The sequence below is a fragment of the Amphiura filiformis genome, chromosome 15 (assembly GCF_039555335.1).
Source record: "Amphiura filiformis chromosome 15, Afil_fr2py, whole genome shotgun sequence".
Classification (NCBI taxonomy): Eukaryota; Metazoa; Echinodermata; class Ophiuroidea; order Amphilepidida; family Amphiuridae; genus Amphiura; species Amphiura filiformis.
The window spans coordinates 45,258,279-45,330,367 of NC_092642.1; the positions used below are offsets into that span (position 1 = coordinate 45,258,279).

General features: G+C 37.3%; 4 protein-coding genes across 8 annotated transcripts in view; 1 reads left to right on the forward strand and 3 right to left on the reverse strand.

Moving 5' to 3' along the window:
* Nucleotides 1-356: 356 nt before the first annotated feature.
* Nucleotides 357-13,445, reverse strand: LOC140171715 (uncharacterized). Its single transcript, XM_072195018.1, has 2 exons — nucleotides 11,873-13,445; nucleotides 357-4,885 (listed from the first exon to the last, which is right to left on the reverse strand). Exons 1-2 carry the CDS (start codon nucleotides 13,242-13,244, stop codon nucleotides 3,672-3,674), a joined length of 2,586 nt encoding a protein of 861 aa, XP_072051119.1. The 5' UTR covers nucleotides 13,245-13,445; the 3' UTR covers nucleotides 357-3,671.
* On the reverse strand, nucleotides 13,445-24,538 carry LOC140171717 (uncharacterized). Of its 2 annotated transcripts, XM_072195019.1 has the most exons (4): nucleotides 24,123-24,538; nucleotides 22,536-22,733; nucleotides 14,687-15,709; nucleotides 13,445-13,935 (listed from the first exon to the last, which is right to left on the reverse strand). In XM_072195019.1, exons 1-4 carry the CDS (start codon nucleotides 24,400-24,402, stop codon nucleotides 13,445-13,447), a joined length of 1,992 nt encoding a protein of 663 aa, XP_072051120.1. In that variant the 5' UTR covers nucleotides 24,403-24,538. The 2 variants fall into 2 exon arrangements, with proteins under 2 accessions (XP_072051120.1, XP_072051121.1); XM_072195020.1 differs by lacking the exon at nucleotides 22,536-22,733 and having other exon boundaries at nucleotides 24,123-24,537.
* Nucleotides 24,539-32,712: 8,174 nt separating this feature from the next.
* Nucleotides 32,713-55,982, forward strand: LOC140171718 (uncharacterized). The gene is made up of 6 exons (XM_072195021.1): nucleotides 32,713-32,807; nucleotides 37,047-37,526; nucleotides 38,435-38,630; nucleotides 44,834-45,127; nucleotides 48,872-48,977; nucleotides 51,017-55,982. The coding sequence occupies exons 2-6, from the start codon at nucleotides 37,057-37,059 to the stop codon at nucleotides 51,463-51,465; spliced, it is 1,515 nt and encodes a 504-aa protein (XP_072051122.1). The 5' UTR covers nucleotides 32,713-32,807; nucleotides 37,047-37,056; the 3' UTR covers nucleotides 51,466-55,982.
* A 15,206-nt stretch (nucleotides 55,983-71,188) lies between these two features.
* The window catches only part of LOC140171719 (uncharacterized), a 14,594-nt gene continuing 13,693 nt past the window's right edge, over nucleotides 71,189-72,089 (reverse strand). For all 4 annotated transcript variants that reach the window (XM_072195024.1, XM_072195025.1, XM_072195026.1 and 1 more), the window contains exon 7: nucleotides 71,189-71,593. In XM_072195024.1, the coding sequence (XP_072051125.1) occupies nucleotides 71,241-71,593 (353 nt within the window). In that variant the 3' untranslated portion in view covers nucleotides 71,189-71,240. The remainder of the gene's footprint in view (nucleotides 71,594-72,089) is intronic.

The window sequence follows — 72,089 nt, forward strand, 5'->3', positions numbered from 1 at the left end:
ATACTACTTCATCAACACCAATATCAACAGTAGATAGCTATACTACTTTATCAACACCGCGAGCACGCGATACGAACCGCGAGCACGCGTTAGCGAGCCACTAGCACGCGATAGCGCGCGGACAGAGGGACGGACGGACACGCCATGATTAGTATAATGATTGTCATTGAAAGATGGGTTTTTTAAACTGTCAAAATATTTGCTTTTTGCATAATTAGAAAGAGTGGGCACCAATAATTATTTAATAAGTATCGAAAACCTAAATCTAGATGAGAAGAATTATTAATTATGTGGAAAAGCAGTGTCAAGTTAAATTTGCCATAGATAAACTGCATTGCGCCCAAACAGTATTCTTTTGTGCGCTCGGCCGTATAATTCAGTATGCATGTACAAATGCAATGAATAAGTTTGAAATGTACTACTTCATCAACACCAATATCAGCAGTAGATAGCTATATTACTTCATCAACACCGATATCAGCAGCAGATAGCTATATTACTTCATCAACACCGATATCAGCAGTAGATACCTATACTACTTCATCAATACCGATATCAGCAGTAGATAGCTATACTACTTCATCAACACCGATATCAGCAGTAGATAGCTATTCTACTTCATCAACACCGATATCAGCAGTAGATAGCTATATTACTTCATCTACACCGATATCAGCAGCAGATAGCTATATTACTTCATCAACACCGATATCAGCAGTAGATACCTATACTACTTCATCAACACCGATATCAGCAGTAGATAGCTATACTACTTCATCAACACCAATATCAGCAGTAGATAGCTACAATACATAATCAGCAGTAGATAGCTACAGTACTGCATCAACACCGATATCAGCAGTAGTTAGCTATACTACTTCATCAACACCGATATCAGCAGTAGATAGCTATACTACTTCATCAACACCAATATCAGCAGTAGATAGCTACAATACATCATCAGCAGTATATAGCTACACTACTTCATCAACACCGATATCAGCAGTAGATAGCTATACTACTTCATCAACACCGATATCAGCAGGTAGATAGCTACAACACTTCACCAATACCAATATCAGCAGTAGATAGCTACACTAATTCATCAGATATCAAGAGTCGACATTAGATAGCACTTCTTCATCAACAGGAAAAGCAGCAGTAACATAAAATTTTTGTTGCCGAAATACGCGGGGTCGAAATTTTATTGATGATGACTTTTTGTAAATTTGGGACCCCCTCCCCTTTTCCAAAGAAAATGCCAGCCCCCTTACAGAGCAAAGATCCGTAAATTCAAAGATCAAACAGAATGGATGCTGGAAAAGGGTGTTTTCGGCAAAGTGTGCAGTCTGTTAGGTCAGCCAGACATTGATCTATTTGCATCTAGACTGAACAATCAGGTTACCAAGTACAATCAGGTTACCAAGTCACCAAGAAACCTGACCCAGATGCTGAAGCAACTGATGCATTTACAGTCAGCTGGGAAAAGTTTTTCTTTTATGCTATTTCTCCATTCTGTTTGATCACTGCATGCCTCCAGAAGAAACGAACAAAGCAGAGGGCATTATTATCCTCCCTAAATGGCCTACTCAACCATGGTTTGCCAAAGTATTGCACATGCTGGTTCCCCAGCCCATTCTCTTGCCCAAAGGTGTCAAATGCTGGTTCTCAGCCCATATCAGGGGTAGAACACCCAATCACTCATAAATGATACCAACTTTGGTGTGGCAGATTTTCTGGAAATCACTTCAAGAGAAGGAGTTTTTTAATAAACCGTGCATTGTACCGGTACTTGGGATAGTCAGCAGGGGCCTATCACGGGCAAGCAAGCATGACCCTCCGGCTTGACCATGCTTTACAACTTTGACCACATGCATCATTTTGATTTGCAACTTTTGAAAATGCACCAACTTTCATAGACTGGTATCAAGACTCAAGAGTGTCTGGTAACAAATTTGGAATCAAATTGGAGCTAACAAGAATCCACGCACGACCTTATCAATCAAATTGTCACCAAACTGGGTCATTTTGATGTGATGGGTCACACACGGAGGGCTGAGCGCAACACTGCTGCATTTCCATTTTTGGCGACCGACCCAGATTTATGTTTTAAAATCAGCCATTTGTTGTCCAATTTTGGCTGAACATTTTTTTTTAAAAGTGTTTGCAAAAAATCTGATTTTTTTTTCAGATTTGTCAGATTTTGGTGAAATTTTTGGGGTAATTTTACCCTCCATAAAAAAACCCTTGACTGATCCTACTTGAAAGGTCCTTCCGCCCGTAGGACATGGGTTTTTTTTGTCGCCTTATGGCCAGTTAAACTTTCTAAAATATTAATATTAAAATATGTTTCTTTTGGCAAAACAGTATATTTTTTTTAATAAAAAAAATTAACAAGCCAATATGCAGCAAAGCCAATCTTCAATCGTCTTTTTCTCAAAAATGGTCCAAATTGAGATGACTCAGTGTTGCAATCAGTCCTTGACATAATTACTGTAAACAGGTCAGTGCATGGCCAGGTCCTCTGTACCTCAGATAACTTGCACTAATAAAAACCTCTGTGGCTACAATGTACAATAAGGTACGCCAGCAACAAGCTGTGCTTTATTACGAGAGTATGTTCAAAATTCTCAAAATAATCATAGGGTGTATGACAGAAGCTGAACCCAATAACATATTGTCATAATAATTATGCACTCATCGACCTACTCCCCATTCCAGTTCTAACTGGCAATAAAGTCAAATTTTAATATTTGGCCAAATTTTGGAAATAGGGCCCAAAACATGTATTTTTAGGATGTTTTTCATATGCTGTGACTATCAAGCCCAAAGACTTGTACCAAGGCTAATTTCAAGTTATGCTTCTTATTTTTGGAAAACACATTTTCTAGTATATTTTATAACTAATTATCAAAATTAAAATTATATTGATGAGCAAACTCATGCTTAGACTTGTGCCAAGTCTTTGAATTTTGTGACTGAAATTGTAAGAAATCATGCTGTGTGTTTATGGCCCATTTCCCCCTCAAATTGAAAAACTAAATAAAATTTTGACTTTAATGGCCAGTTAAAACTTTCTTACAGATTAAAATTTAGTTGTTTAAATTATTCTACATCATTGTAACTCCTCTGTGTACACAGTGCTCCAGCCTAGCTGGCCTTCACATGTAAGTTGCTGCAGGGAGGTTCCACGGACTATTAACCTGCACCCCCGGGGGGGGGTTCTCAGTACAAATGACCATATGGGGACGTGCCGCAAATATGGGTAGCATTTTCAGCCTTTTGGTATATCAATGACCCCTTTTTCAAAGCCTATTTTGGTATATAAATGGGTCCTTTTTTTAAAATTTTCTCAATTTTTTCGGAAAATAGCCCAATTTTTCCTTAATCTAGCTAAAATTTTCCCAAAATTTTGGGAAAATTTGTAAAAACTAAGACAATTTGGGTTAAATTTGGCCGAAGACTTTTGGTATATAAATGGGTCCAAATTTCTTGAAAAATTGGTATATTTATGGGTCCACTTTCAAATTCTCAGCTCCCTACCAAAACCAAACTTGAGTACCCCGGGCTGCACCCAAGCCCCATGATAGCCAACAGTACCTTGATTTTGTTGTATGTTTGTATTCACGACCCCCTCCATCAAACCTATAGTGGATATAATTTGTGGCTGTTTATTTGGGCTGTTCAAACTTGAGTTGGTAGTCCTTGTGGCTGTACATTTGGGCTGTTGCCAAATTTAAAGTCGGTAGTCCTTGTGGCTGTACATTTGGGCTGTTAACACTTGCCAAACTGAAAGTCGGTAGTCCTTGTGGCTGTACATTTGTGCTATTCATGCTAACATGACCTGTAGTGACTAATCTGTGTGGTTGGATATTTGTGCTACCAATGCCTGTGTAATCAACATGGGGTAACACTTGAGTTGGTACTTGTATTGGCACATAGTTGAACCCTCCAATAAAACTTGGTGTGCTATTGACATTAATCCAAGATGGTTGAGGTGAATCCCGACTTGTCATTCTGATGACATTGAGCAGTGTATTACTGGCTATGCCATTCATACTTTGTACAAGTTCATTATTACCCGTCTCCAAACTGTGTTGATGGATTGGGTATCTCATATCATCCATGCCTAGTGTTCTGTGTTGCATATCAGAAAGCAAATGATAATCTGGAGCGACAAAATTGGGCAATGGTGTGCTCTGATTGAGCATACATACGCCCTCTTGTGGGCTACTGTTTCGATTCCCAATCCCTCGTATCCAAAACTTCCGATACTTTTTCTGTTCACTTTTCACATGGCTTCTATATCTTTGAAATTCAGAAAAATGCATATTACAGTGCTTACATTGGAATGTTGACAGTTTGTGATGAAAGACCGCCTTGTGATGTCTCAAATCTACTGAACTCTTGTAACCATGGTAACAGATGCAGCATTTGATACTTTTTAACTTGATTGATAAAGCACATGACTTATGTTTCCTTAACTGAGACAGCATCTCAAATGCTTTGCCACACAGTGGGCAAACATGCTTATGTTTCAACTTCTTAAACACTTTCCTCCTCTTGTTTTTAAAGCGCCGACAACCGCAGCTTCTTTTAACTCGGTGCGCATTTTTACGGTGTTCTTTCAGCATTGATTTTGCTGCAAACGTAAGCCCGCAGATACAGCATACATGATTCATGTGCCATTGGTTGTGCAAATCTAACTGGATTTGCTTCTCAAATTTCCAGTTGCAATATCGGCACTTGATCCATTTCCTCTTCTTCTTTTTTCTTTTCCTCTTTCTACGAGTTTCTACTGAATCTGTGTCTGAGCTGTCATCTGATGACGTATCCTCTGAAGAACTGTCATCTGTGCCTTTGCCTTCGACATCTTCATCTTCACCTGTAAAGAAGAAAAGAAAAAAGAGACAAGGAAGAAGAAAGAGAGGGAAAGAGGAGGAGGAAGAAGAAGAGAAGATTAAAAATTTTTATCAACAAGTCAAATGTCAAGTCAATTTATTACAAACAACTCCAGCTAGAGAAAATGCATTTTATGAGTTTTGAGTTTGAGTTCGAGTTACAAGTTAGAGTTCCATTTAGAGTTAAAGTTACAAAATGGAATTATTAGAATTGCATTTCAGAGTTAGAGTCGCTTTGACTTGCATGATGTCAGATTGAGTTTTACAGGTATTTTCATGGTTGGATTTGTCTTAGCTTGTGTAAATCTCTGTTACATGGATAAGACAGTAAATCAGTACTGTCTCTAACACCAAGATACTGTTTCTCTTTGGCAGCCATTATCATTGAGAGTAACCACTTTACTACTACACTGATATCTTATATAATCTATGTAACCTTAAGACAGTAAATCAGTACTGTCTCTCACACCAAGATACTGTTTCTCTTTGGCAGCCATTATCATTGAAAGAAGCCACTTTACTACTACACTCATATCTTATATAATCTATGTAAACTTAAGACAGTAAATCAGTACTGTCTCTCACACTAAGATACTGTTTCTCTTTGGCAGCCATTATCATTGAGAGTAACCACTCTACTACCACTCATATCTTATATAATCTATGTAAACTTAAGACAGTAAATCAGCACCGTCTCTCATACTAAGATACTGTTTCTCTTTAGCAGCCATTATCATTGAAAGTAACCACTTTACTACTACACTCATATCTTATATAATCTATGTAAACTTAAGACAATAAATCAGTGCTGTCTCTCACAATAAGATACTGTTTCTCTTTGGCAGCCATTATCATTGAAAGTAGCCACTTTACTACTACACTCATATCTTATATAATCTATGTAAACTTAAGACAGTAAATCAGTACTGTCTCTCACACTAAGATACTGTTTCTCTTTGGCAGCCATTATCATTGAAAGTAACCACTTTACTACTACACTCATATCTTATATAATCTATGTAAACTTAAGACAATAAATCAGTGCTGTCTCTCACAATAAGATACTGTTTCTCTTTGGCAGCCATTATCATTGAAAGTAGCCACTTTACTACTACACTCATATCTTATATAATCTATGTAAACTTAAGACAGTAAATCAGTACTGTCTCTCACACTAAGATACTGTTTCTCTTTGGCAGCCATTATCATTGAAAGTAGCCACTTTACTACTACACTCATATCTTATATAATATATGTAAACTTAAGACAGTAAATCAGTACTGTCTCTCACACTAAGATAATGTTTCTCTTTGGCAGCCATTATCATTGAGAGTAGCCACTTTACTACTACACTCATATCTTATATAATATATGTAAACTTAAGACAGTAAATCAGTACTGTCTCTCACACTAAGATACTGTTTCTCTTTGGCAGCCATTATCATTGAAAGTAGCCACTTTACTACTACACTCATATCTTATATAATATATGTAAACTTAAGACAGTAAATCAGTACTGTCTCTCACACCAAGATACTGTTTCTCTTTGGCAGCCATTATCATTGAGAGTAGCCACTTTACTACTACACTCATATCTTATATAATCTATGTAAACTTAAGACAGTAAATCAGTACTGTCTCTCACACTAAGATACTGTTTCTCTTTGGCAGCCATTATCATTGAGAGTAGCCACTTACTACTACACTCATATCTTATATAATCTATGTAAACTTAAGACAATAAATCAGTACTGTCTCTCACACTAAGATACTGTTTCTCTTTGGCAGCCATTATCATTGAGAGTAACCACTTTACTACTACACTCATATCTTATATAATATATGTAAACTTAAGACAGTAAATCAGTACTGTCTCTCACACTAAGATACTGTTTCTCTTTGGCAGCCATTATCATTGGAAGTAGCCACTTTACTACTACACTCATATCTTTTATAATCTATGTAAACTTAAGACAGTAAATCAGTGCTGTCTCTCACAATAAGATACTGTTTCCCTTTGGCAGCCATTATCATTGAGAGTAACCACTTTACTACTACACTCATATCTTATATAATCTATGTAAACTTAAGACAGTAAATCAGTACTGTCTCTCACACTAAGATAATGTTTCTCTTTGGCAGCCATTATCATTGGAAGTAGCCACTTTACTACTACACTCATATCTTATATAATCTATGTAAACTTAAGACAGTAAATCAGTACCGTCTCTCACACTAAGATACTGTTTCTCTTTGGCAGTCATTATCACTGACAGTAGCCACTTTGCATACTACAAAATTCACATCTTATATAATCTATGTAAACATACTACATAACTCATATCTTATAAACAGTTTCCAATGCTCTCTGTGATCCCAGCAAACACATGAAGTTGCATTATCCTCATGGGGTGTAGATTTCAAATGGAGTTTGAAATCATTCAGGTAACCCTATTTGAAATTCACACTCCCTGTGTGGAAGATTAATGTCATGTCTTCCATCCAAAGATAGAGGGCGTGTGGATTTCAACTGGAATAGCCCAACTTGGGAAACATCATAATCTGAAGGATCTGGACCAGTCCTATGACTAGATAAAAACAGTCACTGACTACATGACTACACGAATACACTGACACATATCCAATTTAAACTGTTTCGGCTTTAAGTCACATTTCGATGGCACTTAACCACCATACCTGTCTGTCATCTGTGCTTTGCATTTATCAACCTTCCCGGTGAACGCTCCCCGGTTCAGCCGGTGAACGCTCATTTCATTTTGCTGCTCCAGCTGTTTGGAACTCGCTTGGGCCAATAAACCTGTGTTTTGGGGGGATTTTCTCCAAAACTGAGCATTTTTGCCCAAATTTGGCCTCACAGATGGATTCATTAAGGGGGTACTACACCCCAGCCCAATTTTGTGCCTATTTTTGCATTTTTCTCACAAATTATAGCGCATTGGTGACAAGTAAGATATGTATATTATAGGGGCAAGGACTACAACTACTGCACTGGAAATTTTATTTCAGCACAGACAACAGTTGTGGAGTTACAGTCAAAAATGAGGAAAACCAATATTTGATCAATAAATCAATAACTACTTGCCTTGAGTTGCTGAATTTTCAGTGCAGTAGTTGCAGTCATTGCCCCTATAATATACATATCTTACTTGTCACCTTTACCCTATAATATTTGATAACAAGAGCACCAATGGTGCTGTAGCTCATTTTCCCAAATTAAATATGCAAATTAGTTAATTAATATGCTTAACATTTGAGTATTTTTTGTTTATATCAATTACTTTGTACCAAGTTTTAAATTTCTATGATCTTCACACAAAAACCGATTACACCTGTCTCACCTTAATAAAAAGCAGGGCCAAATTTTTACGAGCTGCATAGTCAATAAGATAACAATAATGTTAATTGGACCACTAAGTACTTATCTTGGAAACAAACAACTGGGTCAGAAGAAAAACAAGAAACAATTATATTGAGGGTTTAGGACCATACACTGCAAACCCAAAGTGCCTATATTTCAGCAGATCCTCTAAAATTGGTGATGGCAGTAACAATTAGTGTGTTGCTATTGGGACCATTTACCGGTAAAAAGACGGTAAAGGGATTAATTCTGCTCAATATAAACTGACCTTCCCCGCTATTTACCGGTAAACAGAGCGAGTTTTTTTACGGTAACGCTTTCCTTCTTGAGGAAGGAAAATAGCGGGGGCGCTTACCGATAACGTCAATAGAAACTCACTCCGTTCCGATTGAATGCGCATACAGGGAAGAAAAGCGGAAGTTGAGTCGCGAAATTGACCTCTGCATCATCAATGAGCTAGCTTGTTTATGTATTATACCATGATTATCATGATTATACCATTCCGTTCGCAAAAAATTCTTAGGCCTAATCACATACAAATATTTGACTCACTTGCTATAGGCTTAAATAAAGTAAATGGAAGAAATATTCATAATGCATTATCCCTGCATTATACATATTATGCTAAATATTTAAGTGAGTTATGATTTATGAGTAAATTTATGAGAAATAAAACAACAACAACAACATCAGCGGATGAATCCAGCTGTGCATGCGAAATAAATAGAAATCAACTCGGATCCGCGGCGGTGTGTGCTTCAGAAAATTAGAAAGATTTCATGTATTTAATAATATGTTGTTGATGTTAAATTACTATTCGCTAAAAAGAATATCAACTGAAATTAAACTGTGAAAGATTAAATTCTAAGACATATTTTTTTGCGCGCAACAATACTGAGTACTCATGTCGATATCACTGAGGGGGATTTCCCAATGGCGTAATTTGATGTACGAGAACGAATGAAAACGCTAATAAAAAAACATTATTCTTCAGTCTTCTTTTCTCGTGTTTGCTACCTCATTTTTAGCCAAACAATTAAAGGAGTATTTACGTGATCCTAGCATCCTCTATTTATGTCATTTTTCATTAGATATCCACGAAAAAACCTATTCCCAAAATTTCAGTTGATTCCGATTTTATGCGTTCATGAGTTATGCATGATTATGTGTATTACACTGCTAATAGACAATGCGTTGTAATTTCGTTCTGGTGCACCAGAACGAAATTCAAATTTCACGATATCTTTGCTAAACGAATTAATCTGCAAGAAATATTTTGTACATAAACATTATGCAGCCAGAGGTTTCCAGTGATATAAAAATCTCAACTTTTTTTGAGAAAAGTGGGGGGATGAGGCTGTGGATCACGAAATGCCCCTTTAAGAAAATACTACAATATTAAAATCCACAATGCTTTGCGATTGACCCGGGGATTGACCCCAGTGCACGACCTTTCGCCGGCAAACTTTTCAGGTGTGTCAATTGACGCTGTTCATCGAGTGTTTACCGGTAAACAACGTGCAATGGAAACTGACCGTTATCCGCCTTTCGCCGCTATTTGACGGCGAACAGTTTTACTGGTAAAATGCAGGGGACTCAATAGAAACACGCTAAATGAGGGATTAATTACTAAATATAGGCACAAATTTAGACCACTATTTGGGGAGTATACAATCCAGAAGATCAGACCTCAAATGTAGTCTGATAAATAGACTCAAAATTAGACACTATAAGCTCAAAATAGCATAGGGTGCATTTTACACATGGGTGGTTCTGGAATAAGAAGCAAACATGGCCTGGGTAACATTATGGGCTCTTATAAATCATTGCAAAGGAGCAATTTCCAGTTCAGTGAATTGCTAGCAAACAATAAGCATGGATTTCAATGGTGATGTTATTACCGTACTGACGCGAGTATAGTCCCACCTTCGAGTAAAGTCCCACCCCCAAATTTTCAAAAATTTCAGAAATTAAAAAAAAAATGGTTCATGGTTGACCTAAAAAAAAAATTTCAAAGATGTTTTGTATTTTTAATATGAAAATTGATACTTGGTATTCATGTCATACTCTATTAATGATTTCAAAATGCATTCAAATTCAATGCATTTTGAAATCATTAATAGACTATGACATGAATACAAATTATCAATTTTCATATTAAAATACAAAACATCTTGATTTTTTTTTTTTTTTAGGTCAACCATGAATGATCCTAGCATTTAGGTCTAGGTCCAGGGACACTACAAAACCGACAAAATTTTTTTTAAAAAAAACCTTTTTTTTTTTTTTTAATTGAGTATAGTCCCACCCCCAATTTTGAAAAATGTTCACCCAAAAAGCGGGTGGGACTATACTCAAGGCGTCAGTCTGATAATAGTATTATTTGAGCAGTAATTTTACATATAGTTGTACAACAATCAACATTGAATAATAGTTAGTGATCTTCAGAAAAAGTGTATATCAAACCAATTGGGAGGGAGCTAGCAGACCATGAATGTGTCTAAGTAATTTTGTCCAGTATCAGTTTAACAAAGGCTAATACTCTAGATTCATATCTAATCTCCAATACTAGAAGTTTTGCTGAATTTAGACGTTCTGGGTTTGCAGTAATAGCTGCTCCATAGACATTTGGGTAATTTCTGCATTCTATATTGTACACATTTTACACCTGGCAGCTATTGCAGATAGGGTTTTCTTGCCCTAAACCCCTAATGTGTACTTTATCTCTTATATACGAAATTGTAAAAACACATCTAGGTAGGGTTTATGCAATAGCTGTCAAGTGCTTTATTTTTAAGATTATGTATAGGGTAGCTATTGCAGATACGACCTTCTCGATATAATTACTTTCACAACATGTTTGCCTGATCTAATTAAGTGAATTTAATTAGCTCTCAGTTTATTTGCTCAGTATTTTATGACTGCTAAGCCTTTATAGTTGTTTACTGGTCCCCCCAAAACCTCCCAATTGGAAAAATTACACATTATTAGCACATAGCAGCACCATTTGAGTTATTAGTTAGCCTTGGTGCAATATCTATGGACTTGCAAAATGTATGGAAGCAACACTGAAAAGCAAACATTGAAGCCGCACTGAAGCAATTAAAATTCAACATCTCTTTTACAAAATCGCCAGATCAAGGAGTTAGAACAGTGTTTGTAATATGATCAGCACCACAAACAGTCTGTAAAGGAGACTATTCTGTGAAATCTGGTAAAAATTTTCGTAAGAAAATGCTCCAAAAATCACACTTTCCGTCCGAATTTTCCTAGCTAATTAAGTAACAATCATGAACGATCATGCAAAGATTGCTCCCTCAAATTAGCAGCTCCATTGGTCAAACGATGTAGCAAGAGAAATTAAAAAACATACAGAAATAGGACTACACCTATAGCTACATTTGCAAGCAAATGAGCTAAAAATGCAAAAATAGGGACAAAATTGGCCAGGGGTGTAGTACCCCCTTAAGTCATTTCCATTCTAAATATGTGTACTTTTAAATACTTTAGACCAATAATTAAGAAGTTATGAGACCTTAAAGTTTCCATAATTCCAGGGTTAAGACCAACCTTAAATCCAAATTCAACTTACTCTTCACTAGTGTATCTCCATGAGGGTATGTGTGCAGCGGTAGAATTTCTTCATTAACCTTTGCCTGTTTCCTTTCTTCATCTTCCATAGCTAACCGCCTTTTCTCTTCATTTTCTGCTTTCACTTGAGCCTCATATTCCGTAGCTTCTCTCCGACATCTCTCAAACTCCTCCCTGTACACAAATTCAGTAGCCAATACTTTGCATGTCCAAGATTGTTTCTTGCCAACATTGTCACTGTATCTTGCCAAATTTTTTGAGCCACCATGACTTTTCTCAGTCCTGAACTGACAATTCATTTTAAATATATACATTCTCATCTGGTTTATTAGCCTTGGTGTGTGGTGCAACGTAACTGACTTATGATGACAAATTTGTTGGACAATAAAGTCAACAAAATCTGTAGTTGAAAGCTTTGGATCAGCACTTTTAATTTGATTCAACACAAAGTACGGCTCAACATGTAACTTGGTGTCCTCACGCATTCTCTGACATCTGACAAAGTCATCCCTGCTCTCAAATTCATCTGCCAAGACCATGCATTCCCATGGCTGTTGCGTATCGATGTCTTCCACATTGCTTGATGACTCATCCATTTTACCCTTCCCTTTCTTCATCTTCCCAACCAATCCAGATACATACTTCTTGACCTGATGCAGCAACCTTGGAGTCTGTTTCAAGCTCACTGAGTTGTGCTGGCATAACGCATTCACAACATCTTCGACAAGTTCGCAAAAAGGTGTCCGTAAACCATTGGTATTTCTCACTTCCTCAAAAACAAAGTCAATTCCAACATCTAGAGTGATTTTCTCTTTCTCTGCAAATGGACAAAAACGTAATGGAACGCTTCCCTCCTTCATCTCTTCCTTAATTGCCATTTCAGCATATTTATCTGCTTTAACTTGAACCTCATATTCCGTAGCTTCTCTCCGACATCTCTCAAACTCCTCCCTGTACACAAATTCAGTAGCCAATACTTTGCATGCCCAAGACGGTTTCTTGCCAACATTGTCACTGTATCTTGCCAAATTTTTTGAGCCACCATGACTTTTCTCAGTCCTGAACTGACAATTCATTTTAAATATATACATTCTCATCTGGTTTATTAGCCTTGGTGTGTGGTGCAACGTAACTGACTTATGATGACAAATTTGTTGGACAATAAAGTCAACAAAATCTGTATTTGAAAGCTTTGGATCAGCACTTTTAATTTGCTTCAACACAAAGTACCGCTCAACATGTAACTTGGTGTCCTCACGCATTCTCTGGCATCTGACAAAGTCATCCCTGCTCTCAAATTCATCTGCCAAGACCATGCATTCCCATGGCTGTTGCGTATCGATGTCTTCCACATTGCTTGATGACTCATCCATTTTACCCTTTCCTTTCTTCCTTTTCCCAACCAATCCAGATACATACTTCTTGACCTGATGCAGCAACCTTGGAGTCTTTTTCAACCTCACTGAGTTGTGTTGGCATAACGCATTCACAACATCTTCGACAAGTTCGCAAAAAGGTGTCCGTAAACCATTGGTATTTCTCACTTCCTCAAGAACAAAGTCAATTCCAACATCTAGAGTGATTTTCTTTCTCTGCAAAAGGACAAAAAAACGTAATGGAACGCTTCCTCCTTCATCTCTTCCTTAATTGCCATTTCAGCATATTTATCTGCTTTAACTTGAGCCTCATATTCTGCAGCTTCTCTTCGACATCTCTCAAACTCCTCCCTGTACACAAATTCATCGGCTAACACTTTGCATGTCCAAGACGGTTTCTTGCAAACGATGTCGCTATATTTTGCCAAAATTATTGAGCCACCCCGTCTTCTCTCAGTCCCGAACCCACAAGATATATACTTTCTCATCTGGCTTATTAGCCTAGGTGTGTGGTGCAATGTGACCGACTTATGATGACAAATTTGTTGGAAGATAAAGTCAATAAGATCTGCATTTGATAGCTTTGGATCGGCACTTTTAATTTGCTTCAACAAAAAGTACGGCTCAACGTGTAAACTGGTGTCCTCAGAAAAACCCGAACCTGATGAAGTACTTGGTGGGATCTCACCTGAAATATTGGAAGATAAAACCGTAAAAAGTGTAAGTATCAAGACAAGTGTACCGTAAACGTTCACCTAATGGCACACCTGGGCTCTTGTCTTGTGGTAAATTTCATGTGCAAATAGAGAGCTTCCTCTTCTGAAATCCCAATAAGGATTAAGGTTCCGTGCCCTTATTTCTTGGTGTGAAATTTACGGGAGGGCACTTTTAGGTTGTGCCTAAAATTCCACTTATATCAAGGGAGCCCATATCGACATTAGGTGAACGTTTACGGTATAATGATAACATTCCTGAAAGCGAAACAAAACAAAAGACAATCTAGGTCACCTGAAAAGCTTAACCCCATGAGAACTACCTGCCGATTGGCCAAAATGAATATTGTGTCCAATTTTGAGCCAATCAAGGAAGGTATTAATAAGATCATCTGCAAATTATGCAAGTTTGACCATAAATAGCCTAATGATAATTGGCAATTGAAATAAGCATTTCAAGTTATCAACCAATCTAAAATGCTGTTAGATGACCAGTAGTGTCCAGGGGGCTGAGAATTTGGACCCATGAACATACAAATTTTTCAAGAAATTTGGACTCATCTAAATACCAAAAGTCCACATTTTTGGCCAAATTGAACAATTTATCCCAAAAGTTCGGCTAAATTGAGGCAAATAAAAAAATTAAGAAAAAACCATTCACTAACATCAGGGTAAGGGGATTTATGGAACAGCTCTTTATGGAAACAAAGCATACAAACTACAAACCTGTAACAGCAAACATCGGGTCATGTTCACTATTGTTACTCCTCATTGTTACATCTTCCTTCTCTTTCTTAACGTCTAGATCTCCCATTGTACATATTTCTTGTTCCATCTCCAATTCTCCTTGATCAGCATTACCAGATTGACACATTCTCTGACATCTCTCAAAGTCATCCCTGCTCTCAAATTCATCTGCCAAGACCATGCATTCCCATCGCTGCTTCGTATCGATGTCTTCCATGTTGCTTGATGACTCATCCCTTTTACCCTTCCTTTTCTTCCACTTCCCAACCAATTCAGATACATACTTCTTGACCTGATGCAGCAATCTTGGAGTCTTTTTCAACCTCACTGAGTTGTGCTGGCATAATGCATTCACAACATCTTCGACAAGTTCACAAAAAGGTTTCCGTAAACCATTCGGCTTTCTGATTTCCTCAAAAACAAAGTCAGTTACGACATCTAGAGTGATTTTCTCTTTCTCTGCAAAAGGACAAGTCCGTAATGGAACACTTCTTTCATTAATCTCTTCCTCGTCTGTCATTTCATCAGCATCTTTCCTGGCTGTCGTCAATTTCTCTGCTTCTTTTTGCATTTCTATCTCTGCAACAACGTTGGCTTCATGTATCGCGCATTCTAGCTGACATCGCTCAAATTCTTCCCTTATTTCAAATTCATCTGCTAGCACTGTCAATCTTCTCCAGGAATTTTTCTGGCGGACGTTACTGACAAAACGCTTTGCCTGCCGACCTCCTTGCTTTTGCACCTTTTGTAAGGGATGCCAAAGTTTATACACTAAGTTCTTCACATTGGTGCACAGCTTTGGTGTGTTTTTCAAAGTCACTGATTTTTGTGCAGCTATTGCTTTCATAACATTAGAAAGAAGTGCTTTGTCAGGAATTTGATGATTACTTTTCTTTGCAGTGGTATGATTTAGAATCTGGTCCAAAATCAATGTTGTTTTTATGTAGAGTCTTGTCTGCTCTGGGTGGTCAAAAGTACTTGGGGCACTGTCAAAAGCATCATCTGTGGTGCAAATATATAAAAAAAGTTAAATTAAATTAATCAAGATGTTTGTACAAAGATGGTATGGGTGATTTAGAATACATAAACCACAATAAAATTATGTCAGTACCTTATCAAATCATAAGACTTGGTGAAACCTAGAGTCCGAAGTTGACCATTTTCTAAAATCCATTTTCCGTGTTGTAATCAGTGTTGTAAAATGTGTAAATCCGTGTCATGAATAAAGCTTAAAATGTATAAACAATGATATTAATGTCACAATAAAGTGTTCAATATCGCGATCAATATGCTCTGATTGGCATATTCTCACGATAATAGGCCAACTATTATGATGTTTGGAGGGATATAGGGGATCCATGCCTTGGTATATACCTTTATTTCTGTTTTTAACATTTATTTCTCTTATCTTTTAACAATTTTTGTCACATCATATAAAAATGTCATTTTCCGTGTTGTACCTCCGATTCTGTGATTTTCTTCCGTTTTCCGTAAAATGGAAAACTTCGGACTCTAGTGAAACCTATCTATTTTAATGCTCTCACATAAAGGCTTCAACATAAAAGTCCAAGTTTCGAGACATTTTTTCAAACTATCAACAGCTATCTCAAGAACCACTGAACCAAAACTAGCTTGTTTGCACTCATTTTGATGCATTTTTCATGCTGATTCCACATTATGGTCATGAAAATATACAATAAGTGTTTCCTGTTTGCTTAATATTCAACAATATGTCATGCCGTCTATCACACGGTAGAAGGTAGCAACCACTTCGTCACGGAAGACGCTTGTCGAAGCCTGAGTATGTAGCGTGCTCTATAATAACCCGCAAACGAGATCTCAGAACCCGCAACTCAAAACAGTAAACAAGTTTTATTCATTTTTAAAAGGGGAGTTTTCATGACAGTAACTTATTTTTTGCTAAATAAAATAATGTTTAATTATTTAAATAATATTTAACTGATTAAGAATGCGAATAACGATAGGAATTTTTGTTACTACTATCCTCTACCATGTGATAGACGACAGGCAGATCCAATATTTTTATCATAGTGTGCGCTGCTATCCACTACTCAAAATATTGGACCTGCATGCCTGCGCAAGCATCCACTACTCAAAATATTGGACCTGCATGCCTGCGCAAGCATCCACTACTCAAAATAGTGGACCTGCATGCCTGCGCAAGCATCCACTACTCAAAATAGTGGACCTGCATGCCTGCATGCAAGCATCCACTACTCAAAATAGTGGACCTGCATGCCTGCGCAAGCATCCACTACTCAAAATAGTGGACCTGCATGCCTGCGCAAGCATCCACTACTCAAAATATTGGACCTGCATGCCTCATGCAAGCATCCACTACTCAAAATAGTGGACCTGCATGCCTGCGCAAGCATCCACTACTCAAAATAGTGGACCTGCATGCCTGCGCAAGCATCCACTACTCAAAATATTGGACCTGCATGCCTGCGCAAGCATCCACTACTCAAAATAGTGGACCTGCATGCCTGCGCAAGCATCCACTACTCAAAATAGTGGACCTGCATGCCTGCGCAAGCATCCACTACTCAAAATAGTGGACCTGCATGCCTGCATGCAAGCATCCACTACTCAAAATAGTGGACCTGCATGCCTGCACAAGCATCCACTACTCAAAATATTGGACCTGCATGCCTGCGCAAGCATCCACTACTCAAAATAGTGGACCTGGAGCTGTCGTCTATCACATGGTAGAGGAAAGTAAAAACAAAAATTCCTATCACTTATTCTCTAATAATTTGATCACATCGATATCACTACGGCACCTAATTCGCTGAACAAGCTAATTCCTATCACTTATTCTCTAATAATTTGATCACATCAATATCACTACGGCACCTAATTCGCTGAACAAGTTAATTCCTATCACTTATTCTCTAATAATTTGATCACATTAATATCACTACGGCACCTAATTCAGTGAACAAGCTAATTCCTATCACTTATTCTCTAATAATTTGATCACATCAATATCACTCGGCACCTAATTAAGCTGAACAAGCTAATTCCTATCACTTATTCTCTAATAATTTGATCACATCAATATCACTACGGCACCTAATTCAGTGAACAAGCTAATTCCTATCACTTATTCTCTAATAATTTGATCACATTAATATCACTACGGCACCTAATTCAGTGAACAAGCTAATTCCTATCACTTATTCTCTAATAATTTGATCACATCAATATCACTACGGCACCTAATTCAGTGAACAAGCTAATTCCTATCACTTATTCTCTAATAATTTGATCACATCAATATCACTACGGCACCTAATTCAGTGAACAAGTTAATTCCTATCACTTATTCTCTAATAATTTGATCACATCGATATCACTACGGCACCTAATTCAGTGAACAAGCTAATTCCTATCACTTATTCTCTAATAATTTGATCACATCGATATCACTACGGCACCTAATTCGCTGAACAAGTTAATTCCTATCACTTATTCTCTAATAATTTGATCACATCGATATCACTACGGCACCTAATTCAGTGAACAAGTTAATTCCTATCACTTATTCTCTAATAATTTGATCACATCGATATCACTACGGCACCTAATTCAGTGAACAAGCTAATTCCTATCACTTATTCTCTAATAATTTGATCACATTAATATCACTACGGCACCTAATTCAGTGAACAAGCTAATTCCTATCACTTATTCTCTAATAATTTGATCACATCGATATCACTCACGGCACCTAATTCGCTGAACAAGTTAATTCCTATCACTTATTCTCTAATAATTTGATCACATCGATATCACTACGGCACCTAATTCAGTGAACAAGTTAATTCCTATCACTTATTCTCTAATAATTTGATCACATCGATATCACTACGGCACCTAATTCAGTGAACAAGTTAATTCCTATCACTTATTCTCTAATAATTTGATCACATCAATATCACTACGGCACCTAATTCAGTGAACAAGCTAATTCCTATCACTTATTCTCTAATAATTTGATCACATTAATATCACTACGGCACCTAATTCAGTGAACAAGCTAATTCCTATCACTTATTCTCTAATAATTTGATCACATCGATATCACTACGGCACCTAATTCGCTGAACAAGTTAATTCCTATCACTTATTCTCTAATAATTTGATCACATCGATATCACTACGGCACCTAATTCAGTGAACAAGTTAATTCCTATCACTTATTCTCTAATAATTTGATCACATCGATATCACTACGGCACCTAATTCAGTGAACAAGTTAATTCCTATCACTTATTCTCTAATAATTTGATCACATCAATATCACTACGGCACCTAATTCAGTGAACAAGCTAATTCCTATCACTTATTCTCTAATACACTTCTAGTGCCCGTTTCTATTCATCGTTATGTATTCTTCTCCCGTGCATTATTTTCGCGAACTACCCTTCACAGCCCAAATTATATAAACCTGCACGCTAAACAATGCATTATCTAAAACCTGCACGCTAAACAATAGATTCTAGATAATACGTGCACGCTCAAATACTAGAAATACTACTTTCACATAACCATAAAGTAGAGTTAGGTGGCGCTTTAGACACAGAGATCACATAACTATATAATTGTCTGTTCGATATATATACCAACAAAAAGTACAAATATACATTCTGTGGTGTTAAAATGGTATAGTTACAAACGGTGTTCTATAATAGTGTACAATTACGAATAAGGTGCAACTCGCTAGACTTGAGTCCAGTCCTCGCTTACGGAGTTTAGGATTAGGGTTTAGGGTTGGGATAGGGCAGTCTTGTAATAAGACTAGTAGAGTTGCACCCTTGCAAATATCATTGTCATAAATTATGATTAATGACCTCAAATAAATCAAACATCAAATGAGAATAATCGAGCTTCTATTAATTAAAAAGGGCCAAAAACAGGTGGATCATAATTATACAAGATGACACCATTGCAAAATATTCAGCATTTTACAAATGAAATACATGTAGGCCTATATCTAAAATAACATAGCCGGGCCCGGAAACACACACTAGCGCATAATATCATGATCATGCTTTATAATACCATAGGCCTTCAAACACATGTGTTTGAAGGCCTATGATAATACTGAACAAATTGTTAAATCCCAATGTCGTGTGTTTTAATATAAGTAGTTCAAATTATAGAGCTATAAAGTCCAGTTGATATTCACCGTAGTACTAGTCTGACATCTAAATCGATCGCTTCCAACTGGTTCAGTGCTCTCTGTGTTCGAAACCACAATATTAAATGATCACAACATAAAGTCAAGTCAATTAAACCATGCGTGAATAAGTTACCTAAGTATGACGTATGGCTTAATCGATACCATTGATTACAGGGATTGATTTTCTTTACCAGTTAAATGCTACGTAGCTGGTCAATGTCCTGACGGTGTTTTTAAAATGTAAGATATTTTCCTAATATTAAAACTAATATAATGAATGCAGCAATTAATATTGCCTATTGTTTTAATAGGCCTACACTCAAAGTGTATGACGGATAATGTACTTGTGCAAATGCATTCGTCAAGATAATTGCACTTGCCATGGAGTTATTGCATTTAGCTTTCGAGCCTATCGCTCTCAAGCTAAATGCAATAACTCCATGGCAAGTGCAATTATCTTGACGAATGCATTGCACTCAGTTCATTATCCTTATCATAATTTGATCACATTAATATCACTACGGCACCTAATTCGCTGAACAAGCTAATTCCTATCACTTATTCTCTAATAATTTGATCACATCGATATCACTACGGCACCTAATTCGCTGAACAAGCTAATTCCTATCACTTATTCTCTAATAATTTGATCACATCAATATCACTACGGCACCTAATTCAGTGAACAAGCTAATTCCTATCACTTATTCTCTAATAATTTGATCACATCAATATCACTACGGCACCTAATTCAGTGAACAAGCTAATTCCTATCACTTATTCTCTAATAATTTGATCACATCAATATCACTACGGCACCTAATTCAGTGAACAAGCTAATTCCTATCACTTATTCTCTAATAATTTGATCACATTAATATCACTACGGCACCTAATTCGCTGAACAAGTTAATTCCTATCACTTATTCTCTAATAATTTGATCACATCGATATCACTACGGCACCTAATTCAGTGAACAAGCTAATTCCTATCACTTATTCTCTAATAATTTGATCACATCAATATCACTACGGCACCTAATTCAGTGAACAAGCTAATTCCTATCACTTATTCTCTAATAATTTGATCACATCAATATCACTACGGCACCTAATTCAGTGAACAAGCTAATTCCTATCACTTATTCTCTAATAATTTGATCACATTAATATCATTACGGCACCTAATTCAGTGAACAAGTTAATTCCTATCACTCATTCTCTAATAATTTGATCACATTAATATCACTACGGCACCTAATTCAGTGAACAAGCTAATTCCTATCACTTATTATCTGATAATTTGATCACATCAATATCACTACGGCACCTAATTCAGTGAACAAGCTAATTCCTATCACTTATTCTCTAATAATTTGATCACATCAATATCACTACGGCACCTAATTCAGTGAACAAGCTAATTCCTATCACTTATTCTCTAATAATTTGATCACATTAATATCACTACGGCACCTAATTCAGTGAACAAGCTAATTCCTATCACTTATTCTCTAATAATTTGATCACATCAATATCACTACGGCACCTAATTCGCTGAACAAGCTAATTCCTATCACTTATTCTCTAATAATTTGATCACATCGATATCACTACGGCACCTAATTCAGTGAACAAGCTAATTCCTATCACTTATTCTCTAATAATTTGATCACATCAATATCACTACGGCACCTAATTCGCTGAACAAGCTGCATAGCATCATGTGACTCGGGCATGACCAACATCATGATCAGGACAAGCGATCGGTCAGTGCAAAAGTTCTTTGTAAAATAGTGTACTGATAAAGTACATTTGCGCTATCCCATTTGAATTCTGACATCCCCCTTGTGTAAGGTTTAAGAAAAATCTTCCACATAGGGAGTATGAGTTCATTATTTTGAAACCCATACTCCCCCTGTATTATAGAGCATTACCGATATACAGTAAGCCAAAAAATTAAGGTACCAGTTACGTTCAGCGGTGTATATTCTAACCAAAGACAGATATGTCATAATTGGAACCAGCAGCCAATAGCCGCATCTTTTAGCTCAAATTTAAGATCTCATTGGTTGAAATTGTTCAAGAAATAAAGACATGACGATCCAAAAACCCAAGAAGATGCCAATTTAAAAGTTGCAGTTTGCTCCGTTGCAGGCTATTGATTTGTACAGAAAGCGCTCGCGAACAAGATAACCAGCGTTCGAGCTTCCATTGATTAACACGGACAACTAGTGTCGTGTTTCATTGATTTAGAACACAAAAGTGCAACTTTTGATTTCGTTTCTCCATTAGGTTTTAGATCACCGTTTCTTTAATTCTCAACCAATTTCAACAAAATAATAAGGTCTTAAATCAGAGCTAAAGAGTACAGATATTGGCTGTTTGTCTTAATTTGGACATATTTGTCTTTATTTAGGATATACAGGGGTGAACATAACTGGTACCTTAATTCTTTGGCTTACTGTATTTCACTGGAGTGAGTATTTCAAATGAAAGTTACCCAATTGTCTATTCTATTTGAAACAAATACTCCCTCTGTGGAAAACTTTAGCTGAATCTTCCACAAGGGGAGTGTGCACTTCAGATGGAATATCTCACTGCAATCCAACTAAATACCTGTGACAGGAAGTGTCAGTAATGGATCACATTCCTCATCTTCCTCTTCTTTCACTCTTACATCACTCACAGCAGCCTGTGTTCCTTGCTTCTCCTTCCCTTCCCATCTCTCAAAATTTCCCATGTTCTCAAATTCTTCATACAGTCTCATCTGCTCTGGTTGGACATCAGTACTTAGGGCACTGTCAAACATTTCATCTGGGATGCAAAGTTGCAAACATGATAAAGAAAATGTTTAAAAAAATATTAAAATTAAACTCATCAACATTACTAGTAATAGATAGCGGAAACAAGTTGTACAAAGATGCTGTGGGTGAAGCAGAACACATAAAACAAAATACAATTATGTCAGTACCTTATCAAATCATAATGACTTGGTGAAACCTATCTACATTAATGCTGGCCATCAGCTGACCCACTGAACCAACACTGGGCTTGTTTGTACTCATTTTGATTCATTTTCTAGCCGATTCCAAATATGTGACCCGGCAGCACAAATGAGCCGTAAATTCCCTAAATTGTATTCTGAGTTACGGTGTAAAATGTGTACGAAGGTCGTATTCATCGGTAACTTAAGCTGGCCCGACATCTGACTCATTTTGATAGTCAAAAACTAATCAATAATCCTATTGTTGAAGTGGATAATAAGCTTCTACCTTAGATGGCCATACATGTAGAACTTTTAATAGCTCTGGTCTTTGTTTGCTTTTGCTAAATCCTGTTCAAGTGGTGGGTTATCAGGCATTGTATTTTGAACAGGTATGCATAACCAACAATTAACAATGAGAGAACTTTCTTAAACCTCGTTGACTTGGGGATGATTTGAAATGACCGCCAATTATGACTGTTTGATATTTATTGCCAGCAATGTGGAAAAAGAGACACATGTAAAAACGTAAAAAGCTATACTTTTGTTGAAGGAGCAAAGTTTAACAAACCATAACCCCTCTTCTGGATATCGTTTGAAGTCAAATTATATACCATTTTTAAGTTTATGATGTTTATTTTTTAAACACGAAATAAAACTAAATTGACCGGGGGAGGAATTTACAGCCGTGGACGGTCACATATGGTCATAAAAATGTACAATTCTGACATTTTCATATTTTTAAAGAAAATTGGGATTTGTCGTCTGTAGTCAACACCTGTTACATCTGCATAACTGCGGGAGTAACATGCATGGGCTCTCGCTAGTAGTAAATTCCAATTTTCTATGCTTTACCTCACTTTTTCGGCTCAATTAAAAGGGGACATATCTGACAGTAAAAGCTAACATTTTATGGAAAATAAATACTAATCTATTTTTACAGAAATGTATATGGCTTTTTAAAAGCAAGTTATAAAATAGTATTACATACTGATAATATAAACTACATTGTAATTTAACTAAAGTAAAAGTCAATATTTTTGCGAGAAGATATTTTCGCGATTTTTATGATTTTGTCAATTGTGCGAGAATTAAATTTTGCGGTTTTGATATTGATACAATAGAAACCTAACACAAAAGGTTACTTTCGCGATTTTATGTCCACTCGCTAAATTCGCGAAAATGAAAACCTCGCGAAAATCTACTTTTACAGTAAATACCTGTGACAGGAAGTGTCAGTAATGGATCACAGTCCTCATCTTCCTCTTCTTTCACTCTTATATCACTCATAGCAGCCTGTGTTCCTTGCTTCTCCTTCCCTTCAATGTCTTCATCAGTTTCCTCTGACTCACATTCTCTCTGGCACTTCTCAAAATCTTCCCAGCTCTCAAATCCATACAATTCTTCACATTTCCGTGGCTGTTTCTTATTACTGACTGATTCCACTTCACTTGTCCAATCGTCGCTTGTCTTGCTTGTTTTCTTCTCGTTATCAGCCATTTCAATCTTCAGTGCGATGCATCCAATAGATTTCAAACTATCAAAAGGTTTCTATGGAACATAATCAAACACAGTTCAGTTAAATATAGATTTATCTTCTCTGGTGATGGAACCTTGGCTAGAACTTCATCATGTACCGGTCTGTCTGCATTTCACAAGATTTAAAAAAAATACCAGTTAGAAACTGAATATGTAATTATACATAAAGAAACACAGAAGAAGGAGGAAAAAACAAGTTTTCAATGAATTTTTTGAACTTCAGAAAAACCAAGATTTTCAATTGAAAACCAATAGAGGCCGTCAGCGTGATAATGTCATATGCCGCCATCTTGTGGGTATACGCTGCGACAGTCGTTCGAACAGCAAAATCACTGCATCAACGTGTGATAACAGCTGCGTGGCAAGCTGCGCCCTGCACGTAGTGTCCAATGCATGAACCTGCAGATCGTTTGTACCCACAAGATGGCGAAAGGCTGATGGCCTCTATTGAAAAGTTCTGCTTTTCACCTTGTATTTTAAAAAAACTTTGTCAGCACTTGGAAAATCTTGTTTTTTTTGTGAACTGTATCTTTTCAAGTTAGAGCAAAGGTTGCCTACTTTGAACATTCTAAAATTAAGTTGAAGTGCAATTCCAAAAACATTTTTGATGCGATCTCTCATCGTGATCAGCTCACCTCGGTTGTATTCCCCCCCCCCAAAAAAAACAACAAATTTGGCAAAGGCCAAAAAAGTCCCCCTTTTGACCCAAAGAGAGCATAGCGAGCACAAAAAAAACCATTTTATGCCTTTTTTGGTAAAAAAGGTCCAGATTTTGAAAAAAAAAGTCCACTGTTTCAAAATCCCCAAAGTCCATTTTTACAAAATAAATCCTGGTTACGGACCTGGCAGTGACTGAATTGCCACTCACAGATAAATAAATTATACTACTAATTTGGTCATGACTATAATGGATGCTTGCTGTTCGTATCTCTGTGGTGGTAGAGAAAATTAATGTTGTCAAGATAAGAAATCCGGGCTCTACTCCGCCATGTTTGGTACATGAATATGGGCTTTTGTGAACATGTAAATTAGTCATTGTGTAAATGCAGAGTTTATACTCATGGGGTACTCATGCTAGAATGAATCCTTGTCATTACCAACTGCGCAAGTTAGTGAATGTTGACCGACTGAGGGTGTCAGACCTATACCGGTCACTTTTGCAAAATAGCAAATAGCACGCATGCTCATTGCTCTCAGTATGCAAATACGATGGCGAGTTTGTACACTGATCATGCAAAAAGCGACTAGGGTAGGGTGTTAACCCCTGACTGCAAATCGTCCCGGTGTTCAAATGGACCCCAATGGAAATAAGCTTCAATAAAGGCTTTCTTCGGGTTATCCAGGGTTGTCAAAATTAACCCGAACAAATCAAATCAAAATCAAAGACTGAGTTTAAATGCATCTTTAGAAATGACAAACAATTGTGTGTTCTCAAGTAAGCCAGGGATTTTCAGGCGGGATCATGCGGGGTCGAGATTACATTACCGGGCAGGAAATACCCTGCCCGGTGCTCAAATTAAAAAAAATTTAAGTTATTTTTTCCGGTTTTAGTGTCTGGACTAGATTTAAATGCTAGGATCATTCATGGTTTGACCTAAAAAAAAAAAAATTTTGAACGATGTTTTGTGTTTTTAATATGAAAATTGATAATTTGTTTTTATGTCATACTCTATAATAATGATATCAAAATGCATTCAAATTCAATGCATTTTGATATCATTAATTAATAGAGTATGACATGAAAACAATAAAAACACAAAATATTGTGCAATTTTTTTATTTTATGTCAACCATGAATGATCCTAGCATTTAGGTCTAGGTCCAGGGACACTACAAAACCGAAAAAATAAATAACTTATTTTTTTTTTTTTTTTGTTGCATTTTTGTTGTTGCAATTTCGGTATCCGTTACCCGCCGAAAAATGTGCCGGTACCGGGCACAAAATTACCCAAAAATCACACCCTTATTCTCAAGTGGGTTTTATAGCGACCTGACAAGCATTTGTATTGGTTCGATCAAGCATTGAAGTGCTTTAAACTTTTGTACTGAATCATTCAAGCATGCTCAACCAGTTTTTCAATGTTCAATTGTAAAGTGTCTCTGGCCTTTAGTATAAGTAAAAACGGTTACTATGACCAGATTCTAGGGCTACTCATGACTCAGGTTTAGTAAATATTTAATATTATTATATCAGGCTTTTGAGCGATATTTGCAAAATACCCGGATGCAATACAATATTTGTTTAAATATTGTACGCGTATCTCGTACGCGCCGCACGTTACCATGGTGACAGCACCAACACACGTCATGATATACAACAGCACAACAATACAGACACCGTAACGGCTCACAGGCGATTTCGTACTGTATTTAAAACAAGTAAAATCACAAACTTAATTCGCTGCAATTCTGGATGATGATAACCTTAGGAAATTTAATTCTAATTTTCTCCTTTAAAATAACTTTTAACTACTTCTACTTGCCATTTTCTGACTTTAATAATATCAACAAGAGTACAACTCCACCTTCACTTACTTATAAAATCAAATATTGTTGTGAAATAATTAAATGCCCGCTCTAGTCAAAACGAGTCAATAGATGCTAATAGTAGGGTTTTCAGGTCAAAATTAAGTACATGCAGGAATGCTTTGAAATTGGTGTCAAATTATAGAGCTTGATGAGTACATTAAAATACTTTTTAAATGGGGGTGAATAGGTCAAAAACTTTTTGAGTTATACAAAATTGAATGTCGAAATAAGGCCCATACGCTGAAGACACCGGACTGTATTACAAAAGATACATGGCCCCAAATTGGGTCAAAATAGGAGTTCACAAAACACTGATTTGAATGCAATTTCATTATTCATTGAGATATAACCATACAATTTTCAGGAAATGTTACTTGGAATATATTATCTTTATTAACAAACATTTTACTAATGTGATGTCAATCGTTATCGATCTGGTTACCATGGAAACGATATAGGTCAATGACCTAATTCCGCTAAAAAGTGATATTTTGACATTATTAGTAGGGATGCCCACTGTCCATACAGTTTCCACTAGAACGATTTTTCATTTACTGTGTGCGTGCACTCACACACGTATTGTCTATGGAGAAACTGATCGATACAAGAAATCCCAGGCCTGTTAAATGGCGTACATAATTTGATCCAAATGTAGGCCTATATCAGGGTGGTGAGGGTGTTTCAAGAAATTCCTGATTCCACCGGAAAACATTAACCAAACTTTTTCCTGATTGGTCAGTAAATAGAGAGGACCTTCCTTCATGCAGAGATCAACTTTTTTAATGAAAAATTGAATGAGATGAGAACTACAACAGGTTGAAGTGACACCATTCTGTGCATCAGGTGTTCAAACGCAATTATTTCCGAATTTGGAGTGAATCAGACAAGCAAACTTACATAGTCATAAAATGTAACTATTTTTGAAGACAAAATGAACAGGATGTTAAGAAATTTAAGAATGTTTAAGCCTACATGCTGCCCATCTCAAATCATGCACTTCTCACTACCATGTCCATTTCATATGCTATCCATCATGGCTTCCATGCACACACAGTGTATTGCTCAATGTATTAAAGATAGCCTTTGAGTTGGAGCAAATTTCTCAAAATTGGTAGTGATTAATATTTCCAAACTTATGCCATGATGAAATATAATAATTTTTGAAGATAAAATGTGCTGACCGAAAAAGATTGAACAATGTTTAAAGGAGGATTTCGTGATCCTAGCATCCTCTTTTTATGAGATTGTTCAGTACATATCCACCAAAAAAACCTATTCCCAAAATTTCAGTTGATTCCGATTTTATGCTTATGCGAGTTATGCATGATTATGTGTATTACACTGCTCCATAGACAATGCGTTGTAATTTCGTTCTGGTGCACCAGAACGAAATTCAAATTTCACGATATATCTTTGCAAAACGAATTAATCTGCAAGAAATATTTTGTACATAAACATTATGTAGGGCTCCAGAGGTTTCCAGTGATATAAAAATCTCAACTTTTTTTGAGAAAAGTGGGGGGATGAGGCTGTGGATCACGAAATGCCCCTTTAAGACTACCGCCATTCATTTGAAATAATGCACTTATTGTTCATCTCCTCTATGGAGATATTTTCCATATGCCATCTATGATCATGCTTATGGTTTCACCAAACAAACCATGGGTTTTGAGGTCTTATATTTTTTGTTGTATGTCAACAAAATCGATTAAATTTTCAGGATGATCTTATTTTCATGTTGTTATAAGCAAATATAATGTTCCAGATAACGCTAGTTAATAAATACATTAAGAAAAAGTACCTTAAAATTGCACTTTCTGTTAGTAATCCTTTTTGGACTTTAACTTTTTAACATGTTCTAGAAGCCCTATATAAAACCGTAACACTCAAAAGGCCGATTAAGATTATTTAAACGCCAAAATGTTTCTTTCATCAATTACCAGCCAATAAGTTAGGTCTGAATCAATTTAAAAGTACTTCAAATTTTAGTGGACATGCCTATTATTAGCTACATTATTGAGATAGTATTAAATTAAAATTGCAGAAACTGTTCCTGTAAATATTATATTATAAAAAAACACAATTCCTGCAATCATGAAACATTGTCTGTATTTATTTTTCCTCTGGTAACCATGGTAACGATATTTTATAAAATAACCCAATTCTGCCAAAAGTCCATGTTTCGGTACTTTTCGGTCCAAATGGATTGAGGTAACACGATGAAACTGTCAGGAAGTGATGCTTATTTAAGGTCTCTTAAATAAATTGTTCTTTTAAACCTTGTAATATGGTTATTTCCTCTAAAAGTAGTTGCCATGCCAACCATAAATAGGTCAACGACCTATATACGAAACAACCACAAGATTGTCCAATCAGGGACCGGGTATGGTGACAGGTGCAGGCGAGGATGACTTCTTTTGAGTTTCAAGACCTGGGACCAAGACCAAGGACATCATCACCATCATCAGTTTTCTGATTTAAATTCCTCAAATGGAATATTTTGGAGGCCTGACAACAGCCAAGTACCACGAAGTAGCAGTATCTCCATCAGCCATCTTGACAACTTGAACCTGTGATTGTGAAAGGAAAATAAGAGAAATATGAGAAATAAATAAATAAATAAATAAATAAATAAATAAACATCTAGAGAAACAAATAAAATAACTAGAAGAGAAAGTCCAATTCATATCAAGAAAACAATGTATAGAAAAAAGGAATAAATAAAAGAGAAAAAAAATAATAGAAATAAATAAAAGATATTAAAAAATAATAAATTAAGATTTAAAAAATCACACTACAATGAGTCAATTTACATTAATATTATGCATAAAAAATCGAAGGTTTGAATAAATCATTATAAAGAAGCATCCAATATCCTACCAAAATAAATAAAGCTAAAAGAAATGAAATTATTTTTTTAAAAATCAAAAAACTACCATATAATCATAAGTTTTTTAAAGTGCCCCTACAAACCTCACCCCTACATGTATTTCACTGAATGGAATTACCCATCTAGGCACAGCGACAGTGTGTACATATGTGTGCCTGTGTGGGCTATACCATTGCCATGCATTCACAAGATGCCATGTGCATCAAGAACTTACAATGCTGAGTGTGTGTGTCCATGGAATTAGTAGATGAGAAGGAATCACAACTAACCATCATCAAAGTTCCAATCACATTGCCGACATGTACATTGACGTTTCTATGTACACGTCAACCGCTAATAGTTATATCATAATCCTCGGGATTATATCCCAACACGATGGTCATCGGTGACATAACATTTCTATGACATGACATTTTCAATTCTAAAGCTGCAGTCAAGCGACCAATGCTTATGGACTAAATGCGGCCTTGTGAGCAGGAAAGGGCGGAAATATGAATGCATTATGGGACAGATGGGATAACATAGCCAAAAATAATGCCTTGTGGGAAGGATGTATAACCAAAATCGGAAGCAGAAAGTCATATATTTGAAACATTTAGGGGCAAATTTACCTATGTGGGCGGTCTGGGGCACATGTGAAGGCAATTTGATAGAATTGATTTTCCGTTTGTCTTATGATAGAATCTGTTCCCATTTTTCGGAAACAATCGGAACAACTAGTTTTATACCTTTACATTTTAATTAAATTTGGGGTCAGCGAAAATACGATTATCCTTACAAAATGTAAAACTTTTTAAAAGTGTCTTTAGTCGAAAATACAACGTATTTTGATTAAATTTCCCAATATTTGTATTGTTTTGACTTCTCTGCATCTGAAAATGCAGACATCTGTTGCAAATGTTTATAAAATTCAGTCTAAATGAACGTTAAAAGTGCGCTTCATCAACTAAGGTCACAACAACCGGTTCCAAATTTGTTTGTGCGCAAAGATTTATCGCTATGAATTTCCAGTTATGCTACCAAATCACGCTGATGGCGGCAATATGAGTGTCCTCAAAAGGGAATTTGCTGAGTCCTCTTCCTTTGTAATGAAGAATAGATAAGCGGGATTAGTCACAGGCGATCGATTTCGTTGTGATTCCTTCTCATCTAATATTTCCATGGTGTGTCCTATGCAACTCGTTGAAAAAGCAGTTTCTATATATGATCGAAGTGTTGTAGTAAAATTGCTCTCCGCGCTTTATTCAAGCACCAATTATCATTATATTCGACATTTACGTAGTGTTTATATAATAAAGAAATGAAATATACTCACTCGTAAAATCAAATTGAAGGTTTTCATGTCGAGACATCTGCGTTAAAATTTGACAGCCCGTATCTCTGGTTCTACACAAGCTAGGAATTTCGAGTAAATTGTAAACAGGAAGTACATCCCTGCAGATCAAAGTAAGAAACCCGGAAAGGTGTCAATCACCTTTTCCGAGTGCGGAAACCACGACGAAGTCAGTAAGTCTCTCCCGAATGCTTAAATTTTGGTGCCGATTTTGCACTCCGAATGGGTTCGTGCACGGCTCGGAAAATATAGGCGGAGCGATGTAGGTTCATTCATAAATTTCTGAGGACTTACAGGGATGGCGTTTCTGTAATATTTTTACATGATCGGGACAAGGAGATTACAAGCTTTCCAGCAAGGTATAATTTGTCATGGTAGAAATAAAAATCACAGGAGTAATCGCGAGTTGGAATTGGGAGTTTTTTGACAAAATTTTGGGTTGGTTCAGCGCTGTGTGCGTGAGTGTCTTCACTCACGCACTGACCAACTGAAAACCCTACTAATAGTTCAAACTAAATAAATAAAATAAAAGATAAAATAATTAATAATTAAAAGTCACCTCGTCCCTTTTTCAAAATCTTTAACAGAAAACTAATAATCAAGTGCGAAGGGCCTTACGTAACAGCACAATTTCATAACACATTAATCTTTTATATGACTCTTGCAATTTGCTGACAATCACATAGGCCTACATGACATAGCTTTGACTACATTTGCCAACAATCATATGGTTTTGACCACAACAGTCAATTTTTGCTGACAAAATTGGGTAGGCCCTATTGGGGGGTGCCACACCATACCCCCTCTAGCGTCGCCCCTGAGGCTGAAGCCATTCAATATTTATACTATAACTAAGTACGCACTGCAGTCATGGCAGTAAATTATAATAGAGGTTATCCACTTTACTCATGCGTGACTTCTAACAAAAGGTCCAATTCAATGCACAACCTCGGAGTTACCTGCATGACTCTGGCGGGATATTTTGAAACAGCTATGGTTGCACATGCAAGTCCTAAAAACAAGGTATAGCAGTCGCTGATAGTAATATCATGAATAGAACATGGTCATGGATAACCTCTATTTTTTTAAGCTTACCTCTTCTTCTCCGTCTCGACTTGGACTAGGTAGGAGGACTGGTCTCGGAGGTTCTCAGGTTGGTTGATTAACAATGGTTAAACCATTTTCCGTCTCGCAAATGCAGGAATACCGGTTATAAATTAAAAGAGAAAAGGGAGAGAATTACAAAACTTTCAAAGTTTTATTTATCATTTGGTTGGAATTAAATTTGACCTGAAAATTGACCTTTTGCTGCCCTCTAGAATTTTATTTTCCTAATTTAGAAATAAGTTTTTTGATCAAACTATATGAAATGGCCCTTAAAATTGGAGAAAATATATTTTCTTAAATATCTCTTAAACACCATTGTCTACAATAAAGTTTAAGAATGTGAACTTGATTGAAAGAACTAGTTTTTATTTTAGATAAAGTTTTCACTAAACAAAACCCAAATAGGAGACGAGCTGTTTATAATTATAAATTCGCGAAATTGACGAACTATTGCAACATTTTAGTTTAGATTTTAACATGTTTTTACGATTGCCGGTATTAAATAAGGTTGGTTTGATCAGTACTTTTACAATTGTACCATGAAAAATCTGTTAATCAGTAGGTTTATAGTCAATCCTCTGTAAAAGGGTATGTGTGCATGTATTGCGGGTAAGCTTATATTTAAGTTATTATTATTAACATTTTAAGCTTTATCATGTTATTCAGATTTCCTTTACAAATTAAGCGTACTGCTAGCCGTCCAGCGCATATTATTTGCACAAGGTCCAATGCACATGCTTGACGTCGCGCACATATATGATAATACGTGATGGTTAAGCTGTCAAAGGAAATCTGAATAGAACTTTAATCATTATACACATGCACATATTAATCATACAGTACTAAGTATACTTACTTAAGACTGTCCTTTTTCACATAACGCAGACGAAGTAGGACCAACTTGCCTAAAATTGGTGAAATTTTGGCAAGAAATATCTCTGTGTAATCGTATGTGAGTCCCATATCACATCGTTATCGGCGATCATGTTTTTTATTTTTTCCAACATTTGCTCTAAAAGATACAGTTGACTCATTAAAATATCTATCATCCAAATTTAAACATCAACCGAATATTTAAAATGCGTGGCAAAAATTGAAAATACTGATCAACTGAAAACAATAGCAAAAGACTCAAATGCCTATTACTACCGTGTGTTTTGTTTTGTTTTATTTCTTCTTTTGCCTGGGTTACTCATTCAGTGGATGTTTTAAGGTTCGGTATCCTCTGTTCTTCCATGAGGTGAATTCTAAGATAGAGTAAATATTCTGTTGACGTTATTGATGCTATTTTGTTGAGTCAACTGTATCTTTTAAAGTAAAGGTTGCCTATTTTGAAGTGCAATTTGAGCCACATTTTTGATGTAATTACCCGCATGGTTGGCTGTGTTTACTTTTGAACTTCCATCACTTTACAGTGTCATGCTTGATCAATTTCTATTAAATAGCCGTCTAGCCATGTGAAGCTATCGGTGAGCAAATTTGAAGCTAGACTGCTTGAGCAACAGATCAGCCATCCTTGAAAATTTAAGGTTGGTCTGAACCCTGGAATTATGGAAACTTTCGGCCTCATAACTTCTAAATTGTTGGTCTAAAGTATATAAAAGTATACATATTTAGAATGGCAAAGACTTAATAAATAAATCTGTGAGATCAAATTTGGGCCAAAATGCCATTTTTTGCCCAAAATCTCAAAAATAACGGTTTTTGGCCCACTTCTTTTTTGTGCATCCTAACAAAAAAATCCTTGGGCCAAAATTTTTTTTTATTAATTTTTAAAAACTAGATCAAAATATCTAGGACCCGTTTTTTCATTTTTTTGAATTTTAAATTTGGGCCAAAATAGGGCTTTTTTATGATTTTTTTGAAAAATCAGTTTTTATCAACCATTTTTGGTGCAAATTTCTCAAAGTTGGTCGAAAAATGGCATTTTGACCCAAATTTGACCTCACAGATGAACTTATCAAGTCTTTGCTATTCTAAATATGTATACCGTATTGTTTGTAATAAACGCCCCGGGGGCGTTGCATTTTTCCAAAAGGGGGGCGTTTATTGGAAGTGAATTGTCAGTGAAAAAAGCTTTAAAACGAGATCTGATTGTGTTCGCCTGCGACCGCGGGCATGCACAGCCAGCAGTGACAAATGAGTTATGACCCGAATCTGTGAGAACCGAAGTGATCCCTTAATTACCTTTGACCCATAAAAATATTACATAGTGCTTAGGATGTCATAAGGAATATTCCTGGTGAATTTCAGCTTAATCGAACTTATACATGGATTTTGAATTTTTTTAAATTTATGATTGACCTTTGACCCCTTATTGCCTTAATGACCTTTGACCTCAATGAAAAAAAAAAAAAACCTTATGTACACCGACAAAATGCATTGTTCTAATTTTAATTAAAAAATGTTTAGTTGTCGAGATAAAAATTCTTGAAGTTATTTAGCTAAAAACAGGAAGTGACCCCTTAGGCCCTTCACAATTAATTCTTAGTTTCCTGTTTCATGGTTGAAAACCAGGGATGAGGCGACTTTTAATTATTAATTATTAATTATCTTTTATTTTTTTTATTTTAAAATAAGTGGTCGCAACCTACATCAAGCCATTTTGACAAGGAGCATGCATTTAATTATTTTATATGTTCGATTTTATACATAGTAATGGTACAATTAGGTTCTATGTTTATTCATCATTACAGATGATATGATCAAAGTCAGAAAGTAGCAAATGGTAGTCATTAAAAGTTATTTTTAAAGAGAAAATCCAAAATATAAATAAAATAATTAAATATTTTGCAATTCTCTACTTTGGACGCTTGCGTGAAACAGGAAACTAAGAATCAATTGTAATTGGCCTTAATGACCTTTGACCCCCAAAATAAAAATACCATGCATACATCAGGTAACACTAATTCATGTATGATGGTTATATTACTCTGGTCTGTTTACATTTTGAAATAAATTTTTTTTAAACATTTTTGATAATTTTGGTTTTTGACCGGAAGTAACCCCTTAATGACCTTTGACCCCAAAACTGTAGGTATCCTAGAGACTCTGGCTAGTAGCGATGCATATGTGCTAATGGCGAATCTCTGCTATGTAATTTGTGATTTTTTGAATATTTTTTACAAATTTTTCATACTTTTACCGGAGTGACCCCTTAATGACCTTTGATCCCAATTCTGTGAAGGACTTTTAGACACTGGTAATAGGTGATGCATGTGTGCAAGTGACGTCACGGTGCTATGTAAAATGTGGAAGAAGAAGCATTGTTAGTGAAAATCACGTTTTTGGCCACTGACCGGAAGTGAATAACCTTTGACCAGAAATGATCATGTGACAGTTGTGGCACCACTCAATGGTCCTAGTGACCAACTTTGATCAACATGGCTGAAAGCATGTGGCTACGATGGCTGATTAACATGATGTTGACAGAAGAAGAAGAAAGAAGAAGAACGCGGTAAAAAGAATGCACATGCAGCGCTGATAGCGGCTATGCAAAAATCGGGTTCAATTTCCCGATGGTGCTCCTGTTAAAAGGAGGGATTTACGACCATACAAGATAGCGGCGCCCACTGAAAATTACAATTTCGTGGGAAATACAACAAAATTACACCTGTAAGTGCATGAAATTAGTGAAATTTTACCATAATTAGGCAATGAATGGATGGGAGTTGAGTCAAAATAGGTTTTTCCCATGCAATTTAGCGATTGTGACTGCCACTACTGATGCCAGTTTTAAGCTTGCCTACACGATATGGCATGGAAATGTTTGCATTTTTGTCAATTTTTCACACAAAAATTGGAGGGGGGCGTTTATTAGAGGGGGAGCGTTTATTACAAACAATACGGTACTTATATGTGCTTTAGACCAATAATTTAGAAGTTATGAGGCCCGAAAGTTTCCATAATTCCAGGGTTCAGACCAACCTTAATATGGCTACATGTACTTGAGTTTTTACATTCTGTGCATGGAATGACTTTCATTCCGTTTCAGATTTAAGGTGACAAAAAATGATGCCTCCACCGAAAAAAATTATGACAGCGATAGATAGTTTACTCATTGTGTACCCAGGTCTCACCGTCAGTCTGAAACACTGTCAGTCCAAACCACTGCTAGTCTGAATGTTTAGGGTTAGGGTTAGGTTTAGTGTTAATTAGGTAAGCTTAAAATTCGGACTAGCGGTGGTTCGGACTGATGGTATTTCGGACTGACGGGTGTACCCGTGTACCCAATGGCATTGAAAATCGTGGGCGATGGGATTCTAAACTGGGATTACATATTTAGGGATTAACTAGTTGTGAGTGCTCCAGGGATACAGGGCATGCACTGCGCGTTTTGTAACATAATGTAATTTTCCCGCACAGGCAAGTCGGGGGTTCAGCGGCGGCAATTGGCGGCCTTGACTCCCCTTCTAACTTGTCCGTAATGAAAAAAAAACTTTATTTGCCACTTGTGCATGCCAGTCGAGGGCGTGTAATTTTTAAAATGTACCTGCCGACTCGCAGGATATTGCTTCCAATATCATTGGGCATTGCATTGAGACACATCGCAAGATTATCCTCCCATTCTGTTAAATATTCAAAATCATGGCAAAATGTCATTAGTTCATGGGAAATCATGCATCAAATTCATTACTTTATCTTAAAACTAAATGGGGCAGTCCTCTGTTACTCAATTAAATTACTATTATATGTTACATTGTAAACCTGATTATTAACATGATTTTTCTACTATTTTTATTAAAGGATAACTAAAATGGCATGCAAAGAAGAAGAACTGTTAAGCGCTGGTATCAATCCGGTTGACATAGCTGAAAACCAAACAAAAGATGACATGGTAGCGGAGGATTCAAGTGAAGCCAAACCATTGAATACAACTAAATCAAGTGACAGTGTGTGCGAGGAACAGGAAAGACTGGGAGAAAGTCTAGCAGGACTCACAGAGAATACGGTGGCAGCTGATGATTCCTCCAGTGAAGCCAAATCATTCAATACAAAAACAAGTGACAATGTGTGTGAGGAACAGGAAAGACTGGGAGAAAGTCTAGCAGGACTCACAGATGTTGACTCAAGTGCCACCAAACCATTGAATACAACTCAACCAAGTGACAATGTGTGTGATGAAAAGACAAGACGGGGAGATAGTGGTCCAGCAGGACTCACAAAGAGACAGTTACGCAAACTTATGAAACGTGAGATGTGGGCGAAAAAGAAGGAACAGAGAATGTAAGTATAGCCTTGGTATGGTAAAAAGATGTATCTTATATTTACTTCATTAACATGTAGCTTCCTTTTGCTGCAGATTTTGTCAACCTTTTTTCGATGGCTTTCATGTGTTTTAAAGGATGTAAAGAATGAGGAACATACTTTCTGTTGCCAACGGTAAAACTTTTGAAGTGTCTTGAATGTGAAGTGTATGGATTTTCTCCATTCACCCAAACTCAAGTTTCTCGTTCCCATGCGTTGACATGCCCGCAATGCAATACTCCAGTGTAAACTCATGCACCCACTATGAAAGACATCTTTCACACAGGGAGTGTGAATTTTAATGAGGTTACCTGAATGGGTAACATGACTCCATTTGAAATTTGCACCCCTTGAAGGGCATGCCTTCCATAGGGGGTGTATGGACTTCAACAGGAATAGCCCAATGTAAGTGAATAATAAGCCTCGAAATAAGCAGGTCTGGACTAGGAGCCACATATTTGAAAAAAGTGGCTCCTGGTCCTGTGATTATCAATTGAACCAGGAGCCATTTTTAAAGAGCTAGGAATCATTTTTTTGAAAGTATCACAATGGTATGTGTAACATGTCGAAAAGTCAAGACTAGTGAATTTGCATGCTTAAAGTCAGTTTAAACTTGTGGAATAAATGAACATGTTTATGGTTTTTTGTTTATCAAAATTGTCTGTCATCATGCCATGTGTACATTGTACAATGCATATATAAAATACAAAATTTGGGTGTTGAACTACCAGGTTCTATTTTTTGTTTTAATGTAAAGCCTGGTTCACAGCATTTTGGTGTGAACCAGGAGCCAAAATGTTATGACCATTGGGTAAATGGCTCATGGGTGCCTGCTTATTTAAAAGCTTGGTGAATAATGTGCATGTTTGTGCTCCATTTCTTGACAGAGAACTACGAAGAGAGAAGAGACAGGAGCGAAGTAAGAGAAAGCAGCAAGCTGGGGCTGCTGGCAAAGGATCAGGGGAAGAGGCACAACAATCGGAGTTCTTCCCCAGGAAGAAGAAGAAAAAGATGAGCGACCCAGATGCAAGCGATGTCAGAATTGCCATTGACTGTGGCTTTGATGATCTCATGCAAGAGGCGGTAAGGGAACAAATCAAAAGATCGATGACGTCCTATAAATGTAACTAGTTTTGTTAAAAAAATATTTAAAAAAACATTTTTGTGTGACAAAACCAAGTGAATTTTTACTCACTACAATATTTCGTCCTTTACATCGGAGGACTTCATGAGGTATGACTGATATGGTCACCTGATCCACTTTCCCGGGAGATGGGTTTCCGGTGATGCTTAGACTCATTTGCAGTCTTTAAAAGCGGATCATATGGATGGCTAAGGAAATATGTGCCCTCCTCTCTGTTTAAGGTCTTGGTCCCCTTCTTCTTATCTCCATGGCTTCTCGAACTTCTCTAGACTTATTGTTGTGCTCACGCCCAAGGATCTTTGAATCATCCCAATTAATAATGTGGTTGGCCCGGGCAACATGATCAGAAATTGCTGATTTGGTCTGTTCTTTTTCTGATAACTTGCATTCAGAGCGAGTGTACTTTTTGTTAGTGGCCTTATTGACTTCAGCTTTGTGTTCTGACATCCTGGTTCCAAACATGCGAGAGGTTTCACTGACATAGGACTGATCGCAGTTTTGGCATCCAATTTCACAATTGCCTGTTTTTTCTTTCTCGCGTTTGTCCTTTGGGTGCACTAAGATACGCCTGAGTGTCCTCCGATGTGAAGGACCAAATATTGTAGTGAGTAAAAATTCACTTGGTTTTGTCACACAAAAATGTTGTTTTGTTTATTTAATCAACAAACCTGATGAACTTATTCAACGTAGTTTTGTTTCATAGCTGAGTCCCTCCCTCCTTGTCTGTCATGAAACAGAAAGTTGATCCAAGTAACTGTACTGTTGTAGGAGCATAGGAAAAGCGTAATTAACATTTTTAATTCCTCTCTCCCTCCCTGAAGAAACTAGTGTTGTTTATAGGATGTCATCAATATTTTGGGTTCTTTTTTGAGTTTAACTCGCCGTCCAAATCTTGTTATTATTATTATTATTATTATTATTTTTATTATTTATTATTTCAAAGAACTTATAAAGCGTATTTCTCATGGATCAATGCGCTGTACAAAAAAAATAAAAAAATACATCAAAAATACACAGTATGGCATTAAGAACAACAATATATCACAGCATGGTAAAATATACTCCTAATTACATCAAAAATTTGAATAAAACAGATATGCGCAGCAATCTGAACCACAATTAAAATAATTAAAAATACACTTGAACCCAAATAGGGACATATATCATTATAAAATACATATTATTATCAAATAGCAATGTTTAAAAACTACACATGGGAGTGAATACCTGCAAACAGGTCTATGAAAATACATAAAAAGACCTAATATTTTGGAAACAGATAGGTTTTTAAAAGTTTCTTAAAGGATCGCACATTAGGAGCCTCGCGCAAATTGGAAGGCAAATTGTTCCATAACCTAGGTCCTTGAACAGAAAAAGATTTATCCCCATAAGATCTTTTAGTTTTGGGGATTGCAAGACGGGTGACATCTTGCATGGACCTAAGCCCACCACGGTTACAACTGTACTTGTGAAGAAGGTCCTGCAAATATATTGGCGATGAACCGTGAAGACAATTGTACACATGCACCAAGATCTTGAAATCGATTCTCTGCTGGACAGGCAACCAATGCAACTCTCGCAACAGAGGCGCAGCACTAGTGCGCTTGTTAACTCGAAAATGAGACGCGCCGCGATTTTGAAGCTTTTGGAGACGTTGCATGCCACGGTTTGAAAGGCCACCTAACAGAGAGTTGCCATAGTCCAGCCGAGAAAGGATCAAAGATCTTACTGCATGTGCACAAGTGGTTTGGTCAATATAACGGCGAATTCTTGTAAGATTACGCAGGTGGAAATTAATACTACGACACAGGGCGCTGACTTGCTCATCCATGGTAAGACTACGATCAAAAATAACACCTAAGTTTTTAATTGAGGCAGAGGGTGTGATTACAGATCCACCGATTTTCAAGTCAACGTGGATATAGCAGCTGCACATCTTGGAGAAGAAATCAAGAAAAGCTCGGTTTTTGAGTCGTTCAGCTTTAACTTGTTTTCAAGCATCCACGATCGTAACTCAGCGATGCATTTAGTGAGCCTAAGTTGGGCAGCCGCTATTTCCTCCTGTGACTTGGGATTAAAACTAACATAAAGCTGAGTATCATCAGCGTAGATATGAAACGCAACCTGATGGAGCCTGATGATTTCAGAAACTGGCTGAGCATAAGCCGTGAAAATCGGTGGACCTGCAACCGACCCCTGTGGAACACCATATTGCATTGGACATTTATTAGAATACTCACCAAGGACACATACTTTGCTACAACGATCTTTGAGGTAGCTTTCAAGCCAATCTTGAGCAAACCCTGTACAAATGTAATACCAAACTCCCTCTGCATTCGCTGGACAAGGATATTATGGTCAATTGTATCAAATGCAGAGGAGAGGTCTAAAAGAACCAACATGATTGCATTACCTTTATCCAACTCATTAAGCATATCATCTTTTACTCTAAGGAGGGCTGTCTCCATGCTATGAGATGATTTGTAAGCACTCTGAAAGGTTTCAGTAAGATTGTTTTCATGAAGATGTTTATTAAACCTTGACACAGCTGGATACTCTAATATCTTACCAAGGGTGGGAAGGTTTGATACAGGGCGGTAGTTTTTAAGTAAGTCCGGGTTGAGAGTGGGTTTCTTGAGCAACGGAAGATAACAGCCTCACGGAGAACAGATGGAAAAGACCCAACTCTGAATGAATTGTTGATAATAGACATAATAATCGGTAACAAAATATCAATACACTGTTTTAACAACCATGTGGGGATCGGGTCCAGAGGAGATGTTTTGTTTGGAAGTTTTGAGATAACCTTTTGACCTCCTCCTCACCAACATCAGTAAACATATCAAGTGTTGGAACATGAACTTGCGTGTCATCACAAACATTGGCACTAACATTAGCAGTACAGTTAACTTTGACATTAATGATAGAAGTTTGCTTATCAAGTTCAGACCTAATATTAGAGACCTTGTCACAGAAATAATCTGAAAATTGCTCACTAAGAGCAGTATGTGTACTACACGCAGGTAGTTTCTGAACAGAAGTATTAAGAAGTGAGTTTAGAGTACTGTACATGGATTTGGCATTGGAATTAGCCAAAGTTTCATTGAAATACTCAGTCTTGCTTTTCAGAACTAATTGATTCACATTTTCATTTTGTGCAAGATAGTTCTCGCGATCTTCAACCTAACGTGTTTCTCCATTTGCGTCGAGCTTTCTACGCTCCGCCAAGCAACCCTAACATCCTCAGAATACCATTTAGGGTTTCAGATCAGTTTTTGTGATCGCTCTTCTCTGGGCAATGTTTATCTAATACCTCGCGAACACTCTTGTTGTACAATTCTGCCTGCAAAGTAGGGTCATTTGCAGCAAGAACACACTGCGTAGCTTGACAAAGACCCGTAGCAACCGTCGCCTTGTCCAGATTCTTGAAAGATCTTGTTGTAATAATCCTTCTTTCCGGAGGGGGTTTCAACTTGTTGACTGTGCATTGAACCATGTGATGGTCTGAACCATATCTGAATGGCGACACAACGCAGCTAGACAATAGATCATCTTCTGGCCGACAAATAACATGGTCTAAGATATTGCCAGACTTGTGTGTTGCAGAAGTAACAAACTGTTGTAAGTCATGCTCAGCAAGAGATGTGAGATATTGAGAAACATCAGATTTCCACGGCTTATTTACGTGCACATTCAGATCACCAAGTAGAAGGGGTTTGCCGGGGAGCGTTGAAATAAAACTGAGAAAGTCGTCGAACTCTTCAAGGAATTGAGGAATTGTGAAACCATTCTCCTGGAAGGCGGAGGACGGTAGATTACGATCAGACGGAATGTCTTTGCTTGATCAGTAACACAAGCATGTTCAAAATGAGTCACAGTATCAATACCAATTGGAGAAATAGACAACTTCAAATTGGATTTACTAATTATAGCGATACCTCCATGACTATCACCAGGTCTATTGACATTAAGAAATGAGTACCCTGATGGAGTGCATTCGCCAATAATGACGGGGTCTTCCTTCTTAAGCCAGCTTTCTGTGATGACCAAAATATCAATGTCCTTGTCAAGGATATAGTCATAAACAGTGGTAGTCTTGTTACCTATAGACTGAGCATTCCAACAATGTATATCTAAGTTTCTCTTAGAGGTAAATGTGACATGTTTTAGATTATCATGATTCACGCCACACGATGTGTTACATGAAGTACCATTGTTCCTATTCGGTGTTACAAGAGTGCGAATCCTTCTTTCTTTTCCTCCACGACTACCACGCTTGCGCCATTGTTTGCGCCAGCTTTTTGTTACTTAATGCATGCATAGACGGAGGGCAATAAAGTTCGTGTCCATGACAGGTATCCGAAAGAATATTTAATGTTTCAAGTTTATTTCTTAGTTCAGGCGATATACCACAAGTATGAGATGGTACGCATCCAGTTCTATTGAGGAGAACAGTGTTTATTGACATTTTCACACTTTGTTATTCCAAATTATTTTACTGACTATTGGCAGTATAATTATTGACAAAATGCATAGGGCTATAGAGCTCTATAATCTAAGACAATTAAAAAACACTAGTTTGCGTATGCCAAGGTGCCTTCATCCCGGACCATCATCAGAGAAAAGAAATCGCAGAAAATAGCGAAAAGTTACGTACTTTTACAAGGCAAAAAGCAACTTTTCTAGGCATTGTTGAGTGTTGACATGCTGCCCTCAGGAAAGTTTCCCCTTACTAAGACCTAACTTTTGAGATGATTTGCATGTTGGAAGATACAAAATTTATCATAAGCGTTCATAAACTCGATCATCACAACAACTCGTAAACAAATCGTTCCTGAGTTTGATTGACAGGTGATGTCAGATGCAAACTACTCCTTTTAATTCCCTCCCCCCTCTCAATAATAAAAGGTTTGTCGCTCAAGCAGTTTTCAAAATATTGTTTTTTAGTAAAATAAGCTATGGGAAATACATTTTACTGTAGATTTAACTCAAATTACATTTTGACAGGGTTGTGTGAACTTGTGCCTCTGGAACTCTGACACCTAAAAAAAAACCCAGCTGATTTGACAGTTTTTGACAGATTTTTTTTCAAATTGGGACTCATTTTTAGGGGTTTCTTTTTGCAAAAAGTGACACATTAGAAAAAAGCGCAGTGATTTATAGTGCGCTACACGGGCACAACGCCTAGACGTTGTAAGCCTCAACACACTTTATAGGTTGTCACTGACCACTACTGCCCACATCATTCCATAAACCATTTAACAACAACATAGGGACTTTGCATCTTCAAGAGCGCACACCGTAGACATTCCACAAATGACCTTCGCAACCAGGATCAGCTCCCTGAGTTTCGTATGGGTTACAACAAGACAATTAGCAGTAGGTTCCTTGTCCAGGGGAATTTCAAGCTAACCCAATTTTTCCATGAGAGCGTACTAAACCACTGTGAGGGTTCAAACCCGCAACCTCTAGCACCATAGTCAAACACCTTATCAATTGAGCTAACTTGACTAAGAGTGCCACATCCCTGTGTACCTTGTATGTGTGTGTACCCCGTGTGCTGGCTACATCCTTGCCTAGTGCTAATCTCTCTCTCTCTCCACTCCAAGTTGTTTAAAGGCATTATCCCTATCAATGATTCGTTTAATCGGAAAATATACAAATAATCGAAAATCAGATTTGTATTGTATTGTGTGATATCATAATGTATCATATTGTATAGTATATGAAAACTGCATTGCCCAGTTGTTAAGGGGGTACTATACCCCTGGCCAATTTTGTGCCTATATTTGCATTTTTCTCAAAAATTATAGCATATTGGTGACAAGTAATACATGTATATTATAGGGGCTAGGACTACAATTTCTGTCCTGAAAATTCAGCAACTCAAAGTAAGTAGTTATTGATTTATTGATTAAATATTGGTTTCCCTCATTTTTGACTGTAACTCCACAACTGTTGTCTGTGCTGAAATAAAATTTCCAGTGCAGTAGCTGTAGTCCTTGCCCCTATACATGTATGATATACATATCTTACTTGTCCCCAATACGCTATGATTTTGAGAAAAATACAAAAAATAGGTACAAAATTGGGCAGGGGTGTAGTACCCCCTTAATGAACTTATGTTTCATACATTTTACAGGACATCACAAAGCTCAGCAAACAAATCCAGCGCAGCTACGCCAGCAACCGCACCTCAGACAAACCCTTCCAATTCTACATCTGCAACTTCAGAGACAAGACCAAAGCAAGATTTGAACATGCACTCTCTGAGTACCCCAAATGGGATGTACACTTTAGAGAACAGGGGGTCAATGAACTATTTGGCAAAGAATCTGTGGTGTATTTGACTTCGGAATCACCCCAAGTGCTGACAACTTTAGATCCAGAGAAGGTTTATGTTATTGGTGGACTGGTGGATCATAATCACCATAAGGTTAGTTGATACATACTGTGAGTTAACCCTATGAGAACTACCTGCAGATTGGCCAAAATGAATATTGTGTCCAATTTTGAACCAATCAAGGAGGGTATTAATAAGATCATCTGCAAATGCAAGTTTGACCATAAATAGTTTAAAGCCTAGTCATAATTGGCAATTGAAATGAGCACTTCAAGTTATCACCCATTCAGAAATGCTGTTCGGGTTCTGGTTCTGGTTCTGGTTCTGGTTGAGTCGGCATTGCCAGACATGCTGTACTTCACCAACTTCAGGGTCAAAGGTCTATGCGATTTAATGGCGTCAGCGTCGCGAAAAGAGCTAATTAATGAAGTTTATTTTGAACATTTCCCGCTCGCCGCTGTCACTGTCGTCTCGTCGAGGTCATTCCAGTCGGTCGTCGTTCTGTGGAAGTAGCTGAATTTGTGTACATCCTTCCTGATCAGCTCCCTTTTGAGTTTCCTGCTGTTTCCTCTTGTTTTCAATCCTGCTGTTCCACCCTGTTGAACATAGTCTTCCGCTCTAATTCCAACTTCCCCATTCATGATCCTATACATGAGCTGGAGTTTGGTGTCTTTTCTTCTGTCTTGTAACGCTTCCCATCCCAGCACTCTGGTCATTTCTGTGACACTGCTGAGTTGCTTGTAGTCATTCATACAGAATCTTGCTGCCTTTCTCTGCACTGCCTCGATGGCTACGATGTCCTTCTTCTTGTACGGGTCCCAAGAGCAACCAGCGTATTCCAGGATTGGACGTACCAGCGTTTTATAAGCTGTCTCTTTCATTTCTCTCGGGCAAAACCACAAGTTACGCTTTGAGGAAACCAAGAACTTTGTTGGCTTTGGATGTCAACTTCTGGTATTGAGCCTTCCAGCTCATCTTGCTATCAATTTCGACACCAAGGTATGGATGAGAGTCTACCTCTTGCAGCGGTTGTCCACAGAAGTTGTAACTTCTGTCGGGCGCTTCTTTCTTAGTTGATAGCTTCATGACTGAACACTTGGCTGGGTTGAATGACATCTCCCATTCCTCTTGCCACTTTTCCAACTGGTGTAAATCTTTCTGCAGTATGTCCATCTCTCTACTGGTCTTCCCAGATGTATATATGACGCAGTCATCTGCAAATAATCTAGCAGTACTCCTGATGTTGTTTGGCAGGTCATTTATGAATAACAGGAACAATAGGGGGCCTAGTACTGTACCCTGAGGTACACTAGAAAGCACCTCCCTTGGGGCCGATACCATGCCGTTGCATACCACCTTCTGAGATCTTTCAGTCAAGAAGTGTCTAATCCATTTCAGCAGGGATCCTCTGATACCATGGTGATCAAGTTTGCCAAGGAGTCTCTCATGGGGGACTTTGTCAAATGCTTTGGCAAAGTCTAAGATGGCCATATGAACTGTCTCATCATTCTCCATACTTTTAGTGAGGTCATGAGTGGTTAACACTAGTTGAGTGACAGTGGAGTGCTTGGCTCTGAAACCATGTTGGTTGTCCACCAAAATATTGTGTTTCTCCAGGTGTTTCATAACATGTGAGTGTATTATGTGCTCCAGAATTTTACTCACTACACTTGTGAGAGATACGCCTCTGTAGTTACCAGGGTTGTCTCTAGCTCCTTTCTTGAAAATTGCACAAATATTTGCCTCTCTCCATTGATTGGGTAGAGTTCCTTCCTCAACCGACTGTTGAAAGATGTCTGTGAGAACAGGGGTTATCTCTTCAGCACACATTTTGAGAATCCACGGTGGTATACCATCTGGACCAGGGGCCTTGTTTGGTTTCAGGTTGTTAATCTGCTTCAGCACGCCTTCTTCACCAATCCGGAGATCTGGAATGTCAGGGATGCTACTTCTTCCTAGTGATGGTATTCGCTTGTGTCTTCTTTGGTGAATACTCCTGCAAACTGGTTACTAAGGGCTTCAGCCTTCCCAAGATCATCACTGATTATTTTATTGTTGACTTTCAGATCAGCAACTCCTGTATCTTCCTGGCGGATCTTCTTTATGAAAGACCAAAAGGCCTTTGGATTTTCCTCCATAGAAAGTGTTAGCTTACCCATAACGTACTCTCTTTGGCGTGGTTCAACTCTCTTTTGACGGTTCTACAGAACTCTTTGTATTCTTCCCAGTCTTTCTGATCGCCAGTTCTTTTGGCTTTACTGTACATTCTACCCTTCTTCCTGCTCATTCTTCTGTGAGTTCTAGTAAACCAAGGAAGATTTCTTCTGTTGGATGACATTTTGGTTGGAACGTTCTCCTCCATCACTTGTTTGATCTTACTATCAAACATGTCCCATTTTTCTTGGACAGTGAGGTTGGCTTCATTTCTGAAGGAGTCACCAAAGATCTTCATGTCTTGCTTTATCTTCTCCACATCAGCCTTGTGCTTCAGGTAGATCTTGTGGGGAGGTTTCTTCTTTACTTGAGCAAATCCATTTAGCACCGATAGCACAGCCTCATGATCACTTAAGCCTGGTATGACTTCCACATTCTTGATGAAGGAAGAGTTGTTGGTGAGAACCAAATCAAGTATGCTGTTGAGTCTGGTTGGTTTGTCAACCACCTGTTCTAAGCCATGCTCTTGTACAGTCTGAAGCAGCCTCTCTGCAGTTGTTTTGGATGCGGATGGTTTACAATCACCGCCTTGTTTACCCAGTCTATGTTTGGTTGATTTAAGTCACCCTGGATGACTACGTCCTTGAGTTTGGAGTGGTTGTTGATGTTTTCTAACATCACCGCTTAGGTCTTCGACCGCTTCTATATCATCATGCTTGGGCTTATACAATGTTCCAAACAGTATAGGTCTTCTCCCCTGGATATCAAGTTGACACCAAAGCATCTCACTGTTTGTTTCCAGCTCTTGTCTACGGTTGACTGGTAGGTCCTTCCTGTATGCAAAAAAGACACCACCATGTCTATCCGTCCCACTAGATCTATCTCTCCTGTGCAAAGCGTATCCATCTGGCAGAAATTCAGCATTTTCTATTGAAGAGTCTAGCCATGTCTCTGTCCCATGGATGAAGTCCGGTTTTAGTTCATGAATCATAGCCTCCCATTCCATGACGCTTGTTCATGATGCTCTGGAAATTTATGTTCAGAGTAGTAAACAACATCTCTCTCCGCAAGTTCTTCTTGCTTGCGGGCTTCCTTTTATTTTTGGTCCTGTCAGTTTTGTCTCTGTCGTTGTCCCCACTCTTGTTGTCCTTGTCATTGTCTTCAGTGTCGTCATCATTGTCAGTAGTCTCTCCTTCAGTTGAAGAAAAATACGAGTTGGTGAAGCAAGTTATCTCACAGTGCGGACACAACCAGTTGAAAGATTTATTTGTGAGGGCATCATAAGTATCATTATCCATTCCAGCACAGGCACAGTGTGTCCATGCCCAGGAGGTTAAGACTGCGAGAGTGTGCGTGCCGCGTAGTGATATCCTGTTGGTATCAGACCATCGGCCAAATTCCAATCAACTTTCAATGGGTTCTGGAAATGCTTATGTATAGGGGCCTATAGGTCTATAAAAAGAAGTGGAAGTAGTTTCGATAAGAGAAATTAGTAATCTGGGTGATGAGCCTACACCATGTTTGTGTTTGTTTAATCATAATCACCATAAGGCATGCATTTAGCACCAATCCGTCTTGAAATGTTGGGGGGGGGGGGCAATCAGCCTGAATTGTCAAAAGGTTCTTCTTGTTCGATTTCAGGCCTTCAATATAAAATGTTTCCTTATTTTCTCTCACTTTTAGGGTGTATGCTATGAGCAAGCAGTTTCACAAGGCTGGGCTCACGCACAACTTCCAATTGCCGAATATATGAAATTTAAAGCCAGAAAAGTACTAACTGTAAACCATGGTGAGTTTAATACACGGATTTAGGGTTTCTCTACCGGAAGTCAATTTGTGCCGAAATTCCTTCCCACAATGCAATAAGCATTTTGCATAACAATAGATACAGCTCGGAGGTTAATCAATATTCTTTGTTATGCAATACACATATTGCATTGTGGGAAGGAATTTCAGCACAAATTAACTTCCGGTAGAGAAACCCTAAATCCGCCGCATTGAATACTAGTTCCAAAGGGCTATTCTAGAGCAGAGCACCCCCTATGGAAGACATAACCTTAATCAGCTACACAGGGAGATTTGAATTTCAAACGGGACTACCTGAATGGATGACTCCATTTGAAATTCACACTCCCTGTGTGGGAGATAAATGTCATATCTTCCAAAGGGGATGTGTGGATTTCACCTGGAAAAGCCCATAACAGGATCTTCAACTGCATGTGAACTTGAATAACTTGTACATGGGCTTCAACATGGAATGTCCTGCTCAGCTTTATTCTATCCAAAACAGCTAAGCACCTCATCGGACTTCCAGAAGATGAGCTCCTATTCAGTATTGACGTACGTGAATATTTTGCCGGTCATAGAATCGAATCGTGCGCGTGAAGTTAATTGCGCAGAATGGACACATACGCATACAAGGGCGGTTTGTTAGCACGCTTGTGGTGTAATTACGAAAAAGCATTAGCATCACTATCTAACAATGGAGCAAACCAATGTATAGACCAGGGCTCACCAAGGGCAAGGCCATTGCCTGCCCCTGTTCAGTTTTGGCCTTGGTGTTCCATATCTTTTTTGTCAACTTCAGGGCATTCTTCATCACTTGCTGGCCTTGGTGCCCTTCTTTATTTTTGCCCAGTGGCCTTAAAAATGGGTGCCCCACAAAATTAAGATTTGAGGCCTGTTATAGACCACCGTGGTACCCATCAGTTTTCACTGATAATGGATGAGTCCGACACATCAAAATTCAACATAAGATCCAAATAATTTATAGATTATCAGATGACGTGAGTATAGTCCCACCCGCTTTTGGGTGAACATTTTCAAAATTGGGGGTGGGACTATACTGAATTTCAAAAAAAAAAAAAAAAAAATTTTATTTTTTATTTAATTTTTTCGGTTTTGTGTCCCTGGACCTAGACCTAAATGCTAGGATCATTCATGGTTGACCTAAAAAAATAAAAAAAATTTCAAGATGTTTTGTTATTTTAATATGAAAATTGATAATTTGTATTCATGTCATACTTATTAATGATTTCAAAATGCATTGAATTGGAAGGCATTTTGAAATCATTAATAGAGTAGGACATGAATACAAATTATCAATTTTCATATTAAAAATAACAAAACATCTTGAATTTTTTTTTTTTTTTTTTTTTTTAATTTTTTTTTAGGTCAACCATGAATGATCCTAGCATTTAGGTCTAGGTCCTGGGACACTCCAAAGCCGAAAAATAATAACTTTAAAAAAAATTTAAATTTTTTTTTTTTTTTTTAATTTCTGAAATTTTCCGAAGTTTGGGGGTGGGACTTTACTCGAAGGTGGGACTATACTCGCGTCAGTACGGTAATTGTATAGCAAGTCATTAACTATATATTCTGGACATTTCAAGAGTATCCAGTGTTACCTTTGAAAGAGGCGGGTTTTTGAATGATAAATAGACCTAATGGGGAAGTCCTCCTTTGGTCTGTACACTAGCGCGCTCGCCCAGGGTCATGGGTTTTGAGTCCCAGCAGGAAGGGAAGCGGCTCGAAAAGGCGCAGGATACATTCGTGAGCGGTTTATGACACCATGTGTGAATAATCTGGTTCTGTTCATGCATTATAATTGTGGGGCCAACCAGTAGTCGCCGAGTAGTTCTGGGCAGTGCACCATTTAACTGTAAAATGCCTTTTTAAGGCCTTTAAAAATGCCTAGATATGCCCTTTTTTAATGTGCTTCCTGCATATTAAAAAAATATCACTGAAATGTTTGCTGTTAATTATGTTGTGTTTTATTTAATCTTATGCTAAATATTTTGCATTTTGTGTGATTCCATTTGTTTCTAGTATATGAAATCCTTGTAGCCTTCATGGAAACCGAAGACTGGAAAGCAGCATTTGACCGAGTAATACCTCAACGAAAATTCCACATCATGTCACGCCGTGAACGGAGGCAGATGAAGGCTCAGTTGAAAGATAGTGAAAAGGATGACGGGAATAATGAGGTTGCTGAAATGGATTCTGCGGATGGTGATGAGGGTGATAATGGACAGGAAGTAGTGCATGATGGGAGTCAAGGTCAAGGGTCATCAAATGAACTAGCAGCAGATTCTGGTAATCAAAATGGAAGTCATATTAAGGATTATGATGGATCTAAGAAAGATAATTTTCAGGATGTTTCAAAAATAGATGACAGTGAAGCAACAATTCATCGGAAAGATGAATTAGAACCAACAACTAGTCGTAGTATAGATACAATTCTACCACCACAAGTGCCTGCAGATATGTCATTATGAAAACAGAAAACCAGCATATCATGGGATGAGATACATACACTGCAAGTTTCTTATTGCGGCCGCCTGCACAGGCACACTGTCACCGAGGTACCTGACTGGTGCACACAAAGTACCCACATAGTACCAGTGCTGTTACTGTACAGGACCCACCAGCAGTGGTACTACACTGGCTCCCCTGGTACTGCACAGTACCAGCAAAGTACCTTGGCAATGTGTACTTGGCAATGGCGAACCAGAGCAGGCAGCCCCAACAGAAATATTGCAGTGTATAGACGAATCCGACGAGCCACATTCCTACACCTCACTGGCGGCCATAGCTGGGGGCCATCCATCCATTTTACGCGACGCCATAGGCGTGCAGCGTATGCCGCTCCTGTGACGTGGCTCAAATGCTACACGCTCCGATGCGCTCATGATAGTGGGCATGTTGGATCACAATCCAAACGAACTAAGCTAGTTTGGCACGGATGGCCTCCAGCCATGGCCAATTTAATCCTGACCATCACTTGGCTCGTTGGATTCATCTATATATAGAGGGCCTTGAGTCAGAACTGGTTATGTCCATAATGGCATTTAGATTTGGTCCATCATTTTACACCAGAGTTGTGTAGAGAGAATCATTGTTTTTGCTGTGATTTCTGATTTTTCAGAAAAATTCACTCTTTTAACACATCAATTTTGGATAATAGCCAGTTCCGGTTTTAAGCCTTTGATATATTCTAGAATTATGACGGGCCTTTCGAGGTGAAATCCATACACCCCCTGTTGAAGACATGACCTTACTCTCCCACACAAGGAGTGTGAATTCCAAATGGGGTAACCTGCATAGGTGACACCATTTGAAATCTACACCCATGTGTGAGAGGTTAAGGTCATGTTTCAATAGGGAGTGTGTGGATTTCATCTGGAATGGCCTAGTAGGTTAGGTCTTAAATACAGTCGGTGACATAAGTGCAAATTGAATTAAGTGTGTGTAGGGACTGTCTTTTGAGGAGAGCGAGAGTAATCGCTCTCTACTGCTCTCCTTAAATCTGATATAGACGAATCCAACGAGCCAAGTCATGGTCAGGATTTGGTCGGCCATGACGGGTCCCCGCATGCACCACACTGGTGTAGTGACTGCCCAATTGGGTGGATTAAAGCCGCTTAAAATTCGATGTTAGATTCTTTTGTGTTGTATTCTGTCATTATTCTTTTGTCTAAGTGTAACACAGGTGATAGAATGCAGTTTAAAATACCCTCCAAGGCCGCACTTTTTCACATTTTATGTGAGATTGAGTCGACGGGGACCCAACTTTGGCAGCCATTAAGGTATAGGAATGCGTGAATTTGGATTCGTCTATAGGAGAGCAATTTTTAGCTCTTCTTAGTTGAAAATTCTCTCCTTACAATTTACATTCTATTGTAAATGCTCTTATTAAAACAGCTCTCCTGAAAGGCTCCAGAAGAGTTATTTAATGCTCTCCTGCTAGTTCCAAAAGACAGTCCCTGGTGTGTGTGCACTTTTAAATCACAAGCATTCACTCAAACAGATGTCTCAACATTTTGACATCGCTGAATACACAGTTGGCCCAAAGCACCATTGTCTACAAATGAATTGTGTTGGTGTTGCGGGGTTTTGTTTAGTTTCTGGAAGTGCTCCATTTGAACCTTCTATTGGTAGATACTATGAGTTATTAGGTGAAACGGAGGTATCGGTGTCATACTGGATTCAGCCTTAGGCTTCACCCAGTATGACACTTTGCGCATGATAATTTCCCGTACCATACCGACGCTGAACCTAATAATGAATTTATCATACCACTAAGTCATTCTAAATATTGAAATAATTACGTTTTTGTATATTTAAATTGTTGCAAAATAGGTCAAACATTACAAGAATTAGATGACTGATCCGCGTATTACGTATTGCGTGCATTTTACACGCCCGGTTTACGCAAATTGCCTTTATATGCATGCGTACCTGGTCATGCACTCGTATCGTGCTATAGATATAAAGCGTAAATATGCCCTCACTGACTAGATATGAAAATATATCTGGTTAGCGGTATTCTTTGATGTTTCTCTTAGTGGTATGATAATATAGTTTCCTTGGTTGGCACTAATCATCAGGGTTGTAGCTAGACCAAGTTGAGTGCCGGCTAATTTTACTATCCAATTCATGAACCATGAATACAGGCTCGGGCACAATCTTTTAAGTGAATTTGAGGGATCGGGGAATAGGCTATGTGGGGGTATCACCCCCTCCTAAAAACGTTGTATTTTTTGCTCTTTTATGATGAAAAAATCATTGGTTTAAAAAAAAAAAAATTCTTTAATTTGATTGCTGCGTCGTAGGTCCTTGACAGGTTGTGGCGAAGTCCCCCTCCTCTGTTGAGCGAAGGTTCCTCAAGGACCTACGTATACTACGCAGCAATCAGGAAACTACCCCGGCGACTCTCCTGTGACATACCATCAAGTGTGTCACAGGTCAATAGTCAAGAACCTGATCAGTCAGCCTGATGATGCGTCTTGGATGAGACGCGATACTGTCGCTATCAAAAATAGTAAGTCCAGATGAACAGATTTAATATTCATTTTATTATGTTTATCTACCTGGATGACTGAGAATATTCACAACTAAATCTTCCACATGCATGTGTGGATTAGCCCAATATGCTTCACCTCTAATAATAAGAGATGAATAAAAATAAAAGTCCTTGAGACCACAAATTGAAGTATTTCAAAAGATATTTTATTACACTTACACTTGTAGATCTGTATTTCCTGATTGGGCTACTCCAGTTGAAATGCATTGACGTCTATGGAAAACAAGATCTTTGAACTTCAGTCCCCACAGGGAGTGTGAATTTCAACTGGTGTTACCTGAATGGGTGACTCCATTTGAAATTTATTCCATGTACTGGTGGGAGATTAAGGTCATGTTTTCAATACAGGCTGTATGGATTTCAGCTGGAATGGCCTGATGTAACTACAAAAATAGTGATGAAATATAATACATAAGTAAAACTTAACACGATCTTAGTTGAAGGAATATTTTGTGATTCCAGGATCTTCTTTTTATGATATTTTTCAGTAAATATCCACTAAAAAAATCTTATTTCCAAAATTTAAGTTGATTTTGATTTTGCGTTTGTGAGTTATGCATGATTATGTGTATAAGACTGCTCCATAGGCCACTGTGTTGTAATTTTGTTGTGTTTTAACCAGGTGGTCAGTGTCGTGCATTTTCTAAATTCAGTAAATTTTCTTTGTCAGCAGTATAATTGAATGGGATTATTTTGAAATTTTAAAATGCTTAAAATATCACAAACAAGTAGGTCTATGTTAATAAATAATATTAATACAAGCTAAAACCGGTGGGGTTCGATAATGAACCCCACAAAACTAACCATCAAATTAATTAAATACAGTAAAATGTGATTATTACTGGGTGAGAGTCGCTGTGACAGTTTTAAATCCGCCGTGTTGGTTAGGCTCTGATGATTATTCAGTGTGCAAATTGAATGGTGTGTATCAGTGATCACGGCAGCTGCGAAATTCAGTCCCGATTTGCTTCCGTGTTCCGATTGTATGGAAATTGCCATACGGCTGAGCAGTTTTGCCGGCTCTCTCTGTCATGCCACTCGCCACCTGGTTTTAACAGAACATAAATACAAATTTGATGATACTTTTGCCAATCGAATGAATCTGCAAGAAATTATTTGGACATAAACATTATGTAGTGAGGGCTTTCCTCTGGTTTAAAAATTTGAACTTTTTTGAGAAAAGTGGGGAGATGAAGATGTGGATCACGAAATGCCTCAATATAATCAACACTTATTGATAGCCTTCATGTCCATGGTAAAAGAGTGTATCTTCTAAATATATCACTAACAAGTTACTTCTTCTTACCATAGTTGAGGTTAATTTTCCTATATGTGACCATCCATCTCAAACCGCTCGTAAAGTTGGCAAATTGTATTTCGATTTACAGTGCAAAATATGCATCGAGGTTATATTCATATGGCCTTAATATTTGTCCGACATGTTTCTCATTTTAGTCCAGTCAAACACCAATCTTTAATCCTATTGTTGAAGAGGATAATAAGCTTATACTTATGTATAGCATTAGTAAAAAGCTTAAGTCTTTGTTTGCTTTGGCTAAATCCTGTTCAAGTGGTGGGTTAACCAACAATTAACAATTATTTGAAGATGATTTGGGGATGATTTGAAGTGACCGCCAATTATGACCATTTGATATTTAATACCAGCAATGTGGAAAAAAAGAAATAATGTAGCACCAAAATAATGTACCCTTTTACTGAAGGAGTTAAGTTTAACAAGTTATTACTCCGCTTCTGGATATAGTTTGAAGTCAAATGATATATCATTGTAAAGCTTATGATATGTATTTTCTAAACACGGAAGAAAACAAATTTGACCAGGGCCGACTTTACGAGCGTTTCGAACTGGACAGTCACATATGACTTGTGCAGAATCAACTTATTACATACAAGTTACATCATTTCACCATGTGAGGGCTATTGAAAAACATTGACCTATAAGATATGACAGTCCTTCTCACACACATAACAAATGCATTACGATCAAATAAGTTAGACAACATTTGATTGAATGGACTGCACTGCGCATTGCTTACGGTGAAGAACTCCAGTTCAAATCCTTTGTTTGGAGCCAATCAATAATTTCATGCACAACCTCTATATTCGCACATTGTTATTTTTGCAGTAGCAGCTTGGAACGCGAAAATAAATGTAGCGCTAAAACTTCCCCTTTTACAGTACATCAAAATAACACTTGCATACTATTTGTACAAATTCCATCACCAATACAGTTTTATTTATACATCCAAGATGTAGCAAGAAATACATGAAAATATCAAAGTGTGAAAAATAATATTCCAATATATACAAAATGATGATTTAAAAAGCTAGTAATAACATATTGCGCATAGTGTGCTTTATATTGCAAAAATCTGAAAAAAGCATAGTACAAGCAGCAAGAATTACAAAAACAAAGAAAATTTGATCAACTGCAAACCAGGTCTCGATTTAGAAAAGTTTTCCATGCAAAACTGCATGCAGTTTTCATCTATGCGTGTAACTTTGCTAATGTGCATGTACTCTTCAGCCGGAAAAAAAAGCTCATGTAAATTTTATTTTCTAAATCGACCCCTGCCGCAAACTTGCATTTTACTTTTGTAAGACACAAGCAGCTCATACATTTGTGACACAATCTGGTCCATGGGGGCCAAAGGAGGCCTTTTTGAAAATTGAGTTACTGTAATTATTACATTATACTGACAGGCTATCATTTACTGAAAACACCAAAGGTCTAGCATATTTGGTTCTAAAGTTGTGCAGTTTTTTAATGTCTATTTTCTTATGTATTTTATTGTTTTTTACTCCATATTTTTCACTTTATCTCAGTTTCAAATTTGCCGCCTTTGGCACCTATGGAGCAGATCATGTCACAAAGTAGTTCCTACCGACAGTTCAAATAGATAGTATAGAAAAAGACATGTAAGCCAGTATTGACTTAGTAATAGCCCCCTCACTCAATCTACCATGTAGTCATCATGAGACCAAATGTGACCGTCCACCACAATCGGCATTTTCACTTTTAGACATTGGAGAGGCAACTTTTCCTCAAAATAAGCTTTGACATTGATATATTACATGTCCGTCCCTGTTGCCTGTTTGTAAGGTAGTAAAAATAAGTAAGAGTTGGAAGTCTTTTGACCATATCTCAAAACAAACTCTGACCATTTGTGGTGGACATGGTCACATAATTATAAGACCAGAAAAGTGATATAAATGTTGTACTTGACACCCATTTTTGAAAATGTATAAATCAGGAAAAAAACAAAGTAGTTTACTTCATTAAAATACACTGCATATAAATGTGGAACTGAAATTTATACAGTTGTCAAGGACAATACGAGAATATTTCAGAAACAGGTGCTTGAATTGCTGTAGTAAACCAGGGACCATGTATGAAAGGATTGGAAAAGGCTTATTAATGGCTAATGCTCTTGCTATCGGATTTAACGACCTTTGATTACATACAAGTTGCACGATGTTCGATTTCTTACTATTTACACATGTTGCCCTTCAAAATACCGAAAAACCATCAAAATTCCAACATTTTCTAAATTGTGTAAAATGTGTTATCATTTTTCGAACATAATTTCTGTGTATAGCATTGAGAATCATTTACATAGGATTTGGAGACAAAATGTGATAATTTTGTGCTGGGATTTGTACCAGGGTCTATCGATTAATGTATTATGGATGCTTGCTCAACTGAGAATAAGTTGTAAACCAGCAATTTGGGGGGTGCTGATTTTGAAAAAGTGGACTTTTTTCCAAGGGGGGGTACGATTTTGTGAAAAGTGGACAATATTTGGACCTTCTTTGTCCCAAAAGCGTAAAAAACTGATTTTTTTTATGCGCTACTCTCGCAAATTCTTGCGTCACGGGCCTGAATGAGTGCAAGCCGCTTTCTGTCTCTTCATACACAGTCCCTCTAAGGTAAAAATTGACGTCAAATTGTGTTCGAGTTGCAGTATTAAGTAATGTGCATACCAGTCAATATAAAATTATATACATAAACATTCCCTTCAACTTAAACTATGGCGCAAAAGAGTATACTTTTTCCATCATAGGCAAAAAGTATTTTTTGTATACGTGCAAGAACATTGTGCGTTTTTGTCATTTTACCGCAATTGTGTGTTTCAATTTTTTTTAATTGCTTCAAGGACCCGTCACATTAGAACATTTTCTTCTTTCGACGAACCTTGAACGAAGATTAAAAATCGTTTTTTCCTAATGTGTACGCACTTTTCTTCTTTCGACCAAGATGAAAATTGCTTCGTTCAACAAAGCTAAAAAGGTTGTTTCGATGAAGGAATACTTCGTTCGACGAAGCTAATTTTGTAATGTGTATGCTTGCTTCGTTCGACGAAGGAAAGTGATCATGTGACAAGTGACCTTCGCCGGCTTTAGCAATAGCCGGGCGTTAATAGCATGCTTAATTAGTTAATCAAGATTAATTTATCTTCGTCGAAAGAAGAAATTTTCTAATGTGAACAGGACCAAGGACTTGTAACATAGCTTAAAATGTGTACATTTACCAATATTTTTATAATTCATTTATAACACAATTTTGCCCAAAATATCACTTACGATGTTCTTGCACTGACCCAAATGATTCATGTGCTTAGTTATAATCACAAAGATGTGATCAAATATCTGTGTATTAAGCTTGGCTAAAAAAAATGTCAGGGAAGAAATAGTCTGCATGATAAAGCAAATGTTATTATCCTCATAAACTTCTTGGGACTGTGTGGGAACAACCCTTGTAGACTGAAAAGGGTTTAACTCAGGGATTTAGAGAATTTTAGGTTAGGATTAGCAATATTACAGGATTGTAATTCTTTAGGATTTTTCCTGATTTCCTGGATTTTTTGGTCCTTAATTTACAAAATTTGATTTTCAGCCCAATTTCACACTTTTTTCCAGGATTTTCTACTATCAGGTTATTTCACAAGCTTTGAATCACACTCCTGCAATAAGGTTTGGGTCCCGGGGGGATCACTCATGTATAAAAGTTGTAAGCATCCACGTGAATTGACTTTCAAAAATGACCCTAAGCTAGGATGTCGAAAATTTGTCAAACTGACCCTAAACAAGGATTTGAACTGAAATAAAAACACCCTAAGTAAAGCAAGGAATTGTCTTGAAATTTACCCCTAAAACAATAGACATTATAAAAACACCCTAATCGAGGAATTGGTTAGAAATTTGCCCCAAACAAGGATAGACATTGCGTGTGTCGGTACAGTGATATCAGTAAGCTTAAAATTGGCAATGTTGAAGTCGGCTCCATTTTTAAAATCTGGTTGGTAAAATTGCTCAGAAACCACTCTTTTGTGCCGAATAATTTGATAAATATGTCACCACTAATGTCCGTTAATTGGGTAATTTTATAAAATTACCCTAAGCGAGGATCATCCTTTAAAAAAACACCCCTTCTTTTACTAAAATGAGTGTTTCGAGACCCTAATCGCGGATCCGCACGGATCCTCGTTTTGCTTTTCAAAACCACCCTAAATCTGCGTTTTCTTTCATGCGGATGCTTACAACTTTCATATATGAGTGGCCCCCCGGGGTTGGGTTAGGATTAGAGTCAGGGTAATGTTAAGGGTTTGGGTTAGGATTTAGACTTAGCTTAGTTTGGGCTAGGGCAAAGTTCAGGGTAAGGGTTTATAACCAAGTTATTGGGTTTATCCCATTGTCTAAATCCGAACAATGGGCTATTCCAGTTGAAATCCTTACACCCCCTATGGAAGACATGACCTTGACCTTCCACCGTAACAGGGGATTTGGACTTCAAATTATGTCGCCTATTCAGGTTACTTCATTTGAAATTCACACTCCCTGTATGAAAGATTAAGATCATATCTTCCATATGGATTTGAACTGCCATGTCTTCCATAGGGAGTAATGGATTTGAACTGGAACAGCGCACATGCAAGTGAACTGTATCATCTGGGCACCTAATTCAATCATACCCGTATAATTTCATTAAGTAAAAGTGATCACTTTTATGAATACACAGCAGAATTGTGTCTTGGTAGGAAACATGACAAAACATAAAGGAAATTACTAATAGTGTTTATCAATGATATAAATGTCTTTATAATCCATGTTACATATCTATATAGTCTACAGGGTCAGTAGCCCTGCTATGATCATTGTGTCATCCGATCCCGTGATGCCATCATGCTTTGGGATACTTTTCCCCTTCCAAACCACCCCTAAAAAAGCACCCTATTGATTTGAGAAGCGATCAAGGAGAACAATAGTTGCCACACTTGTGAATAGACCACTTGACATCATTGTTTATCAACAAAGGTGAGGGACCGTCTATTGATATGCTTGAACGAACCGCTGCACTGTACAATGGCTTTTTAACTATATAAAATGTGGTGGGCGATTTAAAATCCACGCATGCACGTGCCCTGAGCAAACTACGATGCGTACGCACACCACAGGGCAAAGAACAATGGAAATTGTCATAATTTGCGAACATACTGTCGGGCAATGTCGTCACATGTCAAGTGTTCTATTCAACCCAGCATACCGCATCCGAGTTGCACAGGTCTGCCATTGCAGTCAGGGTTGCCAAAAATGTTCAGCCCAAATAGCGGGTCAAATAATCGAAAAGTCGCTCAATCTTTGTCTTGACCATTGGTTTCTATGAGACTGCAAGCAAGCAAATTCCTGGGCCCCAATGTTGAAAAGTCACCCACTTTTTTTCATAACCATTGGTTTCTATGAGAAGGGAAATGGTCAAAAATCACAGGGAACCTTCAAAATTCTCCCAATTGGGCTACCAAATCAAGTTTGGTAACCCTGCTTCAAGTACTTTATAAATGCTGCCCTCACTTACTGTGCCAGTGCTAATTCAAGTTATTAAACCCAGGCCCATAACCAGGATTTATTGGGGGCTGATTTTGAAAAAGTTGACTGGGCGGATTTTGAAAAAGTGGACCTTTTATTCAAAATTTGGACCTTTTTGTAATCAAAAATGCATAAAAAAACCTATTTTTTTACTCGCTACACTCGCATAATGGGACTTTTTGAGCCAAAGAGGGGACTTTTTTGGCCTTTGGCCAGTGGGGCGTCTGTCCTCTCGCCCCCTAGTTATGGGACTGATTAAACCCAAAAACAGTGGTGTGCATATCATTTTTAGGTTAACCTGATTATAGGCCAAAATAATTTAAATATTCCACACTTGAGATAGGGAAGGCAACTCTAAAGGTACAAAAAAGGCCTACAAATCTTAAATATCTGGCCAGCATCCCACTAGAAGAAATCCCCCTTGGCTATGGCACTGATTAGGACAGATCAGTCTGGTCAGTGGGACAACTTTGCCTCCCTTTGAAATTGTACCCAGTATATCTTACTTACATTGCTCTTTAGTTTTAGCCACATTGGTGATACTGTAAAAATAGTGATGAATACATCTATTACATGAATGCCATTCAAGACATTTTTTTACACATTACCTTTGACATTAACAATTCAGGGCAAACTAATGTAAATCTTACTAAAGCTTAGCAATGACACAGTTGATGTACATATAGCAATTTTCACCTCCGACTATTAAGCCGCACATAAATCCATGCCGAATCCATGGGAGTATGTGAGTGACATCATTTATATATAAACTAGGTTTATGAAAAGGAAATCTATATGAACATGAATGAATGTAGTAGGAACTTATCATTGAATATAGCAATAGCTGCCCTATAGACATTGGAACAATTTCTGCATTCTATATATTGTGCACATCTGATAATATGACACCTGGCAGCTATATATGCAATCTTGTGAACACATTGTTCCCTTGTGGTAAATAAATAATAGGCACTATAGTAAAAATTTCATTTGAAAGAACACAGCACGCATTTGACAACAATTTTGTATTACAAAATACACCATGAACGCACAACCTAGTGAGTTGAATTCACTTTACGCCGGTACTTCTACATTACGCACACACTGACAATTGTCACATTGTTGGCAGTGGCGTAACTAGGGGGCAGGGGGACAACGTACCAACGCTAGTTACGCCACTGATTGTTGGCAGCGCTATGTATCATTCACATGATATTTTTACTGTAGTAGTATAGTTCACCCTATGAATATGATTTCAATAATTAGGCCAGTATCCCAAGGGTTAGGGCTGATGTAAGTCCCTAGTAATAAGCTTACATTTTACATGTAGGCGTACTTATAGACACTCGAGAGATATTTTAAGATTTTGGTTATTTAAGCCCAGAACTGAATCCAAAATGTACGAAACAATCAGTTTCCTTATTCTGTTAGTACTTGTAGGCGTGCTTAAACTATTTAAGGGGATTTTAAGATTTTGGTCTCAAACATGACCATGCTTGATTCAATATAAAGAAAACTGTGTTATATTTAAGCTTGTTTTTGTTGACATGTGTAACCTTTAAGATATCAGTCATTAATGTCGTAGTGCTCATTGCTACTTATTTTGTCAAGTCGTTCAGCAAAAATAATGATATTAAGTTGTATTATACCATGAAATGCTTAAGCATTTCATGGTATAACACAACTTAAAATAACTTAATACAACTTAAAACAAGGCAATATCCTACAACTTCAGTTTCTACTGACCCAAATCTAAAAATTGAAGGAATCTGGGAATTGAAAGCAGAGTTGTAACCAAGGGATGTAATACACCCCCACTTCCCCCCTGCATCCTCCCCACCCACCCCAATAAATCATGGCTACCACAGGCCAGATTGAAAAGGTACATCTCACAGTATTTCAGTAACTTCACTAGAAGTGAAATTTTACTAGAAGTTAAATTTCAGAAACTGTTTTGCTATAGTTCAGTTTTGACGACCTGATATGAAATACAAATTTTATTACATTACATTAAAGATTTCTAAATTTAATTGATACAAATAAAGCCTGAACTACACTCAGAAAAAAGTAGAACCTACAAAATGTTCTTGAGCTTTCCTATATGTGGAACCTTAAGTGGTTCTACAAATAACTTAAAATGGTTTTGGAAAGCTAAAATGAACCATTTTGGTTCTGGAAAGACCAAAAAGAACCATAATGGTTTCTTTCGATTTCCTGGAACCCTTTGCCCTTGCTTATGTAGAACCCTTAGGATTCAAACATGCATTATATCACAATAGAATTCACACAGCCAAACTACTAATCATAACAGAACAATTTTAGTCATTAGAATATTGCATAAGGGTCAGTCCATATCAAAACAGATTGAGTGTACACCCACCCTCTTGGATTTTGCTCTCCTTTGGCTCAGGGGTACCTTTCATGGACCCCTAGGTGAGGTCACAAGAAAAAATTCAAATTCAATTTCGTTTCGAATGGCGGGCCATCTAAGTTTAGCGACCTTGACCAAAATTGGGAATTTAAGGTGTCCAAATGACAAAGCGCTCTCTTTGAGAGGCATTTTCTTCTTAATTATATCAGTTGTGACCCTCTTTTTGAATGTGGTCACTCACTGGCTGTGTCTGAAATTCCTAATGCCAAAAAAGATTGATTTCGGAATTTCGTTGGGATTTCAGAGGGGGTCAAAATCAGCACTTCATACTGTTCAATCAAATTATCTTTGATTTTGAAGGACCCATGATAATGTCACAGTGCACTTATAGGTCCTAATTATGTTCAGAATGGATTAACCATGTGCCAATGTCTATGAGCAAATTAAAAAAAGAGAAATTTCTTGACCCCCTACAGAATTTTAGGCCCCCCTAAAGTGGTTCAGCCACAAATGGCGCTTAAAATCGACAAATTTTGACACCTAATAACTTTAGGTGTACACCAGATATGAATTTCTAGTCTTTTGCATCTGAAAGAATGTAGTCTAATATTACTAGGAACATAAGATTTGTTTTGTATTTTTTGTGTTTTGATACTAAGTTGATGGTCCCAAAAATCCCAATGTTTGACTAATAATGTACAGGTTATGGGTACAAAATGTCAATTTCAACATACCCTTTTTTTGTATTTTTGATCACTTTATAGCAAATTGTCTTATTTATCCTGTTATTACATAGTTAACAACGTCCGATTTTGGTGATTTTGGTGTCTAATTATGTTTTCTTGCATGAGAAATACAACTACGCAACTTAAAAAACTGTACATGGAACCAATGACCTCCTTATTACAATATGGATGCTTTTGGCAGCCATGTTGCAAAAGAGGGTCATCGGTTCCTTGTATAGTTTATTAATTTGCTTAGTTGTATTTCTCATGCAAGAAAACATTTATAATTAGACACCAAAATTACCAAAATCAGACGTTGTTAACTATGGTCAGAATTCAAAAAGGTCGTTGACCTATGAACATTTTTCGTCATAGCGACCTCCTGAAAGGTCTGACACATAACAAACTATACATTGTGGAATCCTCATGACCATACGAGTAATTTGATATATTACTTGACATAATTGGGAGCATTCTGAACATTTGACCCCCATAACCTGTACTTTGCATGTGCATCGTTGCCAGGAAGTGCATTTTGACCCCTATAAAAATCCATACAGAGGATTAGAAAGTAGTTTTTCTTATTACTTGACTCAAAAGCAACTTGAAATATCAGGATAAATAATACAAATGGCTATAAAGTGATCAAAAATATAAAAAAATATTATACTAAAATTGGCATTTTGTACCGTATCCTGTATGCATGGTATGTTAGGCAAAAATGACTATTTTTGAAAGCGTCAACTTAATACTAAAACACAAAAAATACAAAACAAATCTTATGTTCCTAGTAACATTAAACTACATTCTTTCAGATGCAAAAGACTAGAAATTCATATCTGGTGTACACCTAAAGTTATTAGGGGTCAAAATTTGCAGATTTTAAGCGCCATTTGTGGCTGAACCACTTTAGGGTGGCCTAAAATTCTGTAGGGTCTAGAAATTTCTCTTTTTGAATTGCTCATAGACATTGGCATATGGTTAATCCATTCTGAACATAATTAGGACCTATAAGTGCACTGTGACATTATCATGGGTCCTTCAAAATCAAGATAATTTGATTGAACAGTACGGCAGTGCTGATTTTGACCCCTCTGAAATCCCAACGAAATTCAAATCTATCTTTTTTTGGCATTAGGTATTTCAGACACAGCCAGTGAGTGACCACATTCAAAAAGAGGATCACAACTGATTCAATTAAGAAGAAAGTGCCCCTCAAAGAGAGCACTTTGTCATTTGGACCCCTTAAATTCCCAATTTTGGTCGAGGTCGCCAAACTTTGATTGCCCGCCATTCAAAAACTAAATGGAATTTGAATTTTTTCTTGTGACCTCACCTAGGATCCATTAAAGGTACCCTGAGCCAAAGGAGAGCAAAATCCAAGAGGGTGGGTGTACACTCAATCTGTTTTGATATGGACTGACCCATAACTGTCTACAAGTATGCCAAACATAACCATATCCATGCAATGCATATGTGTTGACTGCAACCCAGCGGTTCAAATTTTCACAAATTTTAAAGAAACATTTCTAAAAATTTACCTCTTTATAACAATATTTGAAATCATCATGAAGAATGCACTGAAAACTGCAACAAATATTGGGCTAGTCATTCTTGAATTAGCTTTTGAAAGGTTTGCACCAAAAATTAAGTTCAATGATTCTCAGATTCATTTAAACTAAAGCCAAAACATCCTACAAATCCCCTACAAATCCCTATATAAATTTAAAGACTTAAAAACACCCTACACATGTTAGACGCTCCAATATAGACATTAAAATGCATTTTCAATGTATATACCGTATTGTTTGTATTAAACGCTCCCCCTCTAATAAACGCCCCCCCTCCAATGTTTCTGTGAAAAATTGACAAAAATGCGAACATTTCCATGACATATCGACTACGTGTAGGTAAGCTTAAAACTTGCATCAGTCATGTCAGTCACAATCGCTAAATTGAATGGACAAAACCTATTATGACCCAACTCCCATCCATTTCATTGCCTAATTATGGTAGAATTTCACTAATTCCATGCACTTACAGGTGTAATTTTGTTGTATTCCCCACGAAAATATCATTTTCCGTGGGCGCCATCATGTATAGTGTAAATCCTCCTTTTAATAGGAGCACCATCGGGAAATTGAATACAATTTTAAGCTTTTTTCACTGACAATTCACTTCCAATAAACGCCCCCCTTTTGGAAAAATGCAATGCCCCCGGGGCATTTATTATAAACAATACGGTATTAACAAAATTAACAAATTTTCATGTTTTTTAAAACATTTGAAATTGCCCAAATACTGACTGAAAATCTGGTGGTCCGTACACATAAGGTTACGAAAACCATATCATAACCTGTTACCTAACTGTACAAACTATGGACGGATGGAAGTTATGTTTTTGACCTAACCGATCTGTCACATATTCCGGACATAAAAGTGTTGATTTAATTAACACCTTGGCTGTCTGCGACAGGAGGCAGCTTCTTGGATGTATCCAAGGCTTTAAGATGTCGTAATAATGAGGAAAAGTTAATAGCGCACAAGCGGTGTGTGTCATATGCTGATTGTCACATGTCAAATTATAAATGTGTCATATCATTTTTGTACGATTAGATGTACCAGTAATTCACAGCACAATGTAGTCTGACTATAAGAGACTGGATTTGTTCTCCAGTAATTTGTAAAAGGAGAAAGGCTATGTAGTTTTAAGAACCCTAACTAACCCCCCCCCCCCAGTAAAATCCAAAATTATGAAAGAAAATGACCACTTTTTGCGGCAATTTTGCACAAGTTCCTGGCCCTGGATAGTCTTGAGCAGTCTCCCCCACAATAATCTGTCAGATATTAATATTTTGTTTTCACAGACTAGAGCATTGGAGTCTTTTCATTGCTGACATGTTATGGGAAAGATATCCATACTGCTTTTACAATGTGTTTGAAAACTTCCTGATTTATTACTGATCATGTAAAATGTGACAATTTACATAATCCATTTCCAGAGCGCCTCTACCTACATAGATCAGAAATTCAAATAGTCATGCTGTTATGTGACTTTGTTTGTTTGATTCAAGGGTGGATCCAGGGGGCACATGGCCCCTCCTCTAAAAAAAACCCCGAAAATAATTTTTAATGATGTTTTGGTGATTTTCTCTCTCAAACTACAAATTACAATGAACAAGTTAATGCTCAGGAATTGAAATCATTGTCTTTCAAATCCTAAACTTGTGTCTTACTTGTACAACAAATTATATGCCCCCCCCCCCACAGTGACATCGCCCCGATATCTTCATTGTAGAAATAGCCATGGTAGGTTGAATCCACAGCCACCCATGACCATTTTATTCGGACCTTATGAGATGCATATTATTAGCGAAGTGACCTGACTAAGGCTACTGACATAGACGGGGTAATTGATTTCTCGCTCTGTGAGCAAGCTTGTATACGACATTGCGGTCAATGGTTATACTCTCTCCACTTGAGTGAGTGCCGCTATAGCCTGCTGCGCGCTGTAGTCCATACAAGACCAACGCAATATAAAATTGAGAGTCTTGGTCAAATTTTGAGTTCAAAGCGCACTGCCAATTTTCAAAGCGCACGCTAACGACTATAATATCTGTTCAACACGTATTTTCATGTGTATGAGACCACATCTGGTTTCTTGAGAAAAATTCATTTACGGGAGATATTCATCATTTTCTAACTCAGTATCCGAAGATTTTCGTCTGATATCAAAATCGTGCATAGCAATTCACGTGTATCGATCCCGTGTATTCATTTTAATGTCACTGCTGCACCAAATAATTATTAGCCAGGCGATGTCGGTGTGCCCCCAATTTTCACTTGTACTTTGCCGCCTTCATGTATACAATACAATTATGAATTTATGAGCCCCCTCCCTGCTTTTGCTTAGTAATGTCTTGACTATGAGGCCTTTAGTCTGACACATTAGCTAATCGGTTTATCAACTTCCCATCTACAGTAACAGAGAAGAAATGTGATGTAAACAATTAGCCAAATTAATTAATACATAATTAACCTCTTCACAAGGGTGTCATCTGCAGATGGCTATAGTAACAAATTTTCTTCAAAAATTCAAAAAATTTCATAATTGTACATTTTCATGACCGTATTTGAAATCAGCATTAAAAATGCATTAAAATGAGTACAAACAAGCCTAGTATTGGTTCAGTGGTTCTTGAGATAACTCTTGATATTTTGGGAAAATTTGTCAAAAATATGAAGCGAAAGCAATTAATGCTTTAAACTTAAGAAATGACACATACAGGTGTGAAAGAGATAACACCTTTTTAACGATCGTGTAATTGATCATAAATTACGTAATTAGTATCGTTAAATGATGAGATGAGGTTGTGGAGCCAATAAAATGACGGGTTGGCTTAGAAGAGGTTTATCTCTCTGATGCAACACCTTTTTTAATTGGTAACAAGTTGAAATGATGAGTGCATGATGATGAGTAATTATGAAACCATATAGCATCCAAATTGATTTCATGTACAAAGACTCATGGATAATAAAACCTACAGCAATAGATTACTTATTTGTATGTTTTGCAAGGAGATTGGACTGAGAGAAAAAGAACATTTTCCCTTGTTTTTCTACATGTGCAAAGCTTTATCAAACTTATGTTAAAAAAAGCCCTACTAGTAGGGCCTTTTGACTGTGGTGATCCCAAACCATGCTATATCATAAAACCTGGCTATCCAGATAATTGCTAAACCCTTTGACTGCTAATTCCCCAGAAAAAAGGTGGAGCGGTTAGTGGGGTTTTTAGCGGTTCTCGGATAGTGTGTTTAACAGGCCCTATAATAGGGCTAGTTAAAAATGCCATTAGAAAATAAAACAATAGTTCTTAAATTTTCAAACATGTACACTTTCCCCATTGCAGACAGTACCATAATCAATTTGACAAGAAATTTACATAATATAGTAAACAACCTTTCAATGTTAATAATGCGATAAAGCTATAAATGAAATTTGTTTGCTAATATTGATTTCTGAGATACACCCAACAATAGTATTTTAATGCTATTGTTTAAAAACAAATACAAAATTTTAAAACTTTTGTATGTTTTGTTTTGAGCAATGCTAAAATGACATCTGGAACCATGAAATTTCTGATGGACTTTTCAGCAAAATAAAATTTAAAAAATAACACATTATAATGAAATTGAAACTATATTTTGATTTTTCTTGCCAACTGACTCATTCTGCTTGATCGCATCACATATAAGACATGTTCCGCCATGATTTTTCCATCCTCATAATCTTTCAAGTTCAACACATTTCTGCTTAACATAATCTCTATACCTAAGATCCTTCCTTTGTTGAGAAATCTGTCTGTTTTTATGTTTGTCTGTCTGTTGCTGATAGCACTTGGCATATTCAGACTAAGTAAATAGTTTTGATATCGGTGACATATGGTACAATGCACAGCAGTCTAACATGCCTTCCCAGCATGCATCATTTTAACCCCCTGAGCACTACCTGCCGATCTAACATTGCCTCTGATTGGTCAATTACATAATATCTTCACTTTATGCACCAATCAAAATGGAGCTTTGAAAAAAATAATACACACCAATTTTTTGCGGGGAAATTATTCTAACAAAATTGCTGATTGGACCAACTGATAATGAAAACTTCTTTTTGGCCAATCAGCAGGTAGTTCTCATGGGGTTAAGAAAGTCTTTATAATCATCAACATTTTGCCAAACCATAGCAAATTATTCTAAGGATTTAAGATAATATATTCAAGATGTATAGACCATTCCTATAATTGACACCTTCCTGCCCATTGATGGGGTGAGCATCGATATCACATCAATGTCACTGTATAACACACTGAGAAAACAACAATTTTCAGGGTCAACAAGGGCATCACATGTTATAACGAAATAATCATGTGATACCCTTCTTGACCTACAGGTACTACCCTATAATGTGTGATATTGATATTCACCCTATCAACTACATTTATAACTGACCTTGTTGAAGAGCAATGACTACAATGTACCGTAAACAGCCAAGTTTGTTACCCACAAATTGTGGAAAAAATGTTGGCACACTTTGATTGTTTTGGTGAATCTCTGCCCCTGCTCTCTCCCCATTCAATGTGGAACAAAGCGATGCTGTTGGCAGGTCCGTGAAACCCTCAAACATTAATGGGGAGTGGGGAAGGGTGTACTTAACATATATTGCATCATGGTATGTTTCACTTGCCTCTCCCAATTTTTTGATAGGGCACACATTTCAATTACCAGGATTGACTTTTTCGGTAAATCCCATAAGCCTTTGCAAGAACACCTGAGATGTCATCATTTATCGTCACACCGATGTGCACATCATTTAGGCCTAGCGAACATCGTTATAGCGCATATCAAAGCTGTGAGGTGCGCAGTAATGATCATAGGTCAACATCACAGGGCTACCCGCAAAGGCCTATGGGATTTACCGAAAAGGACAACTGTAGAAGTTGGTCATGGTCCAGACCTGTGCAATAAATGGCACGGTTCTTGAGACCTACATATAATCTACCCCCATTTCAAGCAATGCATCATGGGATGGGTGATATTCAGCTTTCTTACAGCTGTTGCTGCACAACTTGTAAAGCTTACTTTCCGTTTTTCACACTAGTGGTTTATGTGGATTTCCACTTTTGACACTATAGGCGCTCAGTACGGTAATTGTAAGAGCCAGGGAAATGGAGAGAGAGCAAGAGAGAGACAGATTTTCAATGGTAGACAGTTAACTAAATCTGTCTGCTTTTGTTGAGAGATTTTAGAGAACACAAACAAACATCTTGAGGATATATATATTTTTAGAAAAGTAAAACATATTTCACTAGCTGTACATGTGAGTTCTAATTGCAACAAACTCTTTTCAGAGTCCTTACACCAACTATGGATTCAGATTTTTTCAAAAAGGGACCAGGTCCAAAAATTGGTTGACCAAAATTTGTTCATAATGGCCATTCTAGGGGAGCTTGTTCCCCCTTGGAACTGGACAATTTTGAGGGGTCAAACTCACCCCTGTTCACTATATCTGATGAGATTTTCCATGTACTTTTTAGTCCCCTTTTTTTTAAAGGGTGGGGGTACCTACACCTCCATATCCACCCCTGCCTTACACAATAATGAAACAACTCTATCATACTACTTACACACACCTATACCAACAAAAATACTTCTATGTTCTTTGCCCCTTTTCTCCTCTTGCAGATTTCGCTGAAAGCCTATCTTCTTTTAATATAGATGCTAACGTGTGCCTCTTCAAATCCTCATCCCTGATATCAAGAGCCGATGTTGTATATCGTACTTTAGGTTGATCGATAGCGGCGGAGCCAGGAGGATATTGTTGAGATGCTGCGGGAGGCGATGAGCTGTTAAGTTGGTTGGATTTTGAGGTGGATCGTCGCTGCGTCGGGGGAGATGGAGGGTGGATGATCTTCATTACTTCTGCCTTGGATTGTGAGCGTGGGGAATGATGGACTTTGAAGACATCAGACTTGGAGCTGGATTGTCTAAGAGATGGGTGATCAGCTGGAATAAATGCATATTACAAGAGGAGTCAATGTTGTTATAGATACCCACTAGGTCTAATCAAATCATTTAAACTAAAAAAGACTTGTTGAAGAAATATCATATTTTGGCAAAGAGATAGAACAACTGATACCAGCCCAAGATAAGGAGTAGGGTTAGGTTAATTGAAATCAGTAGCAAAAATTTCTTTTTGACATGGGGGTTAGAATTCTTTTGTGAAATGTAGTGAATCCAGTACCTTTTGGTGACAGAATAAGTTTATGTCAAAATGTGCACAAAGCATGCATGCAAAATTTTTTTGCTGTATTGAAGCTAAATTGTGAAATAAAAGTGGAACAAATTTGTACAAAGAAGAGTGCAAACATTTTTTAGGCTAATATGGTCAAATATGAGGTTAATTTGGTCAGAAACCCACATTCAAATATCAACATGGGGGATGATTGCATTGACCATCGCCCCTTATCAAAATATTGGGGGGCTTTATTTTTGTATAGGG

Bases quoted from the DNA above. Each gene is read 5' to 3' on its own strand.
- LOC140171717 (XM_072195019.1), bottom strand. From the start codon at position 24,402: ATGGCTGATAACGAGAAGAAAACAAGCAAGACAAGCGACGATTGGACA. The intron at 22,734-24,122 runs GTATTTACTGTA...TTTGCATCCCAG, and splicing joins ACTGACACTTCCTGTCACAG to ATGAAATGTTTGACAGTGCC. The intron at 15,710-22,535 runs GTATTTAGTTGG...TTTGCACCACAG, and splicing joins ACTGACACTTCCTGTCACAG to ATGATGCTTTTGACAGTGCC.
- LOC140171715 (XM_072195018.1), bottom strand. From the start codon at position 13,244: ATGGATGAGTCATCAAGCAATGTGGAAGACATCGATACGCAACAGCCA. The intron at 4,886-11,872 runs GTAAGTTGAATT...TCTTCTTTACAG, and splicing joins TGGAGATACACTAGTGAAGA to GTGAAGATGAAGATGTCGAA.
- LOC140171718 (XM_072195021.1), top strand. From the start codon at position 37,057: ATGGCATGCAAAGAAGAAGAACTGTTAAGCGCTGGTATCAATCCGGTT. The intron at 45,128-48,871 runs GTTAGTTGATAC...TCTCACTTTTAG, and splicing joins TGGATCATAATCACCATAAG to GGTGTATGCTATGAGCAAGC. The intron at 48,978-51,016 runs GTGAGTTTAATA...ATTTGTTTCTAG, and splicing joins AGTACTAACTGTAAACCATG to TATATGAAATCCTTGTAGCC.